General features: G+C 38.0%; 3 protein-coding genes and 1 long non-coding RNA gene across 5 annotated transcripts; all 4 read right to left on the bottom strand.

Moving 5' to 3' along the window:
* Positions 1-6,899: 6,899 nt before the first annotated feature.
* LOC113076879 (NACHT, LRR and PYD domains-containing protein 3-like) lies at positions 6,900-24,503 on the bottom strand. Its single transcript, XM_026249490.1, has 9 exons — positions 24,355-24,503; positions 20,438-20,602; positions 15,215-17,053; positions 13,241-13,411; positions 11,725-11,895; positions 11,364-11,537; positions 7,349-7,510; positions 7,024-7,074; positions 6,900-6,909 (listed from the first exon to the last, which is right to left on the bottom strand). Exons 1-9 carry the CDS (start codon positions 24,501-24,503, stop codon positions 6,900-6,902), a joined length of 2,892 nt encoding a protein of 963 aa, XP_026105275.1.
* Positions 24,504-30,440: 5,937 nt separating this feature from the next.
* LOC113076882 (NACHT, LRR and PYD domains-containing protein 3-like) lies at positions 30,441-41,052 on the bottom strand. Its single transcript, XM_026249493.1, has 9 exons — positions 40,926-41,052; positions 38,798-38,939; positions 35,761-35,916; positions 32,950-34,899; positions 32,480-32,650; positions 31,734-31,904; positions 31,381-31,542; positions 31,133-31,179; positions 30,441-31,003 (listed from the first exon to the last, which is right to left on the bottom strand). Exons 1-9 carry the CDS (start codon positions 40,963-40,965, stop codon positions 30,477-30,479), a joined length of 3,366 nt encoding a protein of 1,121 aa, XP_026105278.1. The 5' UTR covers positions 40,966-41,052; the 3' UTR covers positions 30,441-30,476.
* Positions 41,053-42,147: 1,095 nt separating this feature from the next.
* LOC113076881 (NACHT, LRR and PYD domains-containing protein 3-like) lies at positions 42,148-51,236 on the bottom strand. Of its 2 annotated transcripts, XM_026249491.1 has the most exons (8): positions 51,075-51,236; positions 48,603-48,764; positions 45,961-47,820; positions 45,250-45,420; positions 44,495-44,665; positions 43,955-44,116; positions 43,667-43,713; positions 42,149-43,166 (listed from the first exon to the last, which is right to left on the bottom strand). In XM_026249491.1, the coding sequence occupies exons 1-8, from the start codon at positions 51,221-51,223 to the stop codon at positions 42,610-42,612; spliced, it is 3,279 nt and encodes a 1,092-aa protein (XP_026105276.1). In that variant the 5' UTR covers positions 51,224-51,236; the 3' UTR covers positions 42,149-42,609. The 2 variants fall into 2 exon arrangements, with proteins under 2 accessions (XP_026105277.1, XP_026105276.1); XM_026249492.1 differs by lacking the exon at positions 48,603-48,764 and having other exon boundaries at positions 42,148-43,166.
* A 6,532-nt stretch (positions 51,237-57,768) lies between these two features.
* LOC113076880 (uncharacterized) lies at positions 57,769-58,928 on the bottom strand. Its single transcript, XR_003281243.1, has 3 exons — positions 58,874-58,928; positions 58,589-58,635; positions 57,769-58,087 (listed from the first exon to the last, which is right to left on the bottom strand). It is a non-coding gene; the product is annotated as an uncharacterized LOC113076880 (long non-coding RNA).
* Positions 58,929-58,989: the final 61 nt, after the last annotated feature.

Below are 58,989 nucleotides of genomic sequence, written 5' to 3'. Positions count from 1 at the left end.
TTAAATGTAATTATCTATGAAGATTCGGGAGGAGCGCGTCAGATACTTAGCCTAATCATCACAGGGTGGACCACAATCAAGTAATCAATCCCACAGTATAAATATCGCTGACTACCTCTATCCATTGACGGTTTATCAGCATGCTGGTTCGCCTCGTCAGTCACCTTATCACAGGACCCAATTTTCGTACCAACGAAGAGTGCTACACAGGGGATTTAAGACCTGCTGCTTTGCCGGACCCGAGATCATTTCTACCCAGCCAAACACGGCCGTTGAGCAGCAATTAAGCGTCATCGCGACAGCTGCTATCCTCGCCAAGCCACACATCGTGGCCAATAGACCGTGCAACTCCGAGCTTGGCACTGCTCGATACACGACGCGCCGCCCGAGATCCGAGCTCTCGTCGAGCGCTGGATTGCAGCAGAAAGAATCCAACCACGGTTCAGCCTTTCACCACGGCGTTCCGGCCGAGTGGCAGTTTGAGGCCGCTTCCTCTAGCGGCGCGCAGACTAATACATTTCCAGGCGAAGACGCTAAAAAACAGGTTCTTCTTTTTCTTCATTGGATTTTTACGGCAGTTTGCATTCAAAGTGTTGCATCTAAAAGCAGTTTTGCGGCTAAAGTTTTGTTCCGTCTTCTTCTAGTAGTGTTTTACGGAGGTTTTGGCAAACCAACGTAAAGGTGCATTACCGCCACCCGCTGATCCGGGGTGTGGATTCCGCATAGATTTGGACTACAGATACACCGTTCCGTCGGATGATGATGCCACTTTTTAACCACGAAGCCAAAGGCATTAGGTTAGATTATTGTAATGCCTCGTTCTCAGGCCTTCCAGCTAAATCGTTGAGCAAGCTTCAGTATACAAATTCTGCCGCACGCTTGTACTTCTCCTCGCGAACACATTACAACCGGTTTCTTTCACAATTACACGGGCTTCCCGTAAACATGAGAATTGATTTTTAAAATTCTTTATCTTAACATACTAGGCACTTCATGGGACTGCACCTGAGTATTTTGTGAACTCATCAGTCCTGATATTCCAATCACCGCTCTCTTCGCTCTACTAACTCTTCACTTCACCAGCCATAATGTGAGCTAAAGACCATGGGGGAAAGAGCCTTTTTCATATAAAGCCCCTACGCTATGGTATGTACTTCTTCTGCATTGCACCTATGTTGGGCGATTTTTGTTGATTAAGTCACATTTATTCAAGACCGTCTGTCTTTAATGAATTATTGTATGCTTTGGCGTTTGTTCCTACAAATAAAATGCATTATTATTATTATTATTATTGTTACATTCGCCTTACCGCGCACGTTTAAACTCGCCGAAATGATACAGACATAAGTTCAAAAAAAAAAAAAAAAAAAAAAAAAAAAAAAAAAAAAAAAAAAAAAAAAAAAAAAAGTCTCTGGATAAAACGCGCCTGCTAAATGCTTAATTTAATTTAAAAAATTTTTCATTTGCATGCAAGTCTTCTGGTAGGACCAAATCATTTAGGGACCTATTTTACCATTCACTGGCGTGATCACTCAAAATTAATCTAAAACGCATCTGCCCTCGTGTTTTGATGCAGGATAGCAAGCATGAGTAAAATTACCATCGCCTTTTAAGGACCGTAATACGGAAAACCGGAAAGTAAGTCTCTTTAGAAAACCACTTGGAAGCAAATAGCACATAACTGCCGTTAACCCATTTGCTGCAAGCATCGCCAACGGCCCCAGTCTATGTTTCGTTTTCACAGCACATTAAACATCACTCTCTTACTTGATCTGGATAAGCCGCGCATCAATTGAAGTCCAAAGACTTTGGCTTTTATATCTGACCAATATTTCGATAAAACATAATTCCAGTGATTAATTTTCCATCATGTCAGGAAAACTATTCCTATTCCTGAACGGTAAACGTCTAAGTGTTAGCTCGTGGACAAATGTTGATCATGGATCTAGTCAGAAAGAATCATGAACAGAAACATCTTTATTTTTGGTATATAATTTCTGCCTCCATGCCAAAAATGGGGGGTATCTTGTAAGGGGTTAACGTTACTGCTATAATCATGTCTTTCGGTACAACGCCTTACAAGGACTAAACATGCTCAATCGTTTCCAAAAGCCTCTGTTTCCACAGTCCATAATACAACGTGAAAACAGCGTTCGAAACGTATCCACTCGGGAGTCCGTCTAAAGAGCCCGGAGGCCAAATGAGAGGAAAGATGCTTTTCCAACAGGAACATAATAAGGTGGACAAGGCCTGAGGAATCGTCAAATCAGGCAACAAATTGCTAAGCTGGTAACACAGTAGGCTACCCATCCATTTTAGCTTGCCCCATCAAATATTACTAACACTTTTTACTCTTCCCACAGCCAACATCTACAGCAGCCGAAGCAAGTAGCCTTTCATGTACCTCCTCACTGCCGCAGCAGTGTCTGCTCCCGCAGGGGCCTTTCCTGTACCTCCCCACCGCCGCTGCAGTGTCTGCTCCTGCAGGAGCCTTTCTTGTACCTCCCCACCGCCGCTGGAGTGTCTGCTCCCGCAGGAGCCTTTCCTGTATCTCCCCACCGCCGCTGCAGTGTCTGCTCCCGTAGGAGCCTTTCCCGTATCTCCCCACTGCCGCAGCAGTGTCTGCTCCCGCAGGAGCCTTTCCCGTATCTCCCCACTGCCGCAGCAGTGTCTGCTCCCGCAGGAGCCTTTCCCGTTCTCCCCACTGCCGCAGCAGTGTCTGCTCCCGCAGGAGCCCTTCCTATACCTCCTCACTGCTGTGCAGTGTCTGCTCCCGCAGGAGCCTTCCTACACCTTCTCCCTGCTGTGCAGTGTCTGCTCCCGCAGGAGCCTTCCTACACCTCCTCACTGCCGCGCAGTGTCTGCTCCCGCAGGAGCCTTTCCTGTACCTCCACACTGCCGTAGCAGTGTCTGCTCCCGCAGGAGCCTTTCCCGTTCTCCCCACTGCTGTTGCAGCGTCTGCTCCCGCAGGAAGCCTTTCCTACACTTAAATATATTAAAAAAAAAAAAAAAAAAAAAAAAAAAAAAAAAAAAAAAATACCACACATCACCTCCGCCTAAAGGCATGCCATGCATCTGAGGTTGCGGAGATAGCATCATGTATCGACAATAGCCAAGACGATATTAGGCCCATTCTCCAACCAACGTTTTTTATAATAATCATTAGGCGGCCTACCTTAATTCGGCCTACCTTAATTAATCAAACCGCTCCGTTATCCCATCTCAGCACTGCATTTCCCGCTCGCCCGTGCCCTCAAAGGACGATGGGAGCCCGTAGGTAAAAAAAAAAAAAAAAAAAAAAAAAAAAAAAAAAAAATCATTGGACAAGCGAGATGATCGTAGTGCCGACTACATGAACTAGCAGTATTTAAATATAGTATTTATACTTAATACCAGTGTATCAGTACTTCCGAAAGTGTATATATATATATATATATATATATATATATATATATATATATATATATATATATATATATATATATATATATATTTTTTTTTTTTTTTTTTTTTTGATTATGGGCGATTCCATAGGCTCTTTTCGTGCACCTGCATGGTCAAAATGGGAAATAGTAAGCTCAGACAGTATAAAGAATCTTTCTCTTACTCCACCCATGCACGATTACATCGTCGATATGTACCATCGATCTCACGTGCTGACAATGACCACATCGCCGATACATGGCACCCATTTGGGGTACACTGGCACAGGAAATCCTAATTTATTTTTGCACGCTTAATTTCGGATACTATGACTGCACCAAGATTTTTTCGGACTCATTATCGGAAGCAGCTCATTGGATGTGCTAAACAATTATCCAAGTAAGCCTCACAGCGTCTACCCTCGTAGACAAATAAATCATCCTTAGTATCGAACTCCCTGCCAGGCGCTGCAAGAGGGCTCCCGGTTGAACCAACCTTTGCCTTCTCCATCCAACCATTATAAATCATCCTTAGTATCAAACTCCCTGCCAGGCGCTGCAAGAGGGCTCCCGGTTGAACCAACCTTTGCCTTCTCCATTCAACTATCAGCAAAGCTTACTCGTTTGACAACGCAAATATCCAAATCCTGCCAGATGCTTTCCCACTTAATCAATCTTGGACTTTCCATCCAACCACCAGCGAAGCTTACCCGATTAAAAAAAAAAAAAAAAAAAAAAAAAAAAAAGCGACATTTACCTATCGAACACCAATGAGTACATTGCAGCCCAAATAAATTTTCCCTTCGATGGCAAGATGTACCCATTCAATACCGCAAGTTACGCTTTCGCCGAACACTAACGGGCTCTTCGCAGATAAAACAATCTCAATTTTCCCTCCGATGGCTGGAGTGACTACCCATCTGGTGTCGCAATTTTAATAAATATAATGAATGAAAATACAAATAAATATAGAAAATAAATAAATAAATAAATAATAAATAAAAAGACACCGGATGCTGGACATAGCCTCCCGACCAGATAACCTTACCTTTTTTCAATCCTATGGCCGGCAAGGCTTCTCTCTTCGATGCCAAGAGCTTGAGCTCCCATCGGATGCTGACGAGAGCCTCCCGGCCAGACAACCTCACCTTTTCCATTCTGCAGCCAACAAGGCTTACCCGTTCGTTGCCTGGAGCTCACACTCCCTTCGGACGTAGGTGAAAGCCCCTGGCTACCTGCTTTTCCATTTCTGTCTTTCGTACGGAGAAGTTTACCCGCCCAACGCATGGAGTTAAGGCTCCCATCTAACGTAGGCGAGAGCTTCCCGGCTAGATAACCTTACCTTTTCCGTCCTTTGGCCAGCGAGGCTTAACCGTTCTATCCGGGAGCTAAGCTCCTGTCGGACGAAGGTAAGAGCCTCCCGGCCGGACAACCTTTTCCGTCCTTCTGCCAGAGAGGTTTACCCGTGCGATTCCTGGAGCTAAGCTCCTATCGGACGTCGGTCCGAGCCTCCTGGCTAGACAACCTGACCTTTTCCACCCTTGGCCAGCGAGGCTTACCCGTCCGATGTGAGTGCTCCCATCGGACGCCGGCGACAGCCTCCTGGCCAGCCAACCACGACCCTACTGTGTGTTTCAGGTTACTAACCTACAAGCAAGCTGCTTAAATGCTGCAAGTACCTAACACACAATAAACTCTCCTTCCTTCCTATGGTCACCAAGGCTAAACCGTCTCTTGCCAGGAGTAGCAAACTCCCTTAAACGCCGACTACAGCCTAACGACCACGCAAACTTACCTTTTCCAACCTACGGCCTGCGAGGCTCACCCAGTTTGTCCCCGCCGGACGCTGGCAAGAGCCTCCTGGCCACCTATCGTTACCTTTTCTGTCCGCCATCCGGAGAGGCTTACCCGTTCGATGCGCGTGCTCCCTTCGGACGCCGGCGAGAGCCTCCCGGTTAGACAACCTTACCTTTTCCTTTTCTATGGTCAGCGAGGCTTACCCGTTCGATGCGTGTGCTCCCTTCGGACGCTGGCGAGAGCCTCCTGGTCAGACTTGCTTTACGTTTCCACCCTACGGTCGGCGAGGCTTACCCGTTCGATGTGTGTGCTCCCTTCGAACGTCGGCAACAGTCTCTCGGCCACACAACTTACCTTTCCATTTGACGGTAGGCGAGGCTTAACCGTCCGACGCCACGAGTCTCGTCCTCTCGCCAAATCCTGCAAAAAAAAAAAAAAAAAAAAAAAAAAAAAAAGCTACCCCCAGCTACTCTCACATCTTTTAACCCCGTCTGGCGAGGCTTACCCGTTCGATGTTCTGAGTTTGAGGCCCCATCGGATGCTGCGAGAGTCCTCCCAGTCGGGTTTTCCTTTCCAACCCTCCCCGTCCGCCGAGGCTTACCCGTCTGTCGCGTGCGCTCCCTTCAGACGTCTGGCGAGAGTCTCCCGGACGGGCCTATGCTTGCCAGCCGCAAGTGAATCTCATCCAGCCGATGCCGTGAGTCGGGATCTCCCTTCGGATGTTGCCAGAGTCCTCCTTGTCGGCTGGCCCAAAAGCTTTTTATCTGCCTAACCGAGAGGACCCAGACGTCCGTCATCCTGAGTCTCAATCTCCTGTCGGAGGCTTCATGGGCCCTCTCGGTCAGCGTTAGGCCCTTCACCCACTGAATAGCAGGGGCTATCAGCCAGTAGGGCCCGTACGCCGACACCGTGACCTATTCCGGTCGAGGCAACTCGGGTCCTCCCGGTCGGGCACCACAACCACGTTGCTCCTCCTCATCGGCCGGCAGGGCTCACCGATCCAACGCCAAAAAACTCCAGTTGAGCATCGGCCCGAGCCCTACCGACCGGGCGCCAACTACCACGTAGTTCACTAGCTGCAGCTGGTAGGGCCTACTCTCTCAACGCCCAAGTCGCTCCCTCCGGAGTACGTAGGCCCTTCCAGCCTGCCAACGAGATAACTTCTCAGAAACCAAATCAGCCCCCGCCAGTACTCTGCTTTTTGGGGGGCATTCTTTAAACTGGCGGCTGTCCTCCTGTACATTTGCCTTTTTGGGGGGTACTCTAGCTTCGGGCAATTCCCGAGCTCGGAGCCCTTCCCCGGACAGCACGCCAAATACGCATACCATACCTCAGCTAATTATATGTAAGCGTGAACTAGTGAAATGTAATTATCTATGAAGATTCGGGAGGAGCGCGTCAGATACTTAGCCTAATCATCACAGGTGGACCACAATCAAGTAATCAATCCCACAGTATAAATATCGCTGACTTACCTCTATCCATTGACGGTTTATCAGCATCCCTCCTCCACCCCATCTCCTCACTTCAAGTTCACTTTACAATATACGGGGAAGGGGGGGTACTCTAGCTTCGGGCAATTCCCGAGCTCGGAGCCCTTCCCCGGACAGCACGCCAAATACGCATACCATACCTCAGCTAATTATATGTAAGCGTGAACTAGTGAAATCCAGTGTGAGATCACATGAATCTGAACACAAGAAGAGAAATTATAACATACCTAACATAAAAACAATGACTGAGCTGTGTGTGTGTTTGAGTGTGAGTGAGATTGTGAGTAAGAGTGAGAGTGAGATATAGAGACCTACATTTCTTTAGTCCTGGTTTAATCCTGATCTCTCCTCCATGATCCAGACTATAAAAACAAAAGATGCCACAAACAAAAGATCACACTCAAATTATGTAAGGAAGAAAAAAAAATTGTAGTTGCCAAATTAAAGACTATATGGTTGTTCAGAAACACTGTTGTTCATGCTCTTATTTTCTCACAATCTATTTTATTGGTTTATTGTTGACAAAGAGATGCATCAAACACCATAATTTTACTCTGTCACCTTCAGAAGATCAGCTAGTTTGTTACATTTTTTGCAATACAATCTTATAACATACATTGTTAGTGTTGAACATACTTGAGTTTGTCCAGTCTGTAGTTTGGATCAGAGAGCAGCTTGATTAATGATTGTCCTGGGTGATTGTAGCTCAGATCCAGCTCTCTCAGGTGTGAGGGGTTTAAACTCAGAGCTGAAGCCAGAAAACAACAGCCTTCCTCTGTCACCATACAGCCAGATAATCTACAAACACACACACACACTTAACATCGCATCTCTTTTATTGCCTTGGGGGGGGGGATCTAGCAACATAATTTGTATTATGGAAGTGTAACAGAAGGGGGGTTGTCATCTTTGCAATGCACCTATATGCTAAATAAACTATTGCATTCCTTTTGAGGTACGGATTCTCTGTGATTGGTATGAGGTCCATCTGGCAGTAATTAAAGCATATTTAAAGGAATTGTTTGAAGTCTGTCAGGTTACTGCTGTGCTGCAGGTTAGTGGAACACTAACTTAGTCCTAAGTGATATTGTTTAAAAAGAACGAGATGTCATCCGACTCTGCAAACAATGCCAGTAGACATGATTGAGTAATAGAGAAGTGGAGAAATTTGTATGCATCTCTAGTAGACACTTGACAGGTATCTTAAGTAAGGTGTGCAGGGGAATATCTTCTACAAACAGTAAAGAGCAATATAATTACATTAATAATGAGTAAACAATAATAATTGTATCATTACTTCCATGCACTTACTTTACTTTGTGATATAATTATCAAGGGTTACATCAAACTTCATTTATTTAAATAATAAATAAATAAATAAGATAGGAAATAAGAAGTACTACAGTGGTATTCTGTATAAAAGTTTACACTGGAAATTCTATTTGCACAGTATCTTATACATAGTCGTGGGAAGCGTAGGTGCTGTGAGTGCTGCAGCACCCCGTTTTTTTTTTTTCTGTGGGCATTTGTTTAATTGTTGAAAAAAAAAGGTGTCTATTTTACACTAAACAAGTTCAAGTAGTATTGTTGGTGGATTATGATTGTGCTAGTCAATATTAAAAAAAAACTATTGCTAACAGTCAAATCCAGTGGTGGTAAAGACTTTGACATTCTATTCATTTTGACGCTATCAACCTGGGTTGGAATCTGCATCAGAAAATAATTTGTTTATATATAAAAAATATATATATATAAATTGAAGAAAATCATCAAAAAGTTGAAAATAAAGTATCAGGTAGGGTTAGGGTAGGTGTAGGGAGGGCTTTTTTCCCAATATGATGGCATGCCTTTAATAATTTTAATTAAAATTTACACTCAACAGTTATTGCATACTCGTTTATAATGTATTACATATACTGATATGTAAAATACGGAATATGTATATATTGATGTGCTTTTAATTTCCACTATTTGCAAAAGGTAATTAGCAAAATGTCCTGCTATTTTAACATAGTAGAAACATAGGCAGAGATTGAGGCCTTGTCCCCCCCAACAACTGAAAGATTTGACTAAATATATATTTTTTTATTAATAATATTTTCAGCTCAAAAGTGTGTATGCACATAATGTAGTTAATTTAATATATTTTACTGTTATTTATTGTAAGTAAATTAATAAATAAAATCAAACTTACTAACAGGTTTTCCCAATCTTACTTGCGTAAGATGTTGGCGCGTGACGAATCTGCATTTTGGCGGATAAAGCTTATGCTTGCCTGTTGCATGCTGTTGCACGACATAAATGGATATTTAGTGTGTACAACATACTAAACAACATACAACAACTGCAGAGGGATCTGTACCTAACCAAAATAAAGAGAGATGAAGGTAGACTCCAGACCCCGACAGCATCGTAAAGGTGATCCATTAGATGCTCCCTCAGCAGCACAGTGTTTTACATTTATGTCAGAAAAAAAGACCATTTACATCCAAATGTAATTAAATGCACACAGAACACAACCTAGAAATAAGTTTCAGAATATGAACTGCTTAATCGGCCATTTTCAGTAAGATTTAATGTTACTAAATGTGTTTGTGTGCTTATGCATTTAACTTGGATAATGTCCAAAAGATACCTGTTTTAAAGCAATGGGTAATTCACTAGTTGATTTGTTTAAAATCTACTTTGCGATTCTGTTTGCAAGCATGTTTATGGATTTCATTTAGCAGACGCTTTTATCCAAAGAGACTTACATTTGCATTCAGGCTAACAATTTCTCCTAACATGTGTTCCTTGGGATTTGAACCCCCAACCCTGTGCTTGCTAATACAATGCTCTACCACTTGAGCGACAGGAACCAGTGTTGCCAACTTAGCAACTTTGTCGTTAGATTTAGCGACTTTTTTCCAAAAAAGGGACTATCGACAAATCTAGCGACTTTTCTTGACAGACCTTATTTAGTCTATGAGACTCTCCGGTACTGCCGCACGATCTGTCTCTCTCTCTCTCTCTCTCTCTCTCTTTCTCCCAGCGCGCGCACACGCCTCTCTCTCTCTGCATCTGCTCTATTCAACGAGCAGAGAGGAGCAGCACTTTCAGTTAAAAAAAGATATTCTGTTTCTTCCGACTCTATTTTACATACAAGTATAGCCAAAATCACAGTACAACCATTGTCTTAATCTTATGTGTATGTGATCTCATTAAACAATGTTGTGAATAGGATTTTAGTGCAGAGATTAACATCTTTAAGAGCTGGTTATTTAGTCTTAATGGACAGCGTTTCAGTCATTATAATATTAATTCCATTGTCGGACAACAGAAACATTAACATATAATAGAAAAAAAACATTTTATTAAGTATTTTGGCTGCATTAAAATGCAGTACATGAGCACATAATTATAATTATAATTTTTATTATTAATAATTATTATTTAGGTATAATTTTTATTTGTGTAATGTACACAAAATGACCTATGATTAGTTGGTTAAACTGGAATAGCCTACATAAAAAAGTCAGTAGACAGTCATTACAGTAGACTGTAATAACAGGGCCAGCACTACAGATGCTTCCCTTTTGTTCAAAGACGTTGAATCAGATTTGTAACAGAATCATCAGCCAATCAAATTTTAACATTCCATGACAGCACGCCCTCTGGGACCAGCTGCGTGTGCAGTTCTTCCCCCAGCCAGGGTTGCCAGATTTGACAAAACTCAAGTAATCGGTTTTCCTGGTAATTCTCCTGGTAAAATTTACATTCCAGGGGCTAATAGTGATGTGTCGTTCTTGAAAGATTTGTGGGGGTGATTCATTCAGTCGCGAATGCACAATATTCCATAGGTTATGTTCTGCCAGTCGTAATTCACTTGTGTCAGTCAATGCAGTCTTGAGCCGGAAAGATAATTGATTAGTTCTACATCTTTTAAGTTTGGAACTTATTGAAAGTGTAAGCAAGTTATGTTTATATTCAATAGGAGTGAACATCAGGTCAGCACGACGGACAGAAGAAACACCTTAGAATATGTGTTACAAATTTCAAAGTGCTCATTCTGAAAATGAATAAATAATTGCAGTACAAATTCAAAATGTTGGAGAGGGTTTTTTTCACCCCCCCCCCCCCAGACTTGACATACACGCAAGTTGCTAGATTGACAACAAAAACAGGAATGAGTGGACTTGATGATCAATTAAATTAAATATTCAAATGTCGCCACAATAACAGACCGGTGTGTTAAACTCTTGGATGTATTTTTAAGATTATATGCCGCAATCTTTAAATTTAAATTTCAAATATTTTGAAAACCCAGTGTTTAGTTGATCCTAATTAGGACTCTTCGTCACAGTTGTAAACAGTACGGCTTTTTTTCTTTTGTGAGGGTGTTTGGTGGCACGTCATCTTTAATTCCAGGCAGAAAGTTAAAGAACTCGACACAAATGTCTCCCGGAAATCCTGTATAATTCGTCTTTATATTATAACGACTTTGACACTCCTGAAGTGTTTCCACTTCTGTGTCCCATATGCATCAGATGTTTAACCAACGGTCCCTGGACATGAGGTCTGTGACTGAGACTAATGAGGAATTGATATCAGTAACAGTTTCTGTTCAAGTCCACTAGTCACATCACATTAATAATTAAAAAAGGGATATTACCTCAGTACTTTGAGTTTACAGTGTGAACTCTTTAGGCCATCCGAGAGTAGCTTCACTCCTGAATCTTGCAGGTCATTGTTACTCAAGTCCATCTCTTTTAGTGAGGAGTTTGATGATTGTAGAGATGAAGAAAAATTTTCACAGCACTGATCACTTAGATTGCAATCTGTCACTCTAAACACAAGCAAGTAAAATATTGTCATGTGTCTTTCCAAAACATGCAATTCCTGACTGTTTTTCTACTGTCACTAGTTAGTTGAGAGCAGCTGCCAAGTACTGTTTAACACACTGTGGTATCAGATACTGATAGGTCAAATTTATTTTGCCAAGACTGAGTTACATTAAACTGAAAATCACAAACCTCAGTATGTTAAGTTGACATTGTGAACTCTTCAGTCCATCAGACAGAAGCTTCACTCCTGAATCCTGCAGGCTATTATAACTCAGGTCCAGCTCTCTCAGTGAGTTTGATGATTGTAGAGATGAACACAAACTTTCACAGCACTGACCAGTGAGATTACAGCCAGCAAGTCTACAACACAGGATAAAATGTTTTTCAACAAAAAGAAAATGGTGGGTTCAAATTTTGTTTTCTGAGTCTTGCATATTGATCACCTGACAAATATTTTTCATTAGGATGTGAACAATGAATATTAACTCACCTCCAATACCAAAGCACACTGTGAATTAAATGAGTAAAAATTATCTATAAAAATTATAATTTTCATATTTGAAGGCTCCCAGTGCATTCTTACAAAGTAAATATCCTAAGCATGCAAATTGTTATTTTAAGTTTGGAACGTATTGAAAGTGTAAGCAAGTTATGTTTATTTTCAATAGGAGTGAACATCAGGTCAGTGCGACGGACAGAAGAAACACCTTAGAATATGTGTTACAAATTTCGAAGTGCTCATTCTGAAAATGGTTTACAAAAAAAAAAAAAAAAGAGTCTCAAGTAGCACAGGTACATTCAGCCGATCTCATGGAAATTCGTACATATTTTACGAGGTGGCTAATTCATATGAATTCATAAAACTTCACTCATACAAATTCAGATGATTTTTGCTAATTCATGTGTATTTAACGAGTTGTACAATTCGTATGAATTTGTACAAGGGACCTAAACCTAATCCCACCCCTAAACCTACATGTCACTGGGGTCTACATAAATCGTACATATTATTAGTAAATTATTAGATTAGTAATATGCATTGCTAAGAATTTCATTTGGACATCTTTAACGCCGATTTTCTCAGTATTCAAATTGACTGGTTTTGTGATCCAGGGTCACATGATGATATGTCTGGACATCATGAAGTCCAGACATATATTTTAATTTGCTTTGTTCAGTTATTCACTGTGGCTATATAATTAAGATGCTGTTTTTATTACAAAAATGATACATACAGCATGTTTCAAAACTCAGCACACATACAGTACAAACACAAATCAGTTTATATATAGTGTTATGTGTAAACTGCCAACCAGAGTTTGAGCTTCATCATTGTTTGCAAACACAGAATTGGTCTATTAGTACTGATTTCCATTGATTTAATTTTCAATACAATCCATAACTGAAGCAGCATGATGGCACTATTTGCCTGCCTCTTGAATGAATCAAGAGAGAATGATTCCATGGATGATAAGTCTGATATCAGTTCAAGATTTTTTCAGGCCGCTGGATGTTGCAATATACCAGAATAAAGTATTCCAGATAGCGGTTGTAATAAGAATCTGGATTCTTTATATTAACAAAATTTCTTTATAATAACAGAATGGAGGAAATCCAAATCCAAAGTCTTCAGACACACTGGATCAGAACCAGAGCAGATGACAATTATTAATTTAATTATCAAGTGACCATTTATCTGTTTTACCTCAGTATGTTGAGTTGACAGTCTGAACTCTTCAGTCCATCAGAGAGAAGCTTCACTCTTGAATCCTGCAGGTTATTGTTACTCAGGTCCAGCTCTCTCAGTGAGTCTGATGATCGTAGAGATAAAGACAAACTTTCACAGCACCAATCAGTGAGATTACAGCCAGCGAGTCTATAACACAGGATAAAATATGGTTTAATATTGAGGAGATGGTGATTGCCCAAAAAGAAGAGAGAATAAAAAATTAATAAAAACCTTCATTTTGGAAGATGAGAAAATAAGTATGTGAAAGTAAGGACTTTATTTTTAAGTGAACTAACAATTTAACAGTATATATTTGTTTATTTAACCTAAAAACTATTAAATGAACCATGGCTGCTTCCCTCTCTAATCTCTTGCACTCTGAAAATTATTGTGAGTGATTATGACAAACAGTTCATTGCAAACGCAGGGATTAAAACTAATAGTTTTAATTTCAATTCATTCTTGTCATGGTAGTATCAAGAAAGGCACACAAAGACTCAACAATTCAACAATCAATTCAGCAAGTAGTTTAATATTATCCAGGGAAGAACACAATCCACATTGACAAGGAGTTGAAACACACCAATTCAAACGTGCAACAGTACAAAGACTAGAACCACGGAGTGAGCTTAAATAAGGAAGGCAGCTGATGACAAACAGGTGGTGGGAATAACTAATGAGCAGTGATGAATTAATACTCAAAATGAGGACACAGACGAACTGAAAAGACAAAGGGCCGTATGTATAAAATCGCTCAGGGTAAAAGTTTAGTGTTTGGACTAGGTCTCAGCTCCTAAATTAATTAAGAGAGTTGGAGAGGTCTCCCAACCAATGTAGTTAGGAGTAACAAGACGGCAGCAAAAAGGAGACGACAAACACTTCCCAGTGAAGATTGGGCATGTTGTAATGAAGATAAAGAGTTGATATAATGAGTTCACTTAAAGTTCACTTAAACCATCGAAATGTATATTTATATAGATCAGTGAACTCGTGAATATGACATGGGAGAGTCTCGGAATGTAACATTTTTATTCTTAAACCCTTATCTTTACTCTAAAATATTTTAATTTTTAAATCTCTATAATACTGTGGGCATAGTTAGTAAGCATGCTGACATCATCCATAGCAATGAGGTCAACCCCACCCTTACTCTTAGCTTAACACTTCTCTTTATTCCTTAGAAAAAGTTTGTCTCAGCAGCTTGGTAAATAGGTTTTAAGAGAAAACTCTTTGCTAAAAACTTTGACTACTATTTAGGAGAACTCTTAGTGGTGAGATAAAATTTGTTGTGAATATGATCCCAGATGACAAAACAAAGTGAAAACACAACAAAAGAGTTCATATCTGTTACAAATGTCAGCAAAGCAGTATCTTGGTTCTAGTTCCAAGGACTCGTATCCAAAAAAATATTCATTCAAATGGAATACAAGAACAGTTAATAATGGTCTTTTTTTAAAAATAAAATACATTGACATAACAAGATGTAAAAATAATGACATCATAAGAATCAATGCTTATTATAATTATATTTTTTATAAAATCTTTATATGGTGTACAGGAACAAAGCCATTAACACAAGAGGTGCCTGATCACAGATGCTGCCTTTAACCTCAAATAACAATTCTAAAATTATTATAGATTGAAAAGTGAAGTTGTGACATTTGCCAACACACACACCCTGAGCCATAAACAGTACAGACTTCTTGATCATATTTTCCAAAAGTAGCAATATTTCTGACAATGACCTGTATTCTATCCTCTATATGAATCTCTATTCTCCTAGTAAATCTAAACTGAGTTATGGATTAAGTATAAATAAAAGTGATTTGAAAATATTGTGACTAAACATAAAAAAATGAGGCTCATCGCCTCCTTCTGAGTGTGAAAAGTTAGACATCTTGTTTAAAAAATAAAAAGTTATACAGATTCATCACATAAATTAATACTCACAGAGCTTTTCTGCAGTTCACCACAGCTGGTATAAGTCTCCTTCTACACTCATCTGATGTGCTGAACTTCTTAATATCAAACTCATCCAACACCTCCTCTGATATCTGAAGCATGTAGGCGATTGTTGAGCAGTGAGATGGAGATAGTTTCCTCAATGAGTGATTCTCTGATTTCACAAACTCTTGAATCTCTCTGTACAGAGTCTGATCCTTCATTTCAAGCAGACAGAGGAACAGATTGATGCATCTGTCAGCTGAGAGACCTTCGTCACCCTTGATTGACTCCTTAATGTACTGTGTGATTTTGTTGATGGTCTCTGAGCTGTTCACTGTGTGTGTCAATAGATCCTTTATGAGTCTCTGATTGGACTCCAGTGAGACGCCCAGCAGAAACCGTAGGAAAAGATCCAGGTGTCCATTTTTACTCTTCAGGTACTTATCAACTTCTGATGTTAGTAAGTCATGCACAGAGCCTTTCTGACTGTGCCATGAATACTCTAGAAATGAATTCTGTGTTTCCTCATTCTTGATTACATGGAAATAAAACACAAAGAAAGCAGCTAGAAACTCTTGAAAGCTCAGATGAATGAAGCAGTAGACTTTCCTCTGATGAATCATAGATTCCTCCTTAAAGATCTCAGTGCAAATCCCAGAATACACTGAGGCAGCAGTGACATCTATCCCGCTCTCAATCAGGTCCTCCTCATAGAACATCACATTGCCCTCCATCAGCTGTTTGTAAGCTAGTTCAGCAAGTTTCACAATCACTTCTCTGTTAGACTTCAGGAGTTTCTCTGGATCTCTCTGATCATACTTCTGACTCTTTATGTTGATCTGAGTCAGCAGTAAGTGGATGTACATTTCAGTCAGAGTTTGAGGGATTTCTGCACTGTCATCTTGTTCCAGGAGCTTCTGAAGCACAGTAGCTGAGATGCAGCAGAAGACGGGGATGTGACACATGATGTGGAGGCTTCTTGATCTTCTGATGTGTGAGATGATTCTGCTGGCTTGATGCTCATCACTGATTCTCTTCCTGAAATATTCCTCCTTCTGAGACTCATTGAATCCCTGAATTTCTGTCACACGGTTGATGTATTCGGAGGGGATCTGATTGGCTGCTGCTGGTCTGGATGTGATCCAGATGAGAGCAGAGGGAAGCAGCTCTCCTCTGATGAGGTTTGACATCAACACACCCACTGATGAAGACTCATTCACATCACAAACTTTCTGTCTGTCTGCAAATATCAGTTTAATTCTGCTTTCATCCAGACCATCAAAGATGAACACAACTTTACACTCCTCATAAATCTTTGAGTCCAGATCTTGAAGTTCAGGATGAAAGTCCAGCAGAAGTCTGTGAAGACTGTACTGATGATCTTTAATCAAGTTCAGCTCTCGAAATGGAAGCACAAACATGAAATCTACATCCTGATTGGCTTTTCCCTCTGTCCAGTCCAGAACGAACTTCTGCACAGAGACGGTTTTTCCAATTCCAGCAATGCCTTTAGTAAGAGCAGTCTTGATTTCATCTTTCTCCTCACATACTGGTTCATGTAAGCGTTTAAAGATGTCATTGCAGTAGATTGGAGTGTCTTGTGTTCTAGGTGTTTTCTCCATCTGTAAAACCTCATGTTCTTCATTCACTCCTTCACTCTCTCCTTCTATGATGTAGAGTTGTGTGTAGATCCTGTTCAGGAGGGTATGGTTCTCTTCTAGTTTGCTTCCTTCAAATAATCTCTCATACTTGTTCTTCATGCTGGTTTTGTGCTGGTCTTTGACTCTCTGTCTGATGAGGGTCTGATGGTCATAGTCAGTGCAGGTCAGATGGGACGTCGCTGATCTGTTCACATCATCTCTCTTCACTCTGTAGAAACAGAGAGATGAACAGAAAAACTGTAAACGTATTAAAATGGAGAAAATCATTTAAATGTTCCTGCACACTAAACTATTCAACTCTAATATGAAATTACACCATATTCATAGAATAGTGGCAGTTCAGGCAGGCAGAAAACTACTTTTTGGAGTATAATTGATATTCTTCCATTTTAATTCTAGCTCTTTTTCTCTCTGCCTTCCTGGACAAAGGTTAAAGGACTTCAGCTAGACTTGAGTCCTTAGAGGCATCTAAAGCTTCCTTTCTTCTGCTCTTTTCTTTATTGCTTTGAACATTCTGGGTACAATTCTGCATATATATATAAAAATGCACATAGGTATGCAATGAGTTAAGGTTGAGTAAATTGAGAATTTTAATTTCTATGTGGACTTTTCCATCAAGCCTCATGCAGGCTGTACACTGAAGTAGCTAGTAGGCTTTTATACTGTTAGTAATCATAATAATATGGGCAGGAAATTTACTTTTTAAAATATAGTGATGATTTTAGTGCCTGTTGCTCAGTGGAAGAGCAGTGCAAAAGGTCATGGGTTCAATTCCCAAGGAACACACATACTGGTAAAAATAATAAAGCATCTGCTAAATGCATAATGGTTAAGTTTTCCTTCTAATTTTGCTGTTCTGTTATTGACAAAATTATTTAGACTACAGCATGCAATTTACATTGTGCTGTTGGTAACACTTTAGAGGAGGGAACACATTCACAATTAACTAAGAGTTTTCCCTCAATAAACTCCTAATTACCCTGATACATGATAGAAATTATTGATATTGATATGTGTCAATAATAGTGTTCAGTGGCTCAAGTGGCAGAGCATTGTGTAAGTAGCGTGAGTTTGAGGTTGTGCGATTCCCAGGGAACACATGTTAGTTAAAAAATATTAGCTTGAATGGACTGTAAGTCACTTTGGATAAAAGCATCTGCTAAGTGCATAAATTTAATATCTGCTATGATTGTATTTAGAAATGTCAGTTTAAGTTATGTACCTGATGAAAATCTATAGACAGTATCAGTTGCAAGTCACATCACCAGCAAGTCAATGGCAATAAATGGCATTGCAGTCCCTCACGATGCAACACAGTGGATAAAGGCTTACATCTTTTTTGCTATTTCCAGGAAGTAAATAAGATAACATGATACAAATAATCACTTTGATCTCAGAGCATGAATAGAGAATTACCTTGTTGCCTTGATACAGCAAAAGTGTAACCAGTTTACTTTGGTTGTCCATGTTTCAAGCGGTCTAATACTTAAGCGATTGCAACAGGCTGTTACTCCTTTAATCCCCAAACTTTGCACACTGTTCTATTATACCTACATGAAGATATTGTATAGGTACACCATTATTACAAAAAAGTACTTTGTACATTGTGGGCTGTAAACCTGTATCTCTGGGTGTTTGCACTTTGCGGTGAAGACTGTGTGTTTCGGATCTGCACTGATTAGTTTGTGGGCGTCTCCGCTAATTGTCATCAGCAACAGCTGTCACTCATTACTCATCCCCTATATATTGGCTTGTCTCACGTCTTGTGTTTGTGAGATCGTTGTTTAATGTAATTTACCCTGTTTGTCGGCTTCAGTGTTGTCTGCGTTGGATGTCTGTGTTTTCCCAGAACCTCATCCACTGTACGCACTACCACTCAACTACAAACACTTACCTTCGGCTCTATTCCCCACAGTTCCTGTCCTATCCTCTCCTGCTGCCTTCTCACTGCCATCATCTGGATTCCTCACCTCCTCACCACCACCTAGGATTATCGTCTTCCCAGCCTCATTGTTCCCTCATGTTTGTTTGTTTGTTTAATTTCATTAAACTGTTAACTCACATTTGTTCATCCCACCGTCACAGAATGAACTCACCAGTCATGGAACCAGTGAGCACCAACACCCTCACGGACTTCATGCACCACAGCGTCAAACAAATGGATCAGCAGCAGGAGAGCATCTCGAACACCGGACGCGCTGTCCAAGCACTGGTGGCACAGGTGTCTGAGCTCACCCAGCAGATCCATCGCCTCACATCTCCCACTACACCCATCGCACCGCCTGCACCAATCCGTCCCCCGGGAGCCCCCCTGGGACCACTTCCGGCCTTTCGCTCTACAGCCCCGCACCTTCGCCACCGAGGAATCAAAGGTGGCATTCACCCTCACGTTACTGTCGGGCAAGGCCGCCCTATGGGGGACAGCGGTGTGGGATCAACATCCGTGTTGTGCCTTGTTCCACACCCTCTCTGAGGAAATGAGACGGGTATTCGACCGTGCATTGGGAACATTAGACCCTTCCTGTCAGAGCAAACCACCCAACTTCTTGTCCAAGCTCTTGTTCTCTCCAGACTGGACTATTGTAATGCTCTCCTGGCGGGCCTTCCTGCCTGTACTATCAAGACTTTGCAACCGATCTGAACTGAACTGAACTGAGTTCGCAGAATGCAGCAGCAAGTGTTGTCTTCAATGAGCTCATGTTACTCCTCTCCTCATCAGGTTACACTGGCTACCAGTAGCCGCTCGCATCAAATTCAAGGTACTGATGGTTGCCTACAAGATGACCACTGGCACGGCACCAACATAGCTAAACTCACTAGTTCAATCTTATGTGCCCTCCAGAAGTTTGCGCTCTGCAAGTGAACGATGTCTTGTGGTGCCATCCCAAAGAAGTTCAAAATTACTCTCACGGACCTTTTCCTGGACTGTGCCCAGCTTGTGTAATGACCTCCCAATCTCAATTCGAGTCTTTAATCATTTTCAAGAAACATCTAAAGACTCATCTTTTTCGCCAGCACTCAACCAACTAATTCTAGGACTTTTCTTTTCTTTCATGTATCAAAAATAAAAAAACCTTGCTATGCGTTCTGTACTAGACTAACTGAGACTTGTCATGGCACTTGTATACTGTTGTTGTTCTCTTGTTGATTTGATAGCTTCTATTGTTCTCATTTGTAAGTCGCTTTTGATAAAATGTAAATGACAAACTTGCAGAGTTTAATCTCAACATGTAAGCTAAAGTAGTATTCCTATTACTTTTTAATGAAAGTAGCCTCTTTTTTTGTGCTAAAGTTAAATGATTGATAACTACCATTTCTATAAGCTTTATCAGTAAAAAAAAAAAAAAAAGATTTGTCAGAAAAAAATCCTTAAATAAAAACTAGACTGATACCTGTCTTTTTTTCTGTTCTGAAAATGTTTATGTAGAAATTTACTTATAGACTTCAGAGAAGTTGTTTAAACCCAAGCATTACCCCCACAAATGATAATTAAGCAGAAAACATTTAATTAATTTAATACACGCATACAAATACAAAAAAACAATGTTTAAATAGCGTGTATACTCACACAGGGTCAGAGGTCACTGCTCTATCACTGAATTCAGGGGGGCTCACAATAGACCTGTCACTCTTGATAGACACACAGCTGGGTTCTGGAGATGCTGCTTTATGTCTCTGAACGTCCTCCTCCTCCTCCTCTCTCTTTCCAAAGAGACTCATTTTACAGACAGAGCTAAACACAGACAATAAAAATGTGAAAATGAATTAACTTTAGGCATACAAGAGGAATTATAAAAAAAGAAAAATCTTTATCAATTATCATGCCACACAATATTAATATATATATATTATTTATATATATATTATATATATATATTTATATTGTAAAATGAACTCTATTCACACACACACACACACAGTGACACAAAACAAGCTTTGGATGAATGTCCATCAAAAGCTATTCAACTCAATGCCCAGTTCAAAAGATTAAGAAACTAATTATAGAATCAATCTGAGTGTGACACTTCAAACTTCCTGATTCCTCAAGACGACCTTGATTCTATGAGCAGCTGATATTTACAGTCAATAGAGCTGCTGAAACCTTAATGGGCTCATTTCAACTCTGGGAAATAACTCTTTACAGCAATTACTATGTGACTTTAAGTATTTTATGGTATATTGTCATTATCATAAAGAGTGTTAAGCCAGTGTGGAAAATGAAATTTAGATTTTGTTACAAAATTGCAAACAAATTTGAAGACTTGCCAAGAGACATAGAGACAAAAAATAGGGCAAAAAAAGGGTAAACCCTGGCTGTCATGATTCCTGTCCATGATCTTCCATCTGCTCCTCACCAGAGGTTGCCTTCCGATTATATAAACACTCACATCACACAGACTGTCACACGTCACCCTGGACTACATTTCCCATGTTTCATTTTACTGATTATGCACCCACCTGAAAGTAATCTAACATACTTTAAATATGTTTAAATAAAAATTCTTCTGACCCCTGGCGTATGTGGCAAGAAATACAATCTATCACAGATTACAAACCACCTAGCTCTGTGCCTCCCTCCAGCTCTGCCTCCCTCCTAGACGAGCTCAATCACTTGTATGCCCGTTTTGATAAAAATAATAAGGAGATCTCACTCAAAACTGAGCATCAACCCAATGAACTGCCTCTCACACTCTCCACATCAGATGTTTACTTCACTCTGCGTAAAGTGAATGGACAGAAAGCAGCTGGCCCTGGCGGAATACCTGGTTGTGTGCTTAAAGCCTGTGCAGAGAAGCTGGCTGAGGTCTTCACAGACATTTTCAATCTGTCCCTGGCCCAAACAACTGTCCCCACCTGCTTCAAAACCTCCACCATCGTGCCTGTACCGAAGCACTCCACTGCCTCGGTCCCTAATGACTTCCGTCCTATTGCATTCACCCCCATCATTGCCAAGTGCTTTGAGAAACTGGTTGCATCCCACCTAAAATCCTGTCTCCCTGCTACATTATACCCATTACCCATCGCAACAATATGTCAACAGAGGACACCATCTCAATGGCACTTCACTCTGCCCTCACCCACCTGGACAGTCAGAACACACATGTGAGATTGCTGTTCATAGATTTCAGTTCTGCATTTAATACGCTAATCCCCTCCAAGCTGATCTCCAAGCTCAGCCATCTTGGAATCAGCACACCCATCTGCAACTGGATCCTAGATTTTCTGACTAACAGACCTCAGTCTGTTAAGTTAGATAACCTCTCCTCCTCCATCATCACCCTTAACACTGGAGTGCCACAAGGCTGCGTACTTAGCCCTCTCCTGTACTTCCTATTCACCCATGACTGTGTTCCTGTTTATGGCTCCAACATCATAATCAAATTTGCAGATGACACAATGGTGGTAGGTCTGATCAAGGATGACGATGAGTCAGCCTACAGGGATGAGGTGCAGCACCTGGCTGTGTGGTGTGCCACCAACAACCTGGAACTAAACACACTAAACACAACAGACTAAGGAGATCATTGTGGACTTCAGGAACTAGGAATCATGCACACACACCCATCTACATCAACGGAGCTGTAGTGGAGTGTGTGTCGAGTTTCAAGTTCCTTGGCATCCACATCTCAGATGACCTCACCTGGTCCCCAGACACCTCCACCCTGGTCAAAAAGGCACAGCAACGCCTCTACTTCTTACGGAGCCTTAAAAAAGTTCGCCTCAGTCCGAGGATCCTTGCTGAATTCTACCACTGTACCATTGAGAGCATACTCACAAACTGCATCTCAGTATGGTTGCTCAATTGCTCTGCATCTGACCGCAAAGCACTCCAGCGGGTGGTGAAAACTGCTCAAACGGATCACCGGCACCCAGTTAACTTCCACTGAGAACATTTATCAGAAGTGCTGCCTGGGCAGGGCAAGAAACATCATCAAGGATGCCTCTCACCCTAACCATGGACTTTTCACCCTCCTTCCATCCGTTAGGCGTTACAGAAGCCTATGCTTTCGAACTAGTAGGCTCAGGAAGAGCTTCTTTCCTGAGGCTGTGACACTCCTGAACGCCACACCACCAATCTAACCTGCACCTGCTCTTTTACTGCACTTGTCACAGTACTTCACATATATTATTTGCACTATTCATATTTTGCACAGACTGCATATGGTTAAAGCTATTACACTAAAAACTGTCTAAAGTTGTTACTGTACAAGCACAGTAAACCATTTCTACAAAAATATCATTGCACTACTGTTATTTTGCATATAATACATTGTTCAACAATACTTTTGCACACTCATCCAACTTATTACCACTGTTCTCACGTTCCTGCTATTCATAATGTATATATAATCCTTCATTGCTCTGGTCATAATGTACATACAATCCCTACATTGCATTCATACTTATATTCTGTATATACTCTGATCAATACTGTATATAGCAACTCCACTGTACATTCTGTATATCATAGCTTTACTTGCTCTGCACTTTTATGTATATAAAACACTATATTCTTGCACTTCTGGTTAGATGCTAACTGCATTTCATTAGCTCTGTACTTGTACTCTGCATAACGACAATAAAGTTGAATCTAATCTAATCTAATATGAGGCCCTAGCCATTGTTCAGGGCTTAGTATTGTTTAAAATTATCCCTCAGTCAGTGATAAAATCTTTAAGGAGCCAGTTCCCTGCCCTAGTTTTCTGAGTCTAGTCTAGTCTTGTTATACACGTGTCTTGATTCTAGTCTATTTATCTCGTCCTGTCTGTCTGCTGCCTGCCCTGGAGTTATCACCTGTCCTGGATTATTTCTATGTCTTGTTGTTTCGGACTCTGTTTGCCCCTTGTCTGAACTATTGTCTATCCATTTGGATTATCCGTTTGTCTCTCCCCCTGGATTACGTTCAACGTCGATTGACCCATGCCTGTTTACCCGACTACTCTTGTGTCTTGTCTGTGCTAAATCTGTTTGGTATGTTCGACCCTGCCTGTTTCTGACCATGTCTTCATATAAAGCTTTGCATTTGGATCAGCATGCCTCTTGTCTCACTCACTCTGTAAGAGACAGTGTTTTTACAAGATGAAGTAATCTGAAGGAATTTTTGGGTTTCAGTCGATATGACAAACATGCAGAGTATAATCTCAACGTGTAAGCAAAAGTAGTATCCCTATTCCTTTAAAATGAAAGTAGCCTTTAATTTTTTTTGTGCTAAAGTTAAATGATTGATAATTACCATTTCTATAAGCTTTATAGGTAAAAAAAAAATTGTCAGAAACAAATCTTTCAATAAATACTTGATTGAAACCTGTCTTTTTATCTGTTCTGAAAATTTGTATGTAGAAATGTACTTAGAGACTTCAGAAAAGGTGTTTAAAGACAAGCATTACCCCAATAACTGAGAATTAAGTAGAAAAAAGGTACATTAAATTAATACACACATACAAATACAAAAAACAATAATATGTTTAAATAACGTATACTCACACAGGGTCAGAGGTCACTGCTCTATCACTGAATTCAGGGGGGCTCACAATAGACCTGTCACTCTTCATAGACACACAGCTGGGTTCTGGAGATGCTGCTTTATGTCTCTGAACGTCCTCCTCCTCCTCTCTCTTCCCATATAGACTCATTTTACAGGCAGAGCTATACACAGACAATAAAAATATAAAAAACTAATCAAATTTAGGTATACAAGAGGAATTATGAAAAAAGAAACACACACACACACACATAAAGCTTTGGATGAATGCCAATCAAAAGCTATTCAACTCAATGCCCAGTTCAACAGATTCATAAAATAATTATAGAAAAAATCTGAGTGTCTGAATCATTTATGATTGCCAGGACTGTGACCCTTCAAACTTCCTAATTCCTCAATATGACCTTGATTCTATGAGTAGCTGATATTTAAAGTGAAAGTGTAAGTCGTGACATTTGTCAAGTACGTATAGTAACCCATACTCGGAATTGGTGCTCTGCATTTAACCCATCCAAGTGCACACACACAGCAGTGAGAAGTGAACACACCATGAACACACACCCGGAGCAGTGGGCAGCAATAGATCCAGTGCCCGGGGAGCAACTGGGGGTTCAGTGCCGTGCTCAAGGGAACTACAGCCATGGGTATTGAGGGAGGAAGAGATCGCTGTTCATTCACCCCCCACACCCCACCCCACCCCACCCCCCACCTACAACTCCTGCTAGCACAGAGACTCGAACCGGCAACCTTCTGGTAACTAGTCCGGCATTAAAGTGCAGTACAAATGTGGATTCAACATGTTCAGTCAGTGAAAACAAGAGCCAATCAAAGCTATCAGAGCATTCTGACCAGTTGCATCACAGTCTGGTATGGGAACTGCACAGTTGCTGACCACAAGGCACAGCTGAGGGTGGTGAAAACTGCCCAATGCAACAAAGGAACACCACTTACTGCTATTGAGGACATCTAGAGGAAACGCTGTCTACATCAAGTTCTTAAGGACTCCTCTCACCCTGACCATAGACCGTTTAACCTCCTGCCTTCCGGGAGGCGCTTCAGGAGCCTCCAGACAAGGAACAGCAGATTCAGGAAAAGCATTTCCCCTACAGCTGTCTCCTTAATGAACTCACTCACACCCACACCACACACACAGACTCCCCACCCCTCCTCATCACTACATCTGATTTATTTATTTATTTACAAACAAGCAAAGAACAGTAAAGTTGTTATTACTTGCACTACTCTCTGTTCATCCAGAAAAACTGAATAATCTGTTTGTACACTGAAATATTTTCTATGCACTTTACAGTCCATTGCGCTAGTGTAAATGATGTTCATGTGTTCATAGTTTCTGCCTTTAGTGTACATACACTTTCACATAATCCTTCTGTATAGTATGTTCACAGTACACCTATCTGTATATCATGTGGATAGTATTTAAAATCTGTAAATTATGTCCATAGTACTGCCTTATCTGTATATTTATTGTACATTAGTAACATATTGTATACACTGAATATTCTGTACTTACTGCAGGGGCGAAGCCATCTTTTCAGAAGTGAGGGGAACAGAAATTATAAATTAAATTATTATTATAATTTTTTTGTTAAATAAACTATAGAAATTAATACTTTTATTTAGCAAGGATTCTTTAAGTGGATCAAAAGTGCATTAACATCATTTTACAACAGATTTATATTTCAGATAAATGCTGTTCTTCTGGACTTTCTATTTATCAAAGAAACCTGAAAAATTCTACTCAGCTGTTTTCAGCATTATCATAATATCATAATTATTTTGCAGCAAATCAGTATATCAGAATTATTTCTGAAGAATCATGTGAGTGGAGTAATGATGCAAAATAATTCAGCTTTGAAATCTCAATAAATTACTTTTTGATATTCAAATAGAAAACAGCAATATTCAAATAGGCTAGTAGAAATATTTCAAAATTTAACTGATTTGCAGTACTTGGATCAAATAAATGCAGGCTTGGTGAACAGAAGAGACTTCTTTAAAAAACATTAACAAGCTTACTGTTAAAAAACTGTTGACTGATTGTGGATACTATAGGCAACTTACATTTTTCTCTAATTTCTAGCTTTTAATTGGCTTAGAAACTATAACTGCTTGACAATAACATATAATAACGATTTGTTTATATACTAGTAATACTACAAACACTTTTTATCACATAATAAGGCAGAATAGTTCTATACAGTCTATACTGTAATAAATAATATGTCAATTAGCACTGCATAGTTCATATACTTTATTTATCACCTGCTGGAGATTTTGTTTTGGACTTGAAAAAACAAAACGAAACCGAAAACAACTGTTTTCATACAGCCTGGACGCTGTTGTCCATATTAGGAGCTTCCTGGTAGGACTTTCTGCCCGAGAGCGCCCTCTGGCGTCGAGTATGAATGGAACACACACTGCAGGAGAGTTTAGAGCTCCGTGCATAGACATTTCGCCTTCTCGGTCCTAAAAAAACATCAGATCATGCGCCGACTATCCTGGCTCTTTGAGTTTAAAACTATATTTATTCACACCAGCTCTTGAAACTTCTATACGAACACACTTTTCCGAAAAAATGTGGGGTACGAAATTCAGACTGATTTACCTACGCATGAGAATGAATCCAGAAATGTTTTTTCGAACTACCTCTGTCTCAGCATTGAAGAACATCAGACACAAACTTCATTCAGTCCACAAATCCTTTCTGTCTTTAGATAGCAGTATTAAACCGATCTTTTCTGATCCACAATATTCACAGAAAGCTTTTCTCTCCTGATGTTGTTTTAGTTTCACTTTCGGCAGTGTTACATGACCAGTATGTGGCCCTTGATTATTTGTTAGAGGAATATTCTGGAACTGAAGCTCTGTTGACAGCATCCGTGGCCAGTTGTGATTATCCAAGTAAATAATTTCAACTCATCCCTCAATCTATACCAGACGTGTTTAAAATAATGCTCTCAGTTCACCTGGACAGAACCACCGTCTCAACACTGAAGAACATCAAACACAAACTTAATTCGGTTGATAAATCCCTTCTGTCTCTAGACAGCAGAACTTAACTTTTGGTTTTTAAACAGATTTAAAATATTCACAATCAGCTTTAGGCTACTCTCCCGATTTCGTTCATATTCTTCACAAAATGGAGGCTTTTGAAATAGTTTCACTTTTGAACCGAATTAACTGGTTTATATTATTACCTGTACGACAGAAGAACGATGTAAATCACCTGCTCAGTTGAAGCAGTTTTCTTAATTTCTGAAAATGTTCACATCTAATCCAAATACAGACACAAATGCATGTTGACAGAGGCTTAATTCAGGGGCGCGCCACTGGTCTCATCATTCACCTGTCTTCGTCTCGAGTGACGTGCTGAGTGATTGACAGGAGGCGTGGCTATGTAGACTGTGGTGTGTGTGACTGACGTGAGCTCGCTGTTGGAGAGAGAGAGAGACAAAGCGCAGCTGATATCGTTTTATCGATCCTGCGGGAAAGCGGTTTTGAATATTTCTGTATATTAGGTGTGGAAAAACGATATTAACGATAGGTTCAGTGGCGCAGGCAAAGCTGCCTCTTGCACTCCGAAAGTATCACCCATACTGAGATGAACTGACAACAAAGGATGGGATTTTGATCTTCACTGACATCATGAGAAGAGAAGTGGTTAATGTTTGGGAGAGAAGCATGAAGAGGAGAGAGAGCAATGGTTACAGCGAAGTCGAGACCAGAGGAGTCATCAGTGAGCATGAAGAGAGAATAATCTGCAGCAATAAGTGACAGAAAAATTTTATGGAGTAACAATCTGTTTGTCAGTGAAACAAGTACATGTTAGGATAATGTCTAGTTTTTTGCCTGCTTTGTATGTCACAGGGTTTGTTTTTTTAGTGATGTCAAACAAGGCCAGAAAAGATAGAATATCATCTGCTCAAGGTTTGACAAGTTTAATCCTGAAATCATCAATGATTACCAGTGGTGTCTCATCCTCTGGGAAAGAAGACAGCAGCATGCCTTAACCTGGTGGATGCAAGGTGACTGGATTAATTTTGGCAGGATTTACAACATTATTTTAAAAGGAAGTGTAAGTGCAGAGAAAAGAGAGAGGATTGAATTTCCAGGTCTTGGAAATGAGTAAACACACCTCCGGCTCCATTCACACAGATGGACAAAGGTTGTGGGAGAAAATGTCAGTAAAGGGAGCTGAAGGAGTCCATTTCAATCAAAGCTAAAATATTAAGTTTTGACCAGCTATCAAAGGCAGGAATTAAGTCAGATTGTAAACTTGTTTGTTGCAGTTTACAGAAATTCAAACATTTATACAGTACATCAGGTCTTTATCGAATAAACCTCTTTGAAATGTCAACTTTTCATTAGTAAAGTTCGGTGTTCAATTATTTATAATCTGAATAGTTTAACAGATATTGAAGTCTAATATTACCAATACTTCAGCTGACACATCGTAATATACACATTTAAATTGTGAATATTGAATTTCATTGCATAGTAACATCCGATAGTTTATTTACAAATTGTTTTAATAAGCGGTGACAGAAAATTCAGTAAATGTCACATACTCATTTGACCTTGAAATAGCAAAAAAAAAACAAAACAAACAACAACAACAAAAAAAAAACATCCAATCACTGATTCTAGCGAAATAAGGAAGAAATGCCCCAAAATTTTACCTCCCATTAGTTTTAATTGGAACAGAAATACAGTGTTTTTGAATAATAACAGTGATATTGAGTGATTAACAGAAAGGAAAACAGAACTTTACTGAATTATTAATATATAATCACTGAAAATTACAATATTTCTATAATATGATATTTTAATAGTTAATTAAAGTATTAATTTTTACTTCATGTTAAATGATGCTAAAGATTTGGAAGCAACAGGATAATATACACAATGTGAGGATAAAATATCAGTGTTGTAAAGTTTTCGGGGCAGCTGTGGCCTAATGGTTGGACTTGTAACACAACGGTCGCAGGTTCGAGTCTGGGTGCTGGCAGGAGTTGTAGTTGGGGAAGGGAGGAAATTAACAGCACTCTCTTACTCCCTCAATACCCATGGCTGAAGTGCCCTTGAGCAAAGCATTGAACCCCCAGTTGTTACCCAGGAACTTTCACTAAAGTTTTTGTGGCCCTAAACTGCACACTTAAAGCAGTGCCACACCCCTTAGCCTGTTCAGTTCCCCGTTAGCCCCAAGCTCCACCCACCCAATCTTGAGCCGATTAGACCTATCTCAGACTATTAGCTGCATCTGTGTCCACAGCTTGCACTTTTTTGTTTCATGTGGTTGCACTGTGCAGAGGACTGAGTTTTACTCCTTTTATTGTGTTTTTCTTGTGTGTGCATAATAGACAAAGTAAATGTGCTTTGTATAATGTTAAATATTATTTTATATGACTTAAATTTGGCCTCAATGTGTTTATTTTCATGCTTGCTCTAGTTTCTGTTTAATCATATGCTTTAGTTATTTAATGTGCAGTTAATGGAACAATGTGGTTGCCTGTCTTTTGGTAAACTGAAACTGTATATCTGTTCCCTTTATAGAAACCACACGCACATCTACATGCACAGAACCTCTTTGTATGTACAATAAACTTTTTGACTACACTGGGCTTCAAACATCTGCAGTCTCCTTATCAAGGTCTAAACTAAATCTTCCTCCAGGTGGTGCTCAGAGACTCAACTACTTTGAAACAGTAGTAGTCTGTGGTGTGCCTCATTTAGATCAAAGTCAATGAGTTTACAACTTTGTGAGTTAAAGAGAGCGATAATGTGAATGTTTCCGCTGTAGCCATTTAAGAAAGTGTATTTTCTTGTATATTATTTGTTTAAATATTATTGGTTTGTGGTTAGTTTAGTTCAATTTGCTAATTCAGAAAATTGTTAACGTCATAAGGGGCGGTAAATCAAATGGCAGGATGCTGGAAGAAGAGGGTCAGACAAAAAATTTTGACCACTTCATATGTTTTGTTTGTAGAATTATTTTCTTTGGAACAAATTTCATTTGTTATAATTTGTATCTTAATTTTCAAAGGCCGAAACAGTTTCTTTATGTCACTCAGTTGTGTCTCAGTTGTTTCTCACAGGAAGCTGTTTAATCACACAGAGACACTGAAGTATCAGAATAATACAATCTAAATCCAGCATAGAGAGGTTCAGTGAATGTGGTGTTGAATGTGTGTAAGTGTGTGTGTGTGTCAGAGATGTTGTAGAAGGACAGAGTGCCGGCAGACCAGTCCAGATACAGTCCTACTCTGTTAGAGAGATGTGAAGGGACTGGTTTGTTTGTTTTCTTATTACTGTGCCACAAAGTAAAACTGGCATATGAGCAGTTTAGACTCCAGGAAGTGTCATTGTATCCAAACCATGAGTTCTCACCATGTCCTTTCCTGCTGATTGCTTTATATGTCACTGATATATTAACCCCTGCACCCCTCCATTCAGCTTCCCAGTAACAGCGTCCAGTCAGACTCTCTCTACACAGAACCTGATGACACTCAAATCTCTCTGGATGATCAGGATAGGGCTGCTTGTCTGTCACACGTGTCACCTTTCTGTTCCTCTCAGACAGAGACAGGTGAGTGCTTGATGTGTTTGGATCCAGTGTAAGATTGCATGCATCTGAACATAAGAGAAATTATTACATTTGTAACACTCTCACACCAAGAAAACAAACAAACAAATAAACTTTGATCTAAGGTATTTGTGTGTGTGATAGAGACAGAGAAAGAGAGAGGGAAAAAGACTTACATTTCCGTAGTCCTGCTGTAATCCTGAACTCTCCTCCATGGTCCAAACTATAAGAAAAACAAAATAATATACAAATACAAAACCAATGTTTAAATTAATGTGTTAGTTAGTTCTCAGCAGCAAAATGTCTTCTAGGTCAGTGGGGTTAAATAATTTTGATTGCAGCTGTACATGTGAGTTTATAGTGTATGCATGTACACATGCATGTACAACACACATGACAGGATGATTGTTATTATTGAACATACTTGAGTTGGTCCAGTCTGTAGTTTGAATCAGAAAGCAGCTTGACCAATGATTGTCCTGGGTGATTGTAGCTCAGATCCAGCTCTCTCAGGTGTGAGGGGTTTAAACTCAGAGCTGAAGCCAGAAAACAACAGCCTTCCTCTGTCACCATACAGCCAGATAATCTACACACACACACACACAGACATCATATCATCTGGGACATTAATCAGTGTATCAGTGAATAAATCATTTTCAAAAACAATGCGTTTAAGACACAATGAATTCTGCTAACTCAAACACCTAAGAGATCAGGACCAGAGCAGAGTACATCTTTAATTTCATAACTATGTTAATCTTCATCAGTTTTTCTTACCTCAGTATGGTGAGTTGACAGCATGAACTCTTCAGTCCATCAGAGAGCAGCTTTACTCCTGAATCCTGAAGGTCATTGTTACTCAGGTCCAGCTCTCTCAGTGAGTTTGATGTTTGTAGAGATGAAGACAAACTTTTACAGCACTGATCAGTGAGATTACAGCCAGCAAGTCTAAAACACAGGATGAAATACACATCAATAATAAAGAGATGGTGGGATAAATATGTTCTGTGACAAATATTCTGATGTTCGTCAAATGGTAAAATAAAATATTGACTGCAAATATAGCAAAACAGAGTGGTTTTCACACCATGACTGCAGTGCTCTATTAGTCAGATAGTAAAACTTTTTTTTTTTGCTACATCAGCATAAAATATGGTTTTATATAGCTATGTTGGCTATTGCTTAAGTCAGAGGTTAAATTCCCACACAAAGTCCAATATAAAAGGTAAATAATAAATGTACAATTTCACCCATGACGAAATCTGATATATAACAGGAAATGCATGTAAACACAAAAATGTCCACTCTTCTATACTTGATTTTTTGAAATTATTTTTTGTTAATAATTTTGTTGTTGTTTCAATAAACCAAAAACATTTTTAAATCAACAAGCTAGAGCAATTACAAATACAAAATCTTCAGACACATTGGGGTCTGCTGATATATTACAAACATCCAGGAGATCAGTTCCAGAGCAGGGGACATTTTTAATTTCACATCCAAGAAACCTTTAGTTTTTATACCTCAGTATGTTGAGTTGACAGTGTGAACTCTTCAGTCCATCAGAGAGCAGCTTTACTCCTGAATCCTGCAGGCTATTATAACTCAGGTCCAACTCTCTCAGTGAGTTTGATATTTGTAGAGATGAAGACAAACTTTCACAGCACTGACCAGTGAGATTACAGTGAGTCAGTCTACAACACAGGATGAAATGTGCTTATCTTAGCAACACATATTCAATGTTCAAAAACATGTGACTTCAGAATCACAGTCAAGAAATAAAGATGACGTAGGACAGATAAACGCAAAAATAATTTTGGCTTTTACGGTTACTCCAGGTAGTATACAACTTACAACACAATGTGACATTTCAAAATATAAACATACATTTTGATTACATATTAGTTGAAATGGCTGAACAGAGTCGTGATTTCATGTGTCTCAACAAGACATACATTCAGTTTCATCTTTAAACACATAAATGAGTACTCACAGAGCTTTTCTGCATTTCACCACAGCTGGTATCAGTCTCTTTCTACCCTCATCCGATGTGTTGTATTTTCTCAGATCAAACTCATCCAGCACCTCGTCTGATATCTGAAGCATGTAGGCAAGTGTTGAGCATTGAGACGGAGAGAGTTGATTGTGTGAGTGATTCTTTGATTTCACAAACTCCTGAATCTCTCTGTACAGACTTTTATCCTTCAATTCCAGCAGACAGAGTAACAGATTTATGCATTTGTCAGCCGAGAGACCTATATTACTCTTGATTGTATATTCAATGTAATATATGATTTTCTTGATGGTCTTTGAGCTGTTCACTGTGTGTCTCAGTAGATCCTTTATGAGTCTCTGACTGGAATCCAGTGACACGCCCAGCAGGAACCGCAAGAAAAGATCCAGTTGTCCATTTTCACTCTGTAAAGCTTTATCAACTGCTGATTTTAGTAGATCATTCAGAGAGAGACTGTACTGTTGGCATGTTTTATTCAGAAATAAATTCAGTGATTCTTTTTTCTTGGTGATATGGCAGTTAAGCAAGAAGAAAGCACCTAGAAACTCCTGAAAGCTCAGATGAATGAAGCAGTAGACTTTCCTCTGATAAATCACAGATTTCTCCTTAAAGATCTCAGTGCAAATCCCAGAATACACTGAGGCAGCAGTGACATCTATCCCGCTCTCAATCAGGTCCTCCTCATAGAACATCACATTGCCCTTCATCAGCTGTTTGAAAGCCAGTTCAGCAAGTTTCACAATCACTTCTCTGTTGGATCTCAAGAGTTTCTTTAGGTTTTTCTCATCATACTTCTGATTCTTCATGTTGATCTGAGTCAGCAGGAAGTGGATGTACATTTCAGTCAGAGTTTGAGGGATTTCTGCACTGTCATCTTGTTTCAGGAGGTTTTGAAGCACAGTGGCTGAGATCCAGCAGAAGACAGGGATGTGACACATGATGTGGAGGCTTCTTGATCTTCTGATGTGTGAGATGATTCTGCTGGCTTGATGCTCATCACTGATTCTCTTCCTGAAATATTCCTCCTTCTGATGCTCATTGAATCCCTGAATTTCTGTCACACGGTTGATGTATTCTGAGGGGATCTGATTGGCTGCTGCTGGTCTGGAGGTGATCCAGATGAGAGCAGAGGGAAGCAGCTCTCCTCTGATTAGGTTTGACATCAACACACCTACTGATGAAGACTCATTCACATCACAAAGTTTCTCATCATCTGAAAACATCAGTGTCATTCTGCTTTCATCCAAACCATCAAAGATGAACACAACTTTACACTCCTCATAAATCTTTAAGTCCAGATCTTGAAGTTCAGGATGAAAGTCCAGCAGAAGTCTGTGAAGACTGTACTGATGATCTTTAATCAAGTTCAGCTCTCGAAATGGAAGCACAAACATGAAATCTACATCCTGATTGGCTTTTCCCTCAGTCCAGTCCAGAATGAATTTCTGCACAGAGACGGTTTTTCCAATTCCAGCAATGCCTTTAGTAAGAACAGTCTTGATTTCATCTTTCTCCTCACATCCTGGTTCATGTAATCGTTTAAAGATGTCATTGCAGTAGATTGGAGTATCTTGTGTTCTGGGTGTTTTCTCCATCTGTAAAACCTCATGTTCTTCATTCACTCCTTCACTCTCTCCTTCTATGATGTAGAGCTGTGTGTAGATACTGTTCAGGAGGGTTTGATTCCTTTCCAATTTGATTCCCTCTAATATTCTCTCATACCTCTTCTTCATGCTGGTTTTGTGCTTGTCTTTGACTCTCTGTAGTCCATCATGCACTGGTTGGAAAGAAATGTGCTCCAATTGTGTCTCCTGTGTGTTTGTGTGCTTGGCTGTTTTTTTGTTGTTCTTCCTGAAGAGATTCTGAGAGTAGGAGACAAAGCGAAACAGGTGGGGTGTCACTGGCCTGCTCACATTGTCTCTTCTCACTCTGTAAAAACATTGAGATGAACAGAGAAAACTGTGAAATGCATAAGAACATAAAAACTGAAGAAGTGACAATTAAGACCCTTTCACACTGCAAGCTGGACCTGAAAAATTGATGGAACATTGCCGGGTTGCAGGATTGATTTCGGGGACCTAATAACATTGGGGGGTTCAGTCCCGGAATGAAGAAAGCTGCTTGCAAAGCAGTTTAATAACAAATTAAATGGATGCTTTTTAAATCAAAAACCTGAATTTTGAAGCAAAATTTTTATATTTAAATAATTAGTATCTAAATAATGTCTCTAATAACAAATGTAGATTTTGAAAATATTCCAAACCTCTACAAAGCCCTTCAAACTTAATATGGGAGGTCCCAATGTTTTGAGGTTTGGGCATGATGATAGTACCATAGTACTGGTATACTGTTCAAACTTACATTTCTCCATGCTGTAGTTGAATTATGCACTTTATACTGGTACATTATTGTGGAACATTATTTAATTACTATAACATTATTCATTTTTTTCTACATTATTCCATCATCTTAGAGTCACTAGAACCTGTTTTAGCTTTATCCATGGGTTTAGTTTTGTAAGTTGCAGAATTATGGCTGACCAACTACACTACAGCTCACACTGACAACTACATATCTTTATAAATGACATTTCTTTTGTATAGACTTAAAAAACTAAAGTAATCATTACATTTCTTATTAGTTTAAACAGCACCTTTACCATTTATGATGCCCTGCAGATATCTGAGGGACAGATAATATGGATAATGGACAAATAATGCAGAACATGGTTTAACTAGGTAGAACGTGTTCCTGGGTTTAACATTCTTGTGTATCAGTTTTTCTACTCACTCAGGGTCAGAGGTCACTGCTTCATTACTGAGAAGAGGAGGGATTCCCATTGATCTCTCACTATTAACAGAAACACAGCTGGGTTCTGGAGATGCTGATTTATTTGTGTGAAAATCCTCCTCTTTCATCTCACAGATACTTGTTTTAAAGGCCATGCTGTAGAAAACCATGAAAGAGTAGAGGAGGAATAATCAAAAAAGAGAAACATTAAAATATCACTCTTGGATGTGCTTTTATAATATCTGTTTCTAAGTGAATGTTAATCTCACTAATGTAACACTGTGTTTGGTTAAAGACAACTGCAAACTGTGCACTGGTACAATGACCAATGCACACTCTCTCTCCTCCTTCTCTCCACTCTCAGAGATGGATGTTTCCGAACTTATCCTGTCCAATCATTCTAGTACTTGTCCACTTGATCCGATTCCCACTCACCTCCTTCAAGCGATCTCTTCTTCAGTCATACTTTCACTTACTCACATTATTAACTCCTCTCTTCACTCTGGAACATTTCCCTCAGCATTCAAGCAGGCTCGGGTAAGCCCACTGCTTAAGAAACCATCTCTAAATCCAGCACTTCTAGAAAACTCCAGACCGATACCACTTCTACCATTCATTGCAAAGCCATTTGAGCGAGGTGTGTTCAACCATCTCTCTATGTTCCTTGTACAGAACAACCTCCTGGACAGCAACCAATCTGGCTTTAAAAGTGGCCACTCAACTGAGACTGCTCTGCTCTCGGTTACTGAAGCCCTGCGACTAGCAAGAGCAGATTCAAAATGCTTAGTACTCTTGTTACTGGACCTGTGTGCTGGTTTTGACACTGTTAATCACCAGATTGTCCTTTCCACCCTCAGAAAGGTGGGCATCTCTGGAACCACACTCCTGTGGTTTAATTCCTACCTCTCCGATAGATCCTTAAGTCTAAGTCAAAACAACTTGCTACTGGGGTTCCACAAGGCTCAGTACTTGGACCACTTCTCTTCTCCATCTACATGATCATCATTAGAATCTGTCATTCAGAAGCATGTGTTATCACTGCTATGCTGATGACACCCAACTCTACTTCTCATTCCAACCAGATGACCCGACAGTAGCTGCCCACATTTCAGCCTGTCTGAGTGACAATTCTAGCTGGATGAATGACCATCACCTTCAGCTCAACCATACTAAGACATAACTCCTGTTGGTTCCAGCTAACCCATCGTTTCATCACAACTTCTCTATACAGCTGGGTTCGTCAAACATAACTCCTTCCAGGAGAGCAAGAAACTTAAGAGTTGTGATGGATCATCTGTTAAGCCTAATACAACATTAGGAAGATTAGACCCCTCCTGTGAGAGCAAGCCACCCAACATCTTGTCCAAGCTCTTGTTCTCTCCAGACTGGACTATTGTAATGCTCTCCTGGCGGGTCTTCCTGCATGTACTATCAAGCCTCTGCAACTGATCCAGAATGCAGCAGTTAGGGTTGTCTTCAATCAGCCCAAAAATGCTCACATGACTCCTCTCCTTATCAGGTTCAATGGCTACCAGTATCCACTTGCATCAAATTCAAGGTATTTTTTATTGTTTTATTGTTCTCATTTAAAAGTGTCTGCTAAATGATTAAATGTAAATGTAAAAACTCACATAAAATGACAAATAACCAGCACTTAACCAATAGTATATTCTTTTGTTGAAGCCACCAGCCTGCATTATTTCAACTTATTTTAAAGATAATCATATTTAACAGTGGAATTTAAGGTGTAAAATTTAATTTTACCAAATGAGCTCTTCAGCTCGAACTTATATGAAGCACAGCAAAGGTCATCAGGTTTCAAATATTTTTATGCTTTTTTTTTTTTTGTTTCAAATAATGTTGTAATTTATCTTGTATGAGATACATTAATGGGAAAAGTGCTTCCAGAACCAATGCTACTGAAAAGGTAGGACGGCACTAAAGCAATCAATAAACACTGACTGCTCCAACACCTTAGAATCTGAGCAAAATGATATCATGCTATAATCATTGAATAAGTAATTGTGACAATGTTTGTATGTACCCTTATGAAACAAAAATATATTGCAGTATATTGGAAAATATCATGTAATATATTAGGAATATATTCTTATATATATTTATTTTTTCCAATATATTGCAATATATTGAAAGCGGCAATCATTTGTATATTTTGCAATATATTATATAATATATGTATCATCAATATATTATTAAATGTATTCAAATATATAAAATATAAGAAATTAAAAAGGGAAAATAATATATTACAATATATCACAATATATTTTAAGAAATATATTGTTAAATATATTTTCCTTTCGTAAGGGTATCCCCTCTCTCTAGGGTCCTCACCGCCACATCTCATCCTTGCTCTGAGTTGGCTTCGAACACGGGTCTCGTTACATCCCTAATATTGACCACATTTACATTAATATGTAATGTCAGAGGAGATTACCAGCTAACTCCAGATGATTAAATGTTGGATAAATCACAAATTTATTTTAGATAAATACTCTACAAATCTTCAAATGTTAAATGATAAAGTTCATGACAGTACAATTATAAAAATATGGAACAAGTATAGCATGTTTGGAAGGCACCTGACAGTCATTGAGGCAACCAACTCTTATGTATAACAAAGTATTCTGGAGTCAAATGGGATGCCATATATTAGACAGCTAAATCTTGGATAATGTTCCCAATTTACAATAGAACAGAAAAAAAAAAAAAGAATCAAGGGGCTGCAACAGCCCAGTCAAAATCAAAACCTCATCCTGACTGAAATGCACTGGTGAGAGCTGTGCATAAACAAATGCCCACAGACCTCAATAAATCTTTTCTATACCGATACAGAAATTTATGGCATTTAATAGGGTTTCCTTACTTTTTTACATGACTTTATGTAAATATAGAGCCAGGCAGAATTTTAGCTGTCATTTTGTTAATCACTACCAAGATGTTTCCGGCTTTTCTGAAATATTTTGAAAAAAAACCTGATAATGTTTAACCTCATCAGTTAAATGTTTATACTCACTCTGCCCCATCGCATAGAAGAGGAGGGATTCCCATGGATCTGTCACTCTTTATAGAAACACAGCTGGATTCTGAAGATGCTGCTTGATGTGTGTGAACATCCTCCTCTCTCTTCTCATAGAGATTCTTTTTTACAGGCATTGCTGTAGAAAAATACACAAATATGCAACTAAATTTACTTCTTTAGATGCACAATAGAATTAATGGAATCTCTGCCAAACAATATTACAGCATGTAAAAAAAGCTTTGGATGAAAAAACAGTCCAAAGTTCAATTTCTGCCAGTGGTGTGTTCATCTTCAGTTCTCTCTTCACAGCAGTTCAGTCAGTGTACTGTTTGAGTAAATGAATTACTCCGGGATATTGGTTTGTTTGAACACAGAGGGAGTGTCAGCCACATTAAAAAAGTTAACAGCTCATTTGTGGATTAATGCGTATTAGAGACGTGAACCGTTTAAAACGATTCAGTTCGATTTGGTGAACTGGTTCAAGAAGAATCCGGTTACATCGAATGATTCGTTCTGAACCGGATATCACAAACTGCTTTGTTTTGAGCTCTCTCATAACAGACACAGAAGAGAAGACAATGCTGAATAAAGTCATATTTTTTGCTATTTTTGGACCAAAATGTATTTTCAATCCTTCAACAAATTCTAACGGACCCTCTAATGTCACATGGACTACTTTGATGATGTTTTTCTTACCTTTCTGGACATGGACAGTACCGTACACACAGATTCAATGGAGGGACAGAAAGCTCTCGGACTAAATCTAAAATATCTTAAACTGTGTTCTGAAGAAAAACTGAGATCTTACAGGTTTGGAACGACATGAGGGTGAGTTATTAATGACATAATTTTAATTTTTGGGTGAACTATCGCTTTAAGTAGTGAAAGTAAAATTACAAGTAAATGCAAAATGGAAAAGAACTATATATATATTCACTACTCACACTACTCACACTATTATTTCTTCAATTTTGTATTTTTGGGTAATAATAAGGATCACTTCATCCCTTACTTAGTGTCTTTCATTCCAACATAAGAAAACATTTCTAGAATCTGCATCTGAAATAGTATGTATTAACCTTAATCTGTTTTAAAAAAGGTATTTATACAGTTTTTGTATACATATTTATGTTTTATGATACATAATTATGTATCTATTATCTAATTAAAACCGTAAGTGACAGCAAGTTAATGTTAATGAGTGAGTCGCTGAGATTCAACCGATTCATTAAACTGCTGATTCATTCAGAAATAAATCATTTGACTGTATTAATGAGTGAATCACTGAATCATTTATTCAGCTTATTCATTCAATAAGTAAACACCATCCAAATTCTCAGAGATGCATTCGTTGGCACAATTGAGCAAAAACAAGCAATATTATGTCTAAAATATAAGTCACTTATTGCTTTACTGAACTCATATAAACAAAATGATTATTAAATGTATTCATACATCTGCAAAAAAAAAAAAAAACACACCTTTGTGAGATACTGATCGATAACTCAATTATATAAATATAGAAAGCATAGAGAAGAATAATTGCAGTCTACAACTTAGAATGCTTGAAATTTTTAGTTTTAATTAATGTGCGTGCACCCTGTGTGTGATTTTGTGATATAGCAGGAGTAGTAGTTGATTCTGATGACTGTGATTAGATTCAGTGTGATATAGGCTACACGTATGCCAGATGTCGCCACCTCAAAAATTCCTGTCCCCTTCTCGGGGAAATCATCCGCGGTTTGTTGTTTGCACGTGAGCAAAGTTGTTTTTATGAGTCTGACTTGCAAATGTCAGATTACTGATTCTGCTTTCCTGCAGTCTGTGGTGTTCTGTCTATTTTGTAGTTAAGTAATGAATATACTTAGGGGAAATGTAGAAGTAAAAGTAAAAGTTGGCTGAAATATTAAAACTCAAGTAAAGTACAGATACTCCCAAATAAATACATCAGAATTCAGAAGAAAATCAATATGAATAAGAAAACCTCTCAGTAGAGACCATTTTATAATCTGAAAATACTCTTAAATTTAAGTAGGGCAGAAATGAAAGTATTTACGCATGCAGATTCACGCTGATTGATTTGTTCATGGAAATTAATCCAGAAATGTTTGTTCAAACTTACCTTTGTCTCGACAGTGAAGTACATCAAGCAAAAGTTTCATCCAGTTAATGATTTCTGTCTTTAGATTCTTAAATGATTCACATTATTCACAAATAGCTTTTCTATCACGCTATTCTTCTCTTCCTTCCTGTCTGTTCAGTTTTACTTTCGATAGCGTTTCAAGTTCATTGCGCGTCTACTCGGTGGTGCGTGGTACATTAACGTGTGAGCGCTACAGTCTTCTTCTATTAAATCTTCCTTCGGTTGTCATATTTATTCATATTGATAAGAATCTCTTAGAAGCAGATTGTTGGGGTGTGTGTGTGATTGCTTAATGAATCAATGTGGTTGAATGATTCGGTCGATTGAACGACAAAGTAGTTAATTGTCTCCACCAACTGGCGCAAACATGTAACGAAAAATACAGACAGAAACCTTGTGAAATTTGATTTAAAATAACTTGTATAATAATATATATGTGTTTGTGTGAAAATAAATCATATTATTTACTACTATAAAATACCCTAATTATTATTAATAATGCATATCAAAGTTTAAAACTTTTGTGGGATCAGTAACAGTAATGGCATGCTATTCAAAAAAGTATAAGTGCAGAGAGAAGTGAGAAGAGTGAACTTATAGATTTTTGGAATGAGTAAAACACCTGTTCTTCCATCCTGCACAGTTGGAATTAAGTCAAAATTAAATCAGTAGAGAGAGCTGAAAGGAATCGCTGTATTTCTGCTGAGATCCATGTTTCAATCAAAGCTAAAATTTTACATTTTGAACATCTATCAAAGGCAGGGATGAAGTCAGCTTGTAAACTTGTTTGCTGCAGTTTACAGAAATTCTAACACAGAGCTTATATACAGTAAATCAATCTTTAGCAAATAAACCTTTCATTAGTAAAGTTCTGTGTTAATTTATTTATAATCTGAATAGATTACCACAGATATTTTCTTATGTTATCAATACTTCAGCTGTCACATAATGAATAGATTTTAAATTGTGAATACTGAATTTTGTAGCATATTAGTGTTGAATAATTTACAGATGTTTATAAGCGGTGACAGAAAATTTAGTGTATTCCACACTCATTTGACCTTGAAATAGCAAAACGTGATTCTTCACTGATCACTGATTCTTGAGAAAAGAGAAGAAATTACCCACAACTTCATCTTGCATTAGTGTTTATTTTAAAAGAAAAACTGAATTTTAAATGCTTAATACATATTTGACACATTACTTTTTTATCTAACAATGTTTTTGAGTGATAACAGTGATATTGAGTGAAAGACATGAAAATATATTTTAACTGATTATTGATTACAATAATTGTTGAATTATTAATATACAATTATTGAAAATTACAATATGTATATATTAAGATATTCTAAGCCTTCAGCATGGAGCGTAAGATGAGCTCCACGGCCTTTAACCTTTGTGATGCAGTGTTTTCAAAAGATGAGCTCTGATGACCCTCAGTTACCATAGTAACAGATCAAGCAGTTGCTAAGAACTACTTCCTGTCAGCGAGAAACTAAATCTTCCTTCAGGTGGTGCTCAGAGACTCAGAAAGACAAAACTCCTGTTGAGCCACATTCAAATGTCTTTATAAAGTCAGTGTGTGTTTCTATATACAAACTGCAAATAAGACAAGAGAGAAACAGAGAGAGATAATGTGTTTCTTTCACTCAGCTGTGTCTCAGTTGTTTCTCACAGGAAGTGGTTTAATCTCGCACAGAGATACTGAAGTATCATAATAATAAAACCCAAATCCAGCATAGAGGGGTTCAGTGAATGTGGTGTTGAATGTGTGTAAGTGTGTGAGTGTGTGTGTGTCAGAGACGTAGAAGGACAGAATGCCAGCTGAAGAGTTCAGATACACTCCTACTCTGTTAGAGCGATGTGAAGGGACAGATATTTCTGTGCACTTATTATTGTGACGGGCAGTGAAACCATCATTAAAACATTTCAGACTCCAGGACTTTTCATTGTGTCCAAACAAACAGTCATTACTCCATCCTTCCTTTCTGATGCCTTTATATGCCACTGATACATAAACCTCCTTCCCGCTCCATTCAGCCTCCCAATAACAGCGTCCAGACAGACTCTCTTCACACAGAACCTGATGACACTCAAATCTGTTTGGATGATGAAAATATGGCTGCTTTTCTCTCACATGTGTCACCTTCCTGTTCTTCTCAGACAGAGTTAGGAAAGTGTTTGCTGTGTCTAAATCCAGTGTGAGATCACATGCATCTGAACACAAGAAGAGAAATTATAACATTTATATCAAAAATTAATGAATAAAGGCACCAGTTAACTGACAGTAAAGCTCTTTTTTGTCTTTCACTTAAAGGTAAAAAGAAGTTTAAAACTACACAAGTATATTGTTAGCAAACATCTCGATGCAGCAGAAGTTTCACATCATATTTATTTACAGTATAGACCTTAGGTAGCTCCTCCTCTTTTCATCATTGCATTTATTGTCTTCTGTCTTCTGTATTTCCATTCATTTTAAAATCTTCTGAGTTTACAGACATTGTTATGACATTCACTTTGAACATTATAATGCACATGATAATGTTTATCTCTACAATAAGAAAATCCAAGTTCACTTCTTTTCACTTCAACAGCAAATTACTAAATGTTTTTTTTTCTAATCAAAATATTTCAGAAGGAATGTAATATTCTGCTTGGAGTTAACTTATTTATTCCCCCACCCTTCTCCTTTTTAAGCCCTGGTGAATGTGTCTTACATTTCTGCAGTCCTGTTGTAATCCTGATCTCTCCTCCATTATCAACACTATAAAAACAAAAAGTAAAACAATATTTACAAGTAATTAGTATTAAACTGTAGATAGATCTATACACTCTTGTTTACTTTTATTAGAAACAAATATAATTAAAATTGCAAATATAAAATGTCTGGAGTGGAATGTCTCTGTATGTGTATATGTGCTGTATGCAGATATACAGTTTTCAGTGATTTTATATTGTACACATGTACAAACACACATGAAAGGATGACTGTTAGTTTAACATACTTGAGTTTGTCGAGTCTGTAGTTTGGATCAGAGAGCAGCTTGACTAATGATTGTCCTGGGTGATTGTAGCTCAGATCCAGCTCTCTCAGGTGTGAGGGGTTTAAACTCAGAGCTGAAGCCAGAAAACAACAGCCTTCCTCTGTCACCATACAGCCAGATAATCTACACACACACACACACACAATCAATGACAGGAACATTCATTGATAAAACTACAATGAATGTCAATTCAGTTTAATTTGTATTTTGAATAAATAAATACAGAGAATAACGAGAAATACTCGGGAGAAATTGCATGCTTTGCTGCACTGCATGGTGGGACGACACGCAACTGCTTACAACTTTCACATATAAATCAGTGAATAAAAATCACACATACTTTTCAAAAATATCTTTATAATAACAGGCTAGAGCAAATACAAGTGCAGAGTCTTCAGACACACTGGGGTCTTCTGATAGATTACAAACACCCAGGACATCAGGCTTAAAAACAAGGCATATTATATTTAATAACCAATGGACCTTAATGTGTTTTTCTACCTCAATACGTTGAGTTGACAGTGTGAACTCTTCAGTCCATCAGAGAGCAGCTTCACTCCTGAATCCTGCAGGTTATTGTGACTCAGGTCCAGCTCTCTCAGTGAGTTTGATAATTGTAGACATGAAGACAAGCTTTCACAGCACTGATCAGTGAGATTACAGTCAACAAGTCTATAACACAAGATAAAATATCATTCAATAATAAAGAGGAGATGGTGGGTTTAAATATTTTCTGTTTTGCAGACAGTGTTGATCCCATGACTGATGTTCTAGTTTCATTAGAAGTGACCAACGAACAATTCCTATAAATAATAGAAAATAAGTCAGATACTATTGACTTTATTGTTACATCAGCATGATCTATGAGTTTGAGTATGTAGCTCGACTGACAATAACAATGCTGAAGTTGGGGTTACATTTCCTGAGAACACGCATACTGATAAAATATAATAAATAGACCATTGCATCTACAACATAATCTGATGTACAGTAGGCAGTACGTATAAAACCCATATATAATACAGCATAAATCCCAATTTTCTCAATATGTAAATATTTAAATGAATGAAAAAATAATTCACAAAAATTGGTACGTTTTAATATAAAAGTTCTTTATATAAAACATATGGAGCAAATATAAACCCTTTCAGACACAATGAGGTCTTCTGATATATTACATACACCTAGGAGATCAGGACCAGAAAAGAGGACATCTATAATTGTATAACCAAGTGAACCTTAATCTCTTTTTCTACCTTAGTATGTTGAGTTGACAGTGTGAAATCTTCAGTCCATCAGAGAGAAGCTTCACTCCTGAATCTTGTAGGTTATTGTGACTCAGGTCCAGCTCTCTCAGTGAGTTTGATGATTTTAGAGATGAAGACAAACTTTTACAGCACTGATTAGTGAGATTACAGCAAGCAATTCTGAAACACAGGATGAAATATCCATAAATGGTGGTTATAATATTTTTTTCTGTGACTAATATTCTGTTGTTAATCAGAAGGTGAACTCTAAATGTTGACTAGAAATATAGCCAAACAGAGTTGTTTTGACATTATGGCTGCAGTGCTGTTAGTCAGCTACTATTAAACTTTGTTGATACATCAGAATAACATATGGGTTCATGTAGCTCTGAGATTAAAGTCAGCGAGTCTATAACACATGATGAAATATGTTTTATCTCTAACTGAACAAATTATTTACATTTTGCTAACATAGCGCATCAGAGTCTCAGTGAAGTTATGAGGAAGTAGGACAGATAAATAACAGAAGAAGAATATACTATTACTCCAGAAACTTCTCAGTGTTCCCAGAAACTTTCCCAAATTTATGTTGCTTTTAAAAGAGTTTTGTGCTCTCCAAACAATTTCTGATTTCCTTTCAAATTATTGTCATGTTAAAGAAAACAGTGTCACATTCAGACACATTCATTTCCATCTCCAATCACATAAATTAATACTCACAGAGCTTTTCTACAGTTCACCACAGCTGGTATCAGTCTATTTCTACCCTCATCTGATGTGTTGTATTTCTTCAGATCAAACTCATCCAGCACCTCCTCTGATATCTGAAGCATGTAGGCGATTGTTGAGCATTGAGATGGAGAGAGTTGATTGACTGAGTGAGTTTTTGATTTTACAAACTCCTGAATCTCTCTGTACAGAGTCTGATCCTTCATTTCCAGCAGGCAGAGGAACAGATTGATGCATCTGTCAGCTGAGAGACCTTCATCAGCTTTGAATTTGTCTTTAATGTAATGTGTGATTCGCTTGATGATCTCTGAGCTGTTCACTGTGTGTGTCAGCAGATCCTTTATGAGTCTCTGATTGGACTCCAGTGAGACGCCCAGCAGGAACCGCAGGAAAAGATTCAGGTGTCCTTTTGGACTCTGTAGGGATTCATCAACTGTTCGCTCATACAGAAAGCTTCTACAAATGTTCCCCTGAAATCCTTCATATAGAGACAAGGTCAATGATTCCTCATTCTTGACTATGTGGAAGTAAAATAGATATAAAGCAGCTAGAAACTCCTGAAAGCTCAGATGAATGAAGCAGTAAACTTTCCTCTCATGAATCACAGAATCTTCCTTAAAGATCTCAGTGCAAATCCCAGAGTACACTGAGGCATCTGTGATGTCTATCCCGCTCTCAATCAGGTCCTCCTCATAGAACATCACATTGCCCTTCATAAGCTGTTTGAAAGCCAGTTCAGCAAGTTTCATAATCATATCCTTGTTGGATTTCAGGAGTTTCTCTGGATCTTTCTCATCATACTTCAGACTCTTCAAGTTGATCTGAGTCAGCAGGAAGTGGATGTACATTTCAGTCAGAGTTTGAGGGATTTCTGCACTGTCATCTTGTTTCAGGAGGTTTTGAAGCACAGTCGCTGAGATCCAGCAGAAGACGGGGATGTGACACATGATGTGGAGGCTTCTTGATCTTCTGATGTGTGAGATGATTCTGCTGGCTTGATGCTCATCACTGATCCTCTTCCTAAAATATTCCTCCTTCTGAGACTCATTGAATCCCTGAATTTCTGTCACACGGTTGATGTATTCTGAGGGGATCTGATTGGCTGCTGCTGGTCTGGAGGTGATCCAGATGAGAGCAGAGGGAAGCAAGTCTCCTCTGATGAGGTTTGACATCAACACACCTACTGATGAAGACTCATTCACATCACAAACTTTCTGATTATCTGAAAACATCAGTGTGATTCTGCTTTCATCCAGACCATCAAAGATGAACACAACTTTACACTCCTCATAAATCTTTGAGTCCAGATCTTGAAGTTCAGGATGAAAGTCCAGCAGAAGTCTGTGAAGACTGTACTGACGATCTTTAATCAAGTTCAGCTCTCGAAATGGAAGCACAAACATGAAATCTACATCCTTATTGGCTTCTCCCTCTGCCCAGTCAAGAATGAACTTCTGCACAGAGACGGTTTTTCCAATTCCAGCAATGCCTTTAGTAAGAACGGTCTTGATTTTGTATTTCTCTTCATGTCCTGGTTGATGTAAGGGTTTAAAGATGTCATTGCAGTAGATTGGAGTGTCTAGTGTTCTGGGTGTTTTCTCCATGTGTAAAACTTCATGTTCTTCGTTTACTCCTTCACTCTCTCCCTCTAAGATGTATAGCTCTGTGTAGATCCTGTTCAGGAGGGTTTGATTCTCTTCTAGTTTGCTTCCTTCAAATAATCTCTCATACTTGTGTTTCATGCTGGTTTTGTGCTGGTCTTTGACTTTCTGCACGATGAGGGTCTTAGAGTTGGAGTCAGTGCAGGTCAGACAGGACGTCTCTGATCTGATCACATCATCTCGCTTCACTCTGTAGAAACAGAGAGATGAACAGAAAAAATCTGTAAAAATTTATTAAAATTGAGAAAATAATTGAAATGTTCCTGCACACTAAACTATGAAACTCTAATATGAAAGTACACCATATTCATCAAGAAGTATCAGTTCAGGCAGGCAGTCTTGGAATATAACTGATGTTCTGCCATTTTAATTCTAGCTTTCTTTTCTCTCTGTCTTCCTGGACAAAGTTTATTGGCCTTCGGCTAGACTCAAGTCCTTAGAGGCATCTAAAGCTTTCTTTCTTCTGCTCCGTCTCACTCTTTCTTTATTGCTTTGTACATTCTGGGTACAATTAACTGTACATGTTTTATCATTTTATCTATCTGTTTTTTTGTAACCATTTTAACTGTAATCAGAAGTCAACACTTTTATTTATATGTGCAAACTAGTTTTGAATGAATATTAACACTGAAGTACTGTCCATTTCAATATTATGGTCTCATTCTAGAATTACTGTGACACATATTTTGCTATTTAGTCATTGATGTAGCAGGGTCGAGGAATACACTGATTTATCCGTTCATGCTGATTGTGTTTAACAGTAATTTGGCAATCCTATACCCTGAACCACGTTAGTGAAACATCCTTGCATTTCTATGACTGATACAGTTTCTTACATAATGTAGTTGAATGATACAATGCAAACACCTGAGGGGTAGATGATATAAATAATGGACATATAATGGGGCAAATGCTTTACCAAGCAGGATGTTTTCCTGGTACAACATCCTTGTTTATTACATTTATACTCACTCAGGGTCAGAGGTCACTGCTCCATCACTGAAATCAAGGGGTTCCACAATAGACCTGTCACTCTTCATAGACACACAGCTGGGTTCTGGAGATGCTGCTTTATGTTTCTGAACATCCTCCTCCTTCTTTCTCTTCCCATAGAGACTCATTTTACAGGCAGAGCTATACACAGACAATAAACATATACAAATTTATTAATTTTAGGCATACAAGAGGAATTCTAAAAAAAGAAAGAAACATCTTTATGAATTCTCATGCCACACAATATTAAAATATATTGTAAAACAAACTAGATTCACAAACACACACACACACACACATACACACACACAGAGAGAGAGAGAGCTTTGGGAGAATGCCCGTTCAACTCAATGCCCAGTTCAAAAGATTCAGAAACTAATTAAAGAATCAATCTGTCTGAATCATTTATGACTGCCAGGACTGCGACCCGTCAAACTTCCTGATTCATCCTCAATACAACCTTGATTCTGTGAGCAGCTGATATTTACAGTCAAAAGAGCTGCTGAAACCCTAATGGGCTCATTTCATCCCTGGGAAATCACTCTTTACAGTAATTACTGTTCTAACAGACAACACTGGTCAGACAAATCCAGATTAAGTGTCTGTCGGTGAATTGTAAATTGGCCCTTACTTTACAATAGGACAGACATAATATTTACACTTTCAAATTCAGACTGATTTACCTACGCACATGGCCATAGCCAGGCTTTGAAAATGAGCGAGGTCGCATTTTTTTTATAACGGAGTGTCTATTTACACTAAGTGTCAATCGCCTGCCTTGTTGGCTGAAGCTATTTACACTAACTCACCCACGAATGTGTGATTCCTCTAGTCAACACTACAAAAGACAGCTCACAATTATCAGTTCTAATGGTGCAGATGGTAAAATGTGTGCTGTGTTCATTTTGCTGTGATCGACCTGGTATCAAATCCACCTTTTGGGGAACTTTTTTCTTCTTTTTCAAATTTCAAATCACATCAGAAAAGAATTTATTTTCAATGAAAATGAAGAGTATAATAAAAAAAGTTGAAAACAAAGTATCGGGTAAGGTTAGGATAGGTGTATGAAGGATTTATTGTCCCAATGGGCAGGCATTCTTTTATTAATTTGAATTAAAACAAAAAATTTACACTCAATGAGTTAATATTGCATAATATTACATAAGTTGTAAAAATTGTACATACTGTAAATAGAATCTGAAGCTATTTGCTCTTAGTGTAAATACCATATCACAAAAAAATGCTGCTATTTGCACTTAGATGCAAATAGCCGCTGCCTTTCTATAATAGCACCCTTATTATAGAATTTTGCTTTAACAACCCCAATAAATACAATTAATAATATCTACTATTAACACTTTAAAAGGGACAGAAATGTAGATCTTTGTGAATAGACATGTGCCGGTATTCGGTAATGCGATATTTCACAGTAATTAATATGCACAATATTGTTATCATGGGCACTTCTAAATAACGTGAATAATTATATATTACAAATTATTCAGAATTTGGAATGCATTTTAAGAATATAATTTCCATCAACTCATAAAAATGCACAACACCGCTGTATGCTGCCTAAAAGATGTGTGTGTGCTCTGATGTAAACAAGCACGCATGAGAAGCACATGGGGAAACCTTGAGAGACGCGCTGAATGAAAGCACATTCACTCTCTGACAACAGATGGCTTTAAACTGCAGAAAAAAACAGCATTTACTCTGGAAACCCCATAAATAAAGCAGCTGGGCTGCACACTAAACTATTAAACTCTCATATGAAAGTACACCATATTCATACAGAAGTATCAGTTCAGGCAGGCAGTCTTGGAATATAACTGATGTTCTGCCATTTTAATTCTAGCTCTCTTTTCTCTCTGTCTTCCTGGACAAAGTTTATTGGCCTTCGGCTAGACTCAAGTCCTTAGAGGCATCTAAAGCTTTCTTTCTTCTGCTCCGTCTCACTGTTTCTTTATTGCTTTGTACATTCTGGGTACAATTAACTGTACATGTTTTATCATTTTATCTATCTGTTTTTGTAACCTTTTAACTGTAATCTTAAGTCAACACTTTTATTTATATGTGCAAACTAGTTTTGAATGAATATTAACATTGAAGTACTGTCCATTTCAATATTATGGTCTCATTCTAGAATTACTGTTTCACATATTTTGCTATTTAGTCATTGATGTAGCAGGGTCGAGCAATACACTGATTTATCCCTTCATGCTGATTGTGTTTGTCAGTAATTTGGCAATCCTATTACCTGAACCACGTTAGTGAAACATCCTTGCATTTCTATGACTGATACTGTTTCTTACATAATCTAGTTGAATGACACAATGCAAACACCTGAGGGGTAGATGATATAAATAATGGACATATAATGGGGCAAATGCTTTACCAAGCAGGATGTTTTCCTGGTACAACATCCTTGTTTATTACATTTATACTCACTCAGGGTCAGAGGTCACTGCTCCATCACTGAAATCAAGGGGTTCCACAATAGACCTGTCACTCTTCATAGACACACAGCTGGGTTCTGGAGATGCTGCTTTATGTTTCTGAACATCCTCCTCCTTCTTTCTCTTCCCATAGAGACTCATTTTACAGGCAGAGCTAAACACAGACAATAAACATATACAAATGTATTAATTTTAGGCATACAAGAGGAATTCTAAAAAAGAAACATCTTTATGAATTCTCATGCCACACAATATTAAAATATATTGTAAAACAAACTAGATTCACAAACATACACACACACACACAGAGAGAGAGAGAGAGAGCTTTGGGAGAATGCCCGTTCAACTCAATGCCCAGTTCAAAAGATTCAGAAACTAATTAAAGAATCAATCTGTCTGAATCATTTATGACTGCCAGGACTGCGACCCGTCAAACTTCCTGATTCATCCTCAATACAACCTTGATTCTGTGAGCAGCTGATATTTACAGTCAAAAGAGCTGCTGAAACCCTAATGGGCTCATTTCATCCCTGGGAAATCACTCTTTACAATAATTACTGTGCTACCAGACATAACACTGGTCAGACAAATCCAGATTAAGTGTCTGTCGGTGAATTGTAAATTGCCCCTTTCTTTACAATAGGACAGACATAATATTTACACTTTCAAATTCAGACTGATTTACCTACGCACATGGCCATAGCCAGGCTTTGAAAATTAGCGAGGTCGCGTTTTTTTTATAACGGAGTGTCTATTTACACTAAGTGTCAATCGCCTGCCTTGTTGGCTGAAGCTATTTACACTAACTCACCCACGAATGTGTGATTCCTCTAGTCAACACTACAAAAGACAGCTCACAATTATCAGTTCTAGAGGTGCAGATGGTAAAATGTGTACTGTGTTCATTTTGCTGTGATCGACCTGGGTTCAGATCCACCTTTTGGGGAACTTTTTTCTTCCTTTTCAAATTTCAAATCACATCAGAAAAGCATTTATTTTCAATGAAAATGAAGAATATAATAAAAAAGTTGAAAACAAAGTATCGGGTAGGGTTAGGATAGGTGTATGGAGGGCTTTATTGTCCCAACGGGGTGGCATTCTTTTATTAATTTGAAATAAAATTAAAAATGTACACTCAATGAGTTAATATTGCATACTGTTTTACAATGTACTACAATACTGAGGTGCAGATAATTGCCTCTATTTGCAATAAGTTTTACATACTGTAAAAAGAATCTGAAGCTATTTGCTCTTAGTGTAAATACCATATCACAAAAAATGCTGCTATTTGCACTGCCTTTCTATAATAGCACCCTTATTATAGAATTTTGCTTTAAAAAAAAAATAATAATAATATCCACTATTAACACTTTAAAAGGGACAGAAATGCGGATGTTTGTGAATAAACATGTGCCGGTATTCGGTAATGCGATATATCACGGTAATTGATATGCACAATATTGTTATCTTGGGCACTTCTAAATAACGTGAATAATTATATATTGCAAATTATTCAGAATTTGGAATACATTTTAAGAATATTATTCCCATCAACTGGTCAAAATGCACAACACCGCTGTATGCTGCCTAAAAGATGTGTGTGTGCTCTGATGTAAACAAGCACGCAAGAGAATCACATGGGGAAACACGTGAGAGACGCACTGAATGAAAGCACTAGTGTTGTCACGGTACCAAAACTTCAGTATTCGGTACCGATACCAGTGAAAATCCACGGTTCTCGGTACCAATTCCGGAACCAAAGCAAAACACAAAAAAATGCTAATTAAAAAAAGAAAAAACACTTTTTATCACATTAAAATAAAACCAATGCCATTCTTTATACTTATTTGCAATTATGTTTAAAGTTTTTCTACAAGTAATACAATTATGAAGAACAGTAAAAAAGTTTTACCCAAATTTAATTTGTCTTTTAATTAATGAAATTTAAACATTACATTTTTTTTATAAATAAAGGGGATTTGCTATTAAAATTTAAACATGGCAGAAATATTGTGTGATTTATTTCTTTACTATGTCTATGTAGAAAACAAAACCGCACGTCTCTGCCATTCGATCATTCACACAGAGACGCGCAGAACATGCAGGATTCAGATTTCAACCAACTTCTGCGGCTTAACATTTACAGATACTGGTCCATATGGAGATTTGATTTGATTAAATAATGTTAACGTTAACAAATTCCGTGACTGTCCATATTAAAATGTAAGTTTCATTTTAACGACTGGATTTTGAGATTCTGTCCGCATTTTCTGCTTTGTGGAAATAAAAGCACTTGCTGCATCAAGAACCGGGTTGACCGGGTCCTCGGTACCACCGGTACTTACAGAAACCTGTTACCGTCACATTTTAATTTTTTTAGTACCGACTTGGTACCGAAGTACCGGGTCTTTTGACAACACTAGAAAGCACATTCACACTCTGACAGCAGATGGCGCTAAACTGCAGAAAAAAAATAGCCTTTACTCTGGAAACCCCATAAATAATGCAGCTAAGCTACTTTCTAAAATGTATTTCAATAGCCATTCAAATTTTTGGATTTGCTATGGTGTCATCACAGCCAAATAGTTAAATTTGTATACTTACTAGGCTATTTATTTTTGAACTGTTTTTTTTTTTTTTTTTTTTTTCATTTTAATCTGGACTACAACATTAATTCTTTATTGTTCGTTCACACTTTACATTAGGGCTTCATTAGTTAACATTACTTAACATAAACTGCCAATGAAAAATTCTTCTGAACATTAATTCATCTTAGGTATTCCAATATTTAATAACACATTGTTAAAATCAAAAGTTGCAACTGTTATACAGTGAGCTAACATGAACTAAGAGTTGTATTTTTTTTTTTTAACAAAGATTAACAACTTCCTTAACTAAGGTTAACTAATGAGGTCTTATTGTAAAGTGATACCTATGGGTGTTTTTAATTCTTTAATCTGTGTTAAAGATTATTTTTATTAAATTTTCAATTATTTTTGTTATAAAAAAAGTTATTTACCTGTTATACTGTATTATGACAACTCTTTTAAAACAAAATTACCATACCGTGATAATATCGTATACCGTGATAAAAGCTTGAGCAATTAATCGCAACAGGAAAATTTGATACCGGTATATCACTTTTTGTGAAAGATGTTGTCTCTGTTTTGGAGGGATAGTCATTTTTAAATCATACCCTATTTGTGGCATCAAAGTTTGTTAATACTTTCCTATATTTATGGGGTGGATAATTTTATCAGTTAGTTATTATTCATGCAACCAAACATATTGCTGTTATTGTTTTTATTTATAACCACTATGTAACTGTTAAGGTTGTCTAGTGCTCCTATTAATGTTATAGCATGATTCGTGAAAGTTTAACTACTATACTGGATGACTTAGCATAGATTTCTTAATGGTTAGTTTGCGTATTTTATTTCATTTCATTCTGTACCCTACTTGTTCTACAGATCTCTGTAATAGTGTTAAATGCTACAGCCTTTGACAGCGTTGATAACGCTCCTGAGATGTAATATTTCCTCCCTTACCGAGTGTCATAGGCTATTTGCAATAACCTGTCCAGGGACTTTTTTGGTTACTGTCAGACTAAATGCCGGCGATGCAATGTTGCTGCTATTAAAGAAAACAAAATCCTATACATAAATAAAATAAAATGAATTTATTTAACATCTTTTGAAGATTAGATTAGATAAAGTTATCGTTGACCCTAAACCGCAACTTCCTACTTTATTAACTTTCTAAATTGTAAGTAAGTGCAAAACACAAGTCAAAAGACGCCTTTAGCTGGATCTGGCAATACGGAGGCTGCATGCGCGCTCTCGCTCACAACTCTGCGAAGACTCGTTCACTTCGGCATTCTGAATGAAACATTCTGAATTAAACTGAATTATACATGCAGACATTCCATTTGATGAGTTTAACAGCAAATTAGTCATTCAAAGAACAACTTTTTTTTTTGAACATGAAAAATTTACTGAGGTCCGGACCAAGGTGACCTCATACCTGGCTACGGGCCTGCCTACGCATGAGAAAATGAAACCAGAAATATTTTTCGAACCTACCTCTGTCCTTAACAATGAAGAACATCAAACACAAATTTCATTCAGTTCACAAACCCTTTTCTGTCTCTATGCAGCAGTATTAAACATTTGTTTTTAAACGTATTTAAATTATTCAACAAACAACTTTTCTTTCCAGGTGTCGTTCATGTTCTTCACAAAATGGAGTCTTTTGAAATGGTTTCACTTTTGGAATGAACCAATTCAACTGGTTTACATTATTACCTGTACGAGAGAAGAACGATGTAAATCACCTGCTCAGCTGAAGAGGTTTCTTAATTTCTGAACATGTTCACATCTAATCCAAATACAGACACAAATGCATGTCGACGACGGAAGCTTTTTACTTTAATAATTCAGGCCAAGGGCGCGCCACTGATCTCATCATTCACCTGTCTTCGTCTCGAGTGACGTGCTGAGTGATTGACGGGAGGCGTGGCTATGTAGACTGTGGTGTGTGTGACTGACGTGAGCTCGCTGTTGGAGAGAGAGAGAGAGAAAGCGCAGGTGATCGTCTTATCGATCCTGCGGGAAAGCGGTATTTAATATTTCTGTATATTAGGTTTTGAAAAATTATATTAACGACAGTAAAAATGATATTAATGTAGATGGTAAGGCGCCTTTCGGTGTCATTTTTGACGCGATCGACGCGGGGTTCGAATCCGGTACAGCAGACAAGTTAATAGCATATCGCTACGAAAATACTGCTATTAATAAATCCTGTAGAAGTATTGTTCTTTCTTAGTTCATGTTAAATAAAATAGTTAAATAATGTTAACTAATTAGACCTTATTGTAAAGTGTTTTTAAAATATTGTTGAAATTGTTCCTTTGGTTATTATTTTGGAATAAATGTAAAAATGCATAAAACACTATGAATTGTATAATTAGAATTTAAAATATAAAATAAAAATAATGTTTAAACAAAAAATATTGTATCAAAGCAACTGAACTACATTAATTAGGAAAACAGTGTGTCAGTAATGCTAAGTAATATATGTGTTTATTGTCACTCTTAAACTATTTAATACATCCTTGCTGAATAAAATTGAACATTTATATTAATAATAATAATAATAATAATAATAACAAATCTTACTTATCCCGATCTTTTGAATGGTAGTATATCAGTGTTAACACAAAAATGTTAAGCAGCAAAAATTTTCAGCATTGATGACAAAACATTTTTCTTAAGATGTTTGCCTCTTTGTGTGTTGCAGGGTTTAATTTCTTGTGATCTCTAACAAGGGCAGAAGAGCTAGAAAATCAGCCACTTGAAGTTCGTCAAGGTGAATGCTGAAGTGATTACAAGCAGTGTTTCAACCCTCTGGGAAAGAAGACAGCAGTGTGTCTTGACCTGGAAGGAGACAAGATTCCTTTTGGCAGGATTTATAACAGTAATCACATGATATACAAAAAAGTATATGTGCAGAGTGAAGTGAGAGGATTGAACTTATAGATTTTGGGAATGCGTAAACAACCTGTTCTTCCATCCTGCAAAATTGGAGTTAATTCAAAATTAAGTCGTTAGAGAGAGCTGAAAGTAATCTGTATTTCTGCTGAGATCCATGTTTCAATCAAAGCTAAAATGTTTCATTTTGAGCTAACAAAGGCAGGAATAAAGTCAGCTTGTAAAACTAGTTTGCAGTTTACAGAAATTCTAACATAGAGCTTACATACAGTACATCAGGTCTTTATCAAATAAACCTCTATGAAACGTCAACTTTTCATTAGTAAAGTTATGTTAATTTATTTATAATATGAATAGATTCCCACAGATATGTTCTAATATTATCAATATTACTTCAGCTGTCACATAATGCATATATTTTTAATTGTGAATACTGAATTTGTAGCATATTAGTTTTCAATAATTTACAGAATTTTATAAGTGGGTGACAGAAAATTGACGTGAAAGTCATACACTCATTTAACCTTGAAATAGCAAAAAATAAAAAAAATAAATAAAAAATAAACTTCCCATCACTGATTCTTGAGGAAAAGATTTATCAGTTTGACTGTGATTGTAAGACAGACAGTGAGAATGAGCGATCAGGAAGAAACGTCAGCCTTCAATGTGGAGCGTAAGATGTGGATGAACTTTTGTGATGAAGTGTTTTTAGAAGATGAGCTCTGATGACCCTCAGTTTACACATAGTAACAGATCAAGCAGTTGCTAAGAACTACTTCCTGTGAAGCGAGAAACTAAAACTTCCTCCAGGTGGCGCTCAGAGACTCGGAAAGACAAAACTCCTGTTGAGCCACATTCAAATGTCTTTATAAAGTCAGTGTGTGTTTCTATATACAAACTGCAAATAAGACGAGAGAAACAGAGAGAGATAATGTGTTTTCTTTCACTCAGCTGTGTCTCAGTTGTTTCTCACAGGAAGCGGTTTAATCTCGCACAGAGATACTGAAGTATATAATAATAAAACCCAACCCAATCAGCATAGAGGGGTTCAGTGAATGTGGTGTTGAATGTGTGTAAGTGTGTGATTGTGTGTGTGTCAGAGACGTAGAAGGACAGAATGCCAGCTGAAGAGTTCAGATACACTCCTACTCTGTTAGAGCGATGTGAAGGGACAGATATTTCTGTGCACTTTTATTGTGACGGGCAGTGAAACCATCATTAAAACATTTCAGACTCCAGGACTTTTCATTGTGTCCAAACAAACAGTCATTACTCCATCCTTCCTTTCTGATGCCTTTATATGCCACTGATACATAAACCTCCTTCCCGCTCCATTCAGCCTCCCAATAACAGCGTCCAGACAGACTCTCTTCACACAGAACCTGATGACACTCAAATCTGTTTGGATGATGAAAATATGGCTGCTTTTCTCTCACATGTGTCACCTTCCTGTTCTTCTCAGACAGAGTTAGGAAAGTGTTTGCTGTGTCTAAATCCAGTGTGAGATCACATGCATCTGAACACAAGAAGAGAAATTATAACATTTATATCAAAAAATTAATGAATAAAGGCACCAGTTAACTGACAGTAAAGCTCTTTTTTGTCTTTCACTTAAAGGTAAAAAGAAGTTTAAAACTACTCAAGTATATTGTTAGCAAACATCTTGATGCAGCAGAAGTTTCACATCATATTTATTTACAGTATAGACCTTAGGTAGCTCCTCCTCTTTTCATCATTGCATTCATTGTCTTCTGTCTTCTGTATTTCCATTCATTTTAAATCTTCTGAGTTTACAGACATTGTTATGACATTCACTTTGAACATTATAATGCACATGATAATGTTTTATCTCTACAATAAGAAATCCAAGTTCACTTCTTTTCACTTCAACAGCAAATTACTAAATGTTTTTTTTTTCTAATCAAAATATTTCAGAAGGAATGTAATATTCTGCTTGGAGTTAACTTATTTATTCCCCCACCCTTCTCCTTTTTAAGCCCTGGTGAATGTGTCTTACATTTCTGCAGTCCTGTTGTAATCCTGATCTCTCCTCCATTATCAACACTATAAAAACAAAAAGTAAAACAATATTTACAAGTAATTAGTATTAAACTGTAGATAGATCTATACACTCTTGTTTACTTTTATTAGAAACAAATATAATTAAAATTGCAAATATAAAATGTCTGGAGTGGAATGTCTCTGTATGTGTATATGTGCTGTATGCAGATATACAGTTTTCAGTGATTTATATTGTACACATGTACAAACACACATGAAAGTGACTGTTAGTTTAACATACTTGAGTTTGTCGAGTCTGTAGTTTGGATCAGAGAGCAGCTTGACTAATGATTGTCTGGGTGATTGTAGCTCAGATCCAGCTCTCTCAGGTGTGAGGGGTTTAAACTCAGAGCTGAA

The sequence above is a fragment of the Carassius auratus genome, unplaced genomic scaffold, assembly GCF_003368295.1.
Source record: "Carassius auratus strain Wakin unplaced genomic scaffold, ASM336829v1 scaf_tig00021339, whole genome shotgun sequence".
In the NCBI taxonomy this organism is placed as follows: Eukaryota; Metazoa; Chordata; class Actinopteri; order Cypriniformes; family Cyprinidae; genus Carassius; species Carassius auratus.
The sequence above is the reverse complement of the archived record's forward strand: the minus strand, read 5'-3'. Positions and strand labels throughout refer to the sequence as shown.

What these genes read in the sequence shown, in the direction of transcription:
- LOC113076881 (XM_026249491.1), bottom strand. Translation starts at nt 51,223, where the DNA reads ATGAGTCTCTATGGGAAGAGAAAGAAGGAGGAGGATGTTCAGAAACAT. An exon ending in TGTCAACTCAACATACTAAG is followed by an intron (nt 44,666 to 45,249) that starts GTAGAAAAAGAG and finishes CTTGTGTTATAG; the next exon opens with ACTTGTTGACTGTAATCTCA. An exon ending in TACAGACTCGACAAACTCAA is followed by an intron (nt 43,714 to 43,954) that starts GTATGTTAAACT and finishes TTGTTTTTATAG; the next exon opens with TGTTGATAATGGAGGAGAGA.
- LOC113076882 (XM_026249493.1), bottom strand. Translation starts at nt 40,965, where the DNA reads ATGAAACTTTTGCTTGATGTACTTCACTGTCGAGACAAAG. An exon ending in CTTCTATGCGATGGGGCAGA is followed by an intron (nt 35,917 to 38,797) that starts GTGAGTATAAAC and finishes GGTTTTCTACAG; the next exon opens with CATGGCCTTTAAAACAAGTA. An exon ending in TACAGCAGGACTACGGAAAT is followed by an intron (nt 31,004 to 31,132) that starts GTAAGTCTTTTT and finishes TCTTATGTTCAG; the next exon opens with ATGCATGCAATCTTACACTG.
- LOC113076879 (XM_026249490.1), bottom strand. Translation starts at nt 24,503, where the DNA reads ATGAGTCTATATGGGAAGAGAGAGGAGGAGGAGGACGTTCAGAGACAT. An exon ending in TGTCAACTCAACATACTGAG is followed by an intron (nt 11,896 to 13,240) that starts GTAAAACAGATA and finishes CCTGTGTTGTAG; the next exon opens with ACTTGCTGGCTGTAATCTCA. An exon ending in TACAGACTGGACAAACTCAA is followed by an intron (nt 7,075 to 7,348) that starts GTATGTTCAACA and finishes TTGTTTTTATAG; the next exon opens with TCTGGATCATGGAGGAGAGA.